The sequence below is a fragment of the Lampris incognitus genome, chromosome 10 (assembly GCF_029633865.1).
Source record: "Lampris incognitus isolate fLamInc1 chromosome 10, fLamInc1.hap2, whole genome shotgun sequence".
Classification (NCBI taxonomy): Eukaryota; Metazoa; Chordata; class Actinopteri; order Lampriformes; family Lampridae; genus Lampris; species Lampris incognitus.
Genome location: NC_079220.1, coordinates 17,069,776 through 17,141,864, shown reverse-complemented (window position 1 = coordinate 17,141,864; position 72,089 = coordinate 17,069,776). Strand labels below are relative to the sequence as shown.

General features: G+C 43.4%; 1 protein-coding gene across 1 annotated transcript; it reads right to left on the bottom strand.

Moving 5' to 3' along the window:
- Positions 1–12,270: 12,270 nt before the first annotated feature.
- zgc:66474 (uncharacterized protein LOC327500 homolog) lies at positions 12,271–41,250 on the bottom strand. Its single transcript, XM_056288354.1, has 3 exons — positions 41,143–41,250; positions 12,790–14,208; positions 12,271–12,669 (listed from the first exon to the last, which is right to left on the bottom strand). Exons 1-3 carry the CDS (start codon positions 41,248–41,250, stop codon positions 12,271–12,273), a joined length of 1,926 nt encoding a protein of 641 aa, XP_056144329.1.
- Positions 41,251–72,089: the final 30,839 nt, after the last annotated feature.

Below are 72,089 nucleotides of genomic sequence, written 5' to 3'. Positions count from 1 at the left end.
CTCTGTGATTATTGAACAGTTATTTAATGTATGTTATTTGAAGGTTTGTTCAATATATGTTATTCAGCAAGTATTGATAATTGACAACATGGTTTTGTTATGGTATGAGCATGAGCTAAGAAAGGGGGATGTAGATCAGAGACTGTAATTGCTGATGTTTATTGAGCCACTGCAGACGCTGTACTGAGGAACACTCAGTTATACAGGTTACTGGGTGAGGGTCCATGAAGCGATAGTGCTGGATGCCAGCTACACGTATGTCGTCTTATTGCATCCTCGTCGTGTTGGTTAATAAACCAGGTTATGAATACTAACCCTGCGTCATTCATGAGAACACGAAACAAAAAAGAAAGAAAAAGAGCCTCCCTCCACTCCGCCCTGGTTGGAGATCTGAGATTAAAGTCAGAATCAATTTTCCATATGTGGCCCTAATCCTCTCTGGTAATTTTGGAATGGCCCAGTGGTTAGCACTGTTGCCTCACAGCTAGCAGGTCCTGGGTTCGAACCCCAGGCCATCCCAGGTCCTTCTGTGTGGCATTTGTATGTTCTCCCCATGTCTGTATGGGTTTCCCCTGGGTGTTCTGGTTTCCTCTCACCATCAAAAAGACATGCGTGTTTGGGTTAATACTCCTGTCTGTGCCCCTGACCAGGGCAATAGGAAAAAGAACCGGAGTTGGTCCCCAAGCGCTGTAGCTGCCCACTGCTCCGACAATACTACTACTACTTTCGGCTGCTCTCGTTAGGGGTCGCCACAGCAGATCATCCATTTCCATTTCTTCCTGTCCTCTGCATCTTCCTTTGTCACACTAGCCACCTGCACTATCCCACTTCTTCTTTGCCAACCTTTTCCTCTGTATACTTTGCTGTACTTCCTCATTCCACCACCAAGACTACTTGTCTTGCTTCCTCTGTCCTGATGACACACCAAGTACCTTCCTAGCTGTCTCCCTCACTATTTCTGCAGTGGCTGCCTAGCCATCCGGCAACTCTTCACTACCACCCAGTGCCTGTCTTAACTGCTCCCTGAACTCCACACAATAGTTTTCCTTCTTCAACCTTCACCATTTGATTCTTGGTTCTGCCTTCACTCTCTTCCTCTTCTTGGTCTCCAAAATCATCCTACAGACCACCATCCGATGCTGCCTAGCTACTTTCCATCCTGTCACCATCTTGCAGTCTCCAACCCCTTTCAGATTGCGCCTTCTACACAAGATACTATAGTCCACCTGTGTGCACTTTCCTCCACTCTTATACGTCACCCTGTGTTCCTCCCTCTTCTTGAAATATGTATTCACCACAGCCATTTCCATTCTTTTCACAAAATCCACCACCATCTGTCTTTCCACATTTCTCTTCTTGACACCATACCTACCCATCACCTCCACATCTCCTCTGTTCCCTTCAGCAACATGCCCATTGAAGTCCACGCCAATCACCACTCTGTCCCCCTCGGGTACACTCTCCACCACTTCATCCAACTCACTCCAGAATTCTTCTTTCTCTTCCATCTCACACCCAACTTGTGGGGCATATGCGCTGATAACCTTAATCAATCCACCTTCGATTTCCAGCTTCATACTCATCACTCTCTCTGACATCCTCTTCACCACCAGTACACTATAGACGTACCCCTCCTTCAGAATTACCCCTACCCCATTTCTCCTGGCCTTATCGGCCATTATCAGCCCTCTTCAAGGAACTACAAGTGGTACATTGTCAACAAGTACATCGTCACCATAACTGACCATATCTCCAAGTGTTCTGAAGCCGCAGCTATCCCGGACAAGAGCCCAAAGTCAGTGGCGGAGTTCCTTTACTCTGTTGTATAACTAGCCCAGAATATACCCGGGGTATAAACCAGGCTAGCCCACTTTAACCCCGGGTCTGAGTGTGGGGGGTATAATTTGGCCTAGGGAGGTACGAAATAGCCTAGCCTAAATAATACCCCGGGGTATAAACTGGACTAGCCCATAATATACCTGGGGTATAAAACAGGCTAGCACACTTTAACCCCGGGTATAGTCTGACCAGGGGGTATATCTTGGGCTGTTACACCGGCACCAAGAATGCACTGGCTTGTGCATCCTCAGTGGCTAGGTTTCACTGCTCCTATACAATAGGATGGGTTAAATTCAGAGAACAAATGTCATTGTAACCTACAATGACAAAATAAAGTGCTTTCTTTCTTCTAGTATGCATCAAATAGTATGCGAAAAATACCAGGATGTTATACCACATGTAGATACATTTTTGAGTATGTTAACACTAGACATTATGCTGGTATGAATATCCCACGATGCATTGCAGTGACCACCGGCTGTGCAATAATCTAATTAAATAAATTACAGCCTTAGACTATAAAAACTAAATTGCTCATGTGTTTGCTGGCACTCAGCTTTTTTGGGGGGGGGGGTCACCCTCACAAATTTTGAAGTTAATCCAGACGCTTGACTTTTTGGACATCTTGCTAAACTAGCCGTAAATGATCCTATGAAGCTGCATTAGGCATAGAAGAGATTAGAGCCGGCATGCTGCGTTCACATGGGCACCGGATGTTGTTACTGTGTTGAGAGTATGACGGTAAAATTAAACGACACCAGCAAATTATGCTGACTAGGGCAGATGTTTTTTTTATTTTTTTATATCTACACAAACTAAAACACAATGTTAATTTTGTGGTTGTGTGTGTGTGAGTATTATGGACTATAATTATATAAAACAAACACAAAATAATTTTGTACAATATAATTTATTTTTCTCTGCAAACAATACAACATAGTAATCCATCGTCCCGTACATATTTTTGCCGTGGTGCCGGCTCCATCGCGCAGTCTGTTGTCTTTCACGTGCCATTTAGTCTCCTGTTAAAAAAAAAATACCGTCGATTACCATGGAAACGATTAGCCCTAGCTAGTTTGTGCCTGTGTATGCGCGTAAGATATCCGGCCCAGAGCACATACATCCTCAAGCATGAATAAAACCACACAGCGTACTAATTCACCTATAATCTGTTATGTCTGCACACATCGACAGTGCTGCATTTGATTTGGCGCTGTTCTATTGTGCTGGGATCGATTGGTGATGCCTGCAGGCTCTGGGTCGTTTGATCGGGTCTGCCTGTGACGCTGTCAGTCAAAATAGACAATGCAACGCAGGGGTCGTGTCGAGCGGCAGCGCTGTGTCCTGACGTGATTTCTAAACACAATATAAACCGCACCGCTTCATTGAGGGTAATCTGGTGTTAAATAACTATCGCTGATATAGGGGCCAGTACAGCTGATGACTGCAGATGGCGATGAGACAACCGGGACGATTGCCAGCATCTAGTCTGTTCCACACTGATCCAACTTCTCTCAATAAGGAAAAACTTGCTCCGCCTGGGTGTTCTCACCACCAAAGACTGTCTAACTGCTTAGGCATGCAGAGAAACCCAAGTGCACCTCTACTAAAGCCAGTGACCTTTACCATTCCTTTTAACATTTCTTTTCGTTCTTTTTCACTTCAATATTATTCATCTGAAAAAGACAGAATGTCATCGACCCCTTCCCCAGATCGGATTAGTTGATTAAATGTAACTTTGATTATGCCTTTGAGGATAGTGTATATACTTCACAGAGGCATAGGATTCAGATGTGGTAAGAAAAGAGACTAATTGGGGATACGGTGTCGACTGAAAGATTGTCACTCTAGCCTAGAATACTCTTAACACATATAAAGATAATGAGGAGTAATGAATTTATACTTTGCTCATTTTCTAGATGGTTGTTTTGCTGCTGTGTACATGTTTTAGGTCCTTTTTCTAAGTGACAAAAGAGCTCATTTCCTACAGCTCAAGCCCATCTCGCCCAGTATAAATATCAGACTTATCAACATCTAATGAAAGAGAAGATGTGTATTGCAAAACACGACCTGTCTTGGCTTTGCCCTGGAGCTTTGTTTTTGTCATCTAAATGGCATAAGGACATTATTTATTTATTTATTTATTTAAGATAATCCGACAAAGGATCTAAGTAAGGTCGATATCTCACAGTCAAATTTCAACCAATTTTACTGGTAGTCCATGTTGTTGAAGTCCCCGAGTCTGCATTTGGTTCTGGAGTTTGCATTTTGAAGGTCTCGGTCTCGTCTCGGACTTCACATCATAATGACTCAGTCTCGGAGAGTCCAAACACGTAATAATTTTCTAAAATGGGCCGAGTGTACTTTTTTTGTTATCTAATATCAAACCTCCCTTGAGGAGATTAATAAAGTACAATCTAATCTAATCTATCTATCTATCTATCTATCTATCTATCTATCTATCTATCTATCTATCTATCTATCTATCTATCTATCTATCTATCTATCTATCTATCTATCTATCTATCTATCAATTATTATTATCAATAATAACAATCACAATAATTTATGTCTCAGAAACATTGGAAGATTGGAATCTGAAACATTCCTTCCTTGGTGGAGGAAAAAAAAGCCAAAATAAAAATCACAATGTGGTGAAATTGTGACATTCTTACCCCGTGGCGTCATCTATTGACACCGCTGACAAGCGTGGATATGTTGACGTAGAGGGCACCCTTCAGCCTCTATTCAGGTGTTCCACAGACTACACTGTCAAACATCCGCCCTGATTTCTGAATATTCATTACATGCCGGTTAGGTAGTGGATAAGGTTAGGAATAATTTGTATTCTTTCCCGTTTATTACAAAGCATGTTTAAACTTTTTATTATGTCTTTTCAACTTGTGATCATTTAATCAGCTTCTTTTTTATGTAAATCACATTGAGCTCCATTTACAATGTTACAGTTTCATTTAGCAGGCTCTTTTATCCAAAGGGAGTTCATACAACACAAGCAAGGATCTAGTCAGGAGGCAACAACGCAAGTAAGTGCGCAAAAACTAGGTGTCAACAGGCAGTGCGCAATGCATAAGGTGCATTGAAGCGGGTTTTTTTTTAAAAATGAATACCATCAGGTGTGAATGTGTTCGAGGACGAGCTGTGTCTTTAGCTTCTTAAAGGTGGAGAGGGACTCAGTCAGCGGATAGAATGGAGTTTGGTAACATGGGGAACTTCAGAAGAGAAGAGTCTGGCTAGTGACTCAGGGCCCCGTTGTGGCGGAAGTGCCAGGCGCCTTTCATTAGCAGAGTGAAGTGAGCGGGACTGAGTGTAGACCTGGATGAGGGAGTTCAGGTAGGCAGGAGCCACTTTAGTTGCTGTTTTGTAAGCGAGCATTAAGGTTTTGAATTTGATGAAAGATGGGGAGGTTCACGTTTGCGGCGGCCTCACCCAGTACCGTCCACAAACAGAAAAATAACGGCTCTTAAATGCTTCCTCAAAAGGCTCTATGGTTCTACAAAGAACCATCACCAAACTCTTTATTTGGGGGATGGTTCTTCACATACTTTATGTGGTTATTTGAAGTACTAGAGGTTCTTCATTTCTACTGAAATTATTTGGTGGCAGGTAATAGCAGGAAATTAGGGCTGCAACTACATTTTTTATCCCCATATTTTCTTTTAATCTACAGACTATTTTCTAAATTAATCTATTTAATTGGCTGGTCTACAAAACACAACAAAACAGTGAAAATGCCCATCACAGTTTCCAAGATACCAAATTCACATGTTGGGTATGATTGGGGATCCCTAGTACGCGAACACAATACCCCTGACCTTTTGGGGCCCCTCGTGGTCCGGGCACCGGGGCACTCGCCCGGCATGCCCGGTCCGTAATCCAGCCTTGGCTGCAAGGAGTTGAAAATATAATGCACGCACAAGAGTAAAAGAAAACGTAAAAAACATGTCATGACAGATTCAGATTTTATGTGAACGTGCGTAGCGTAGTTTAAAAACAATGTTATGATCATTTAGGCGTCTTTTTATTCAAGATTTAAATATTTAACCCAACATCCAATCCGCCATTTAGTCCTAGATCAGTTGTAAAAATACTACTTTACGGTTTTCCAAGAACTACTTTAATATATCAAACCTCATGACTGAGGTGGGCGGAACATCAACACATTGAAGACTAAACCTGCGCACCGCCCGTGCGGTCCTCCTACAGACATCAAAGCGAGCACACCTCGACGTCAACACTCTCTCTCGGCCGGCGACAGCGAGCCGCTGTCTTCACAGCTTGGGGAGAGGCATTGTTTTCTCCTGCCCCTGAAGCTTGGGAATTACCATTTTGGTTCCTGGGCAGGAAGGCGAGGTAAGCATTTTCCCTGTACTGTTAGTTAAGTTGCTGAAAATGTGCTTGTTTTGGCAATGTTAATGAAATAAGGTGTGTACTTAGCTTACGACGGCTGAGCTAACTGGCGTTATTGCTAGCATCGAAGACAAGACACGGCCGTCTAATTGATAATATCTCTTATGTGTGTTTGTAGAGTCAACGGTACGTTATCTAGTAATTTGCCATCTGGTTTCTCGAAGTTCAGTAACTTAGCCAAGTCACAGTAGGCTGAATTGGCTAGCTAACGCTAGCACCGCATACGTAAGCGCCAAAACATCTCGCTTTAGTCATAGGCTAACTCAGCGGTCGGGAACCTATGGCTCGCGAGCCATATATGGCTCTTCCGGTGACGGCATATGGCTCCCAGACAATTTTGAGTTGAAATTTAAAAAAAAAAAATCAGTTTGGAACTGATTTTAAAATACTTGTGATATTTCTTAATAATACTGTGTCATTTTAAAGTAAACAGAAATTAGTTTTGAAGATAAATTTCACGGGTCACGGGTCACCCGTGGGTCGGGTCGGGAACCAATGGCTCGCGAGCATGTCCGGGTCATTGTAAAGGTGAAGAAATCAATTTTTATCAGATAGCCAACTAGTTTATCCGCTTCAACCCTTGTAACGGAAAAGATGGCGAAAAGAAAAAAAGACGATGGTTACCGTGCATTCCAGGCTGCGTGCACAGAGGAATTTGCATTTGTGGAGAGAGCAGGATCTGCGGTATGTCTAATATGCAATGATAAAATTGCATCGATGAAACGGTCAAATATAAAGCGGCACTTCGATACGCACCATGCTTCATTTGCATGGAAATCTCCAGCGGGGGGCAGCAGGGAAAGGGCATGCGAGGAGCTACAGCGGAGAGTGCAGATGAGTCAGCAGCAACTACGTGTGTGGACCAAGCAAGGTGACGGGAATTCCGCTAGCTTTGCGGGGGCTTTGGCAATAGTAAGGAATGGAAAGTCATTCACAGATGGCGAGTATGCCAACACATTCATGCTTGATGTGGCCAATGAACTGTTTGATGACTTCCCAAATAAAGACAAGATAATCAAACGAATAAAAGACATGCCCCTGTCAGCAAGAACTGTGCACGATCGTAGCATCATGATGGCAAATCAAGTCGAGGAAACACAAATTAAGGACATAAACGCCGGGACATACTTTTCTCTCGCGTTAGATGAGTCAACAGACGTTAGCCATCTATCTCAGTGCAGTATCATTGCCAGGTATGCTGCAGGTGACACACTGCGTGAGGAAAGCTTGGCTGTTTTGCCAATGAAAGGGACAACAAGAGGAGAGGATTTATTCACGTCTTTCATGGAGTTTGCTAAAGAAAAAAAAACTACCGATGGATAAACTTATTTCTGTCTGTACTGATGGTGCACCCTGTATGTTGGGGAAGAACAAAGGATTTGTAGCGCTTCTCCGTGAACATGAAAAGAGAGCCATCCTAAGTTTTCATTGCATCCTGCACCAGGAGGCGCTTTGCACTCAGACGTGTGGCCAGGAGCTTGGTGAGGTGATGTCGCTGGTCATTCGAGTGGTCAACTTTATTGTTGCCCGAGCTTTAAATGATCGCCAGTTTAAAGCTCTGTTAGAAGAAGTTGGGAATCATTATCCCGGTCTGCTTTTACACAGCAACGTGCGTCAGTTGTCAAGGGGGAAGGTGCTCAGCCGTTTTGCAGCTTGCCTGAGTGAAATCCGGACTTTTCTTGAAATGAAAGGCGTCAAGCATCCTGAGCTAGACAACACTGACTGGCTCCTGCAGTTTCACTGTCTCGTGGACATAACTGGCCATCTGAACCAGCTCAATGTGAAAATTCAAGGTATTGGAAATACAAGCTCATCCCTTCAACAAGCAGTGTTTGCATTTGAAAGCAAGCTGGAAGTCTTTCTCAGGGACATTGAAACAGGTCGTCTTCTGCACTTTGAAAGACTGCAACAATTTAGAGATGCATGCTTAGCAAGTGACTCCACTCAACATCTAGATCTCCAGCAGCTAGCTGGCTTTACGTCCAATCTCCTGCAGTCATTCAAAGCACGTTTTGGAGAATTTCGTGCGCGCACTGGTCTTTTCAAGTTCATCACTCATCCACATGAGTGTGCAGTGGACAAAATCGACCTGACATGCATCCCCGGGGTCTCTATCGGAGACTTTGAGCTGGAAGTTGCTGACCTGAAGGCATCAGACATGTGGATGAGTAAGTTCAAGTCACTTAATGGAGAGTTGGAAAGTCTTGCGCGACAGCGAGCAGAGCTGGCGAGGGAACACAAGTGGACAGAAATTAAAAATCTTCAACTTGAAGACCAGCTGATTCTTAAAACTTGGAACGAGCTTCCTGTGACATACCACACAATGCAGCGTGTGAGTATTGCCGCATTGACCATGTTTGGCTCTACATATGCATGTGAGCAGTCATTCCCGCATATGAGGAACATTAAGACCAACCTACGCTCACGTTTAACTGATGAAAGCCTCAATGCCTGCATGAAGCTCAACCTCACCACGTATGAACCAGACTATAAGGCCATCAGCAAAACCATGCAGCACCAGAAGTCGCATTAAAAGTGAGACATATTTAATGTATTATACGTTAAAAATACTATATGGCTCTCAATGAAATATATTTAGAAATATTTGGCTTTTATGGCTCTCCCAGTCAAAAAGGTTCCTGACCCCTGGGCTAACTACTGCAAAGGGGCTACTACTACTACTACTATTACTACTACTACTTTCGGTTGCTCTCGTTAGGGGTCGCCACAGCGGATCATCCGTTTCCATTTCTTCCTGTCTTCTGCGTCTTCCTCTGTCACACCAGCCACCTGCATGTCTTCCCTCACCACATCCATAAACCTCCTCTTTGGCCTTCCTCTTCTCCTCTTCCCTGGCAGCTCCATATTCAGCATCCTTCTCCCAATATACTCAGCATCTCTCCTCCACACATGTCCAAGCCATCTCAATCTTGCCTCTCTTGCTTTGTCTCCAAACCGTCCAACCTGAGCGGTCCCTCTAATATAATCGTTCCTAATCCTGTCCTTCTTCGTTACTCCCAGTGAAAATCTTAGCATCTTCAACTCTGCCACCTCCAGCTCCGCCTCCTGTCTTTTCGTCAGTGCCACTGTCTCCAAACCATATAACATAGCCGGTCTCACAACCATCTTGTAAACTTTCCCTTTAACTCTTGCTGATACCCTTCTGTCGCAAATCACTCCTGACACACTTCTCCACCCACTCCAACCTGCCTGCACTCTCTTTTTCACCTCTCTACTGCACTCCCCGTTACTTTGGACAGTTGACCCCAAGTATTTAAACTCAAATGCCTTTGTCACCTCCACTCCTTGCATCCTGACCATTCCACTGTCCTCTCTCTCATTCACGCATAGGTATTCCGTCTTGCTCCTACTGACTTTCATTCCTCTTCTCTCCAGTGCATATCTCCACCTCTCCAGGCTCTCCTCAACCTGCACCCTACTCTTGCTACAGATCACAATGCCTAGCTACTTTCCATCCTGTCACCATCTTGCAGTCTCCAACCCCTTTCAGATTGCGCCTTCTACACAAGATACTATAGTCCACCTGTGTGCACTTTCCTCCACTCTTATACGTCACCCTGTGTTCCTCCCTCTTCTTGAAATATGTATTCACCACAGCCATTTCCATTCTTTTCACAAAATCCACCACCATCTGTCTTCCCACATTTCTCTTCTTGACACCATACCTACCCATCACCTCCACATCTCCTCTGTTCCCTTCAGCAACATGCCCATTGAAGTCCACGCCAATCACCACTCTGTCCCCCTCGGGTACACTCTCCACCATGTCGTCCAACTCACTCCAGAATTCTTCTTTTTCATCCATCTCACACCCAACTTGCGGGGCATATGCGCTGATAACATTCATTCAACTACTGCAAAGGGACTAACATTAACTATACCGACTGTTGATAACGTTACTTAAGGTTACTGTTAACGTTCACGTTAAGTGTGCGTCTTGTAAAATGTGTTTTACTGTTTTAACGATGCGAATCAAACACTATGCCTAATTTACATTTGCCATTATCAACCAGTTTGACGAGTTATATTTTGATATTGTAACGTGCACGATAAGTAGACACGATGAGTAGCCCGGTTTCAAGAATTGGCGCCGGAAGACCCCCCCCCCCCCAAAAAAAAGAATCAAAATAAATTAAATTCCACAGCCTTGCCATAAATCCAGCCTTTATAAGGCCTTAAATATTTGAGTGTCGGATAGTTAAGACTGTCAAGAGAGGTGTGACTTCAACCCATTTGAGATTTTTCAATCTGTAGTTGCTGACATACTGAAATGGACTGCATTATGTTTAAAGGTGTGTCCAGCCTTTCTTAACTTTGTTTACTGAATTGGACACATTTCTAATCATTTAGGTAATTTGTTCTTTGCAGGTCAGATGGTGAATGCAGCCGTACTCCTACCATCTCTTTTTAAAGAGAATACCTTTCATCTCTTTGTGATCAATATGGTTAGTTGTTGAAATGTATGGTGTTTTGAGGGGGGCTGTCTTCAATAAAGCTGCAATAATTGGTCAATCAACCAAAAGTTCATTGAAACATATTTAGATCAATTAATCATGTCATTTTCCAATTTAAAAAATAAATAAATAAATTACAACTTCTCTAATCGTGGAATTGCCTTGTTTTTGCTTGTTTTACATGATCCTAAACTTAATATTTTAGCATCACCTTGAGCTTAAAATCATGACATAGTACATTTTTCTTTTTTTTAATCTTTATTAGACCAAATTATTAATCAATCAATTGAGAAAATAATTGGCTGATTAAATTGTTAATTATAGCCATAGTCTTCCTCTGGAGAATCTTGAAGTATTTAACTGCTGCAAAGATGGTCATTTAATAAAACTGTGCTGTCCATGCAGTAGAAAGATGCAAATATTTTTGAAATTGGTGCCTACATGACAAGAGAAAACAGAAAACGGGCTGTGGTATTTCCTTTTGCTCAAAAGTTAGAAAACCTAAAACAACCAGAATGCACTGCAATGCACTGGACTAATGGATGTAAAAGTTGCATCATCTGGCAGACTTTTCCCCAAATGAACGGGGGGCTCTTGGTACAGGCAACATGTTCATTGTTCATTTGCATATACTACCCACACTTTAATGATACAAATATTGTTGAAAATCGACAAAGCTTCCTTTTAAGGAATGAAAGATACTTTGAAAGTAATTTGTAAACATCTCAATCTTGTAGAGTACGGCTGTAAGCCTTGAATGTGTTGTTTCAGGATCCATTGAGCCCAACACCCACAATCATCCTGACCAGCCGTGACGGAAAGCCACTGAGTGACTGCACCTCGGTGAATGTCCAAATGGATTGGCAGAAAATGATAATGGACAATGGAGAGGTGGACGCTTCCTTGGCTGTGAGTCCAGTATTGGTTATTTAGCAGATTTACAATGTTGTAGAGATAGACCGATATGGTTTTTTCAGGGCCGATACCGATTATTAGTAGTCAAGGAGGCCGATAACCGATATTTGGAGCCGATATTAATTTGCGGTAAAAGGGAAAATATTGGCGTCAAAATTTTGAATAATACAAACTCCAACACTTCACTTCGTTTAAATGCCTTTAAGCATATGTTTATTAAACAGCTTTTCAGATTTGCAACATGTTAAAGGTTTTTTTTAAATTTTGGACAATAGACATCTTTGTTTTAAAATTCTAACAAAAAGTGCAGGGAGCTCCGAGGCTCAGCAGCATGTCTTATAAAGTTAAATGAAAACTTAAACAAATAAATAGCTCCCTAAAGTTGTCTACAGTAAATAAAGTTGTCCAAAATTTCAATATAACTGAAATATTAATCTTTCACTTATCTTTGTTTTAATTTCAAACAAAAACAAAAAGTGCAGGGAGTTCCCAGGGTCAGCAGAATCTCTTATAAAGTTAACTGAAAATTTAAATAGATAGTTCCCTGAAGTTTTATAAAGTAAATAAAACAGATTTAAATAAAATTTGCACAGAAATGTGAGTCTAAAATCAATTAGTAGTCCCAACTGAGCAGCACCAGATTGTGGTGCAAAAAGCAGAGTTGTTCAGCATGCTCTCCAGTGAGACGGCTTCTCTTGCTCTCATAAATTGCAGAGACTTCACTGAAGACGCGCTCACTTGGGACTGATGAGGGTGGTGCACAAAGAAACTTTCTTGCTTGTTTCGCAAGTAGCTTGAAGCGCCCATCATTCTGTCTCCACCACTGGAGTGGGTCCCCTTTACGCCTGTCGATCACTGGCTCCTTGAGGTACAAATGTAGCTCATCCTCAACGCAGCTACTGGCCAGCAGGTCACCAGTGCGATGTGCCAGCAGAGAACTGAACATCTCATCAACACGGCTGCGGAAGGATGTGTGTTCTCTCCGTTGCCTTTTGTGGGTGTTTCCGTCATTCTCGTGTGTCCCATATGCAGCTGCCTGCTCCTCCATACTGGCTCCTTCTGTGGCAGCCTGCTCCTCCATATTGGCTCCTTCTGTGGCAGCATGCTCCTCTCGAGTGGTCTGTTGTGTGGCAGCGTCCTCTTCCTCTTTCAACCATCCTTTGGCCTTGCTCAATGTCGTGGCAGAGGAGAATGCATGATGACTCTTATAACAAGGATCTAAGAGACAGGCCAGCACCACAGTTTTTGTGTCTTCTACTTTTGAGAAACGCTTGTCGAGGCTCTCCCTCATGGCTTGCCTGAGCGTTCTGATGCCTTTTGTGGAGGGCCCCTCATCATCTTGAAGAAGCATCTTCAGCACAGTCAGGCATGGAATGATGCAGGATGCTGATGAGTTGCTGTGGCTCACCTGAAGTGTCACTTCCTCTATTGGGAGAAGAGTTTCAATTAAATTGGACACAAGGTCCCACTGGTGAGCATTAGGACCTGCAAATCCTCCATGTTCACCACAGTAGATGGTAAGCGCACGCTTTTGCTCCAGCATTCTTTGCAGCATGTGGAGCGTTGAGTTCCACCTCGTTGGAACAGCCTGGATTATGTTGTGCTCTGGCAGGCCAAGTTCCCTCTGAATGACTCGCAAACGCTGTTTGGCCAGAATGGAGTGGTGGAAATGTGTGGCACACTTCTTAAGCATTGCAATGACATCTGTGACGGCTCTTTCACTTGCCAGACCGTCATTCACCACAAGTTGCAAGGTGTGCGCCGTGCAGCTGAGGTCTGGGAGTTCAGCTAGACTCATTCCCTTCACAATATTGGCTCTGCCATCTCGAAGCACTAGTGCTACACGGTCTTTGCTTATCTTCCAGTCCTCAAGCATATTGAGGAATGTCTCTTTCAGGTATTCCCCAGTGTGGGACCCATGCATCGCTCTTGTATTTAAGATGACCTGCTTTCTTGTCCATTCAGCGTCGTTGAAATGGCATGTCAGGCTCATGAGAGACTCTGTCACACCAGACCAGCAGTCTGTGTTGAAGGAGAGAAAGTAGCCAGCATTCTCTGGTTGAATCAGGGCTTTGAGCTTGTCCACAATCTTGTGGTGAACTTCTTGCAGCTTCTCAGTTCGGTAATACTTGTCACTTTTCAGTGCATATCGTGGCTCTGCTGCAGCCATGAGGCGCTTAAAGCCAACATCAGACACCACCGAGAATGGTTGGTTGTCAGTGACTATCATCACTAGGACTAGTTTGTCCATTAGTTTCGACCTGTCATCTGAGTTTGTCCACTTTCTTTGTTTCTGAAACATGTCCTCTATTGTTGGCTGAGATGAAATTGCCTCATCCTGATGAGATTCAGATTCCCGTTTCTTCTGTGCTGTTTCATACAACTCAGGGTGATGAATCCTAAGATGGGAGCACAAGTTTGAAGTATTTTTGTTTTTCCCAGTTGTTGCTCCCATGCTGACACCTTCATTGCATGTATTACATACTGCCTTCCCTGGTGTTGGTTGAGTGTAATACTTCCATACTGCACTTTTAAACTGAAGTCTATCCGTCTGCAATAAGGGTTTGAAAAAAAGAGAGAGTTAAAAGTGGGGCCACATGCTGACATATGCTCAACTCATCATGCTTCATTTATTACAGCATTTGGGAAGCCTGTAGTTGATTTTATTATGTAAATGTTACATTTTAACAACATGTGATAGCAGGGACCCTGTCATTCAAAACTAGGCTGCTACATTAATAATGATTAATGTAACTATATCTGAAAAAATAGTACAATAGCAGTAGGAGAGACTATTCATCCCTGAACACCATGCAGTTCATGTAGGCTTTATGATGCAGTTACATTTTGTCTTAAGTCTTAAACAGCAATATCCTGCTCCTCTCTACAAGAAACTATCAAAGACAGCTTTGGGACACACTTAATCTAACAACATGTCATTTTCTGCTGCTTGGGATCTCTCAATCAACACAGAAAAAGGTCAAGTAGAATAACTTGGTAGTTAAACAGCCATTATTGCCTTACAGTTTTCTCTCAGATAGATGGTGCTTTGCTTACTTTTATCACTATTTCCCTATCAATATTATCAGCAACTTTGTTTCAAGTGATTAAACCGTTAAAAACTCTAAATAGCCTACAGCATCTTCACTTTAATAATCAGTTTATCATAGGAACAGACAGCTGCCGCTAACGTATTTGGCCTCACAGTAACGTTAGTAGTAGTGAATTGTAGAGTTTCTCATGTGGCTTCCACACAAACACACTATTCTCTACCATAACAGACATTCTCCCCATTCATAGTATTCCATGACGTCACTCAAAACGAACCGCGGCCAGTATAACAGCACGACATCGAGTGTGATATTACTTTTATACAGTATTCTACAAGCGCCATTTATTAGTTAATAGTAATAAGCGACAACAGAAAATGATTAGCTAGTTTATTTAATCATTTATTTGACTCCGCCAGCACAAATACTGCTGCATAGCACTAATTTTGCACTGTTGGTGCATTTCTAACGTTAGCTTTTGAACGCTGGTATCTTCTTGCTGTTTCTGTCCCTGTTGGTTAGCTAGCTGGCTGGTTAACGTTAGCGCTAATGCTCCAGCTAGCATTCGCTAATTTACGTTAGCAGAGAGCGATCGTTATCTTAAATGCATTTGCTATGGCAGTGGCTGTATGTTTACTAGCAGAGTGGCCAGTGTGCTCATTTAAGATAACGTAAGGATATCTCTCTGCTAACGAAAATTAGCGAATGCTAGTTGCAGCATTGGCGCTAAAGTTAACCAGCCAGCTAGCTAACTAGCCGGCTTATGGCTTGTTACACTGCTATACTAACGTGACAATAACGTTAACGTTAGTTGTCAACACTGGCATTAATCCATTTGATCTGGCTAGATTATAACCTCAATGAAGGTGCTCAGAACACACTCTGCTGCTTTGTGAAGGCGGGACATTTTTCCGGTTTATTCTGGCTAGCCTCCTGGCTTGGAGAAGGAGAAAGCGGACTGGTGGGCTAACGTTACGCTAAAAGCTAATCAGCCTTCACCTCAACGTGCTTCCCTGCAATAAAACTGGACTGAATTGAGTTCATTAGGTTTTTACTCTCTCTCTCACTCACACACAGACTTCTACTATCACGGACTATTTCCATATCGATATTATCAGCAACCTTGTTTCAAGTGATTAACAGGCACGTCTGGAGGGACTGCGAGCGAGCAGAGCTGCCGCTTATGTTTATATAACGTTAATGGGCTCACAGTAATGTTACTAGTAGTTGTGAGTTGTAGAGGACTGGGATGTTTATTACAATTTCGGGAGAGTCTGCTGCCTTAACTTACCTTCGAAACATACACTCACCGGCCACTTTATTAGGCACACCTGTCCAACTGCTCGTTAATGCAAATTTCTAATCAGCCAATCACATGGCAGCAACTCAATGCATTTAGGCATGTAGACATGGTCAAGACGATCTGCTGCAGTTCAAACCGAGCATCAGAATGGGGAAGAAAGGTGATTTAAGTGACTTTGAACGTGGCATGGTTGTTGGTGCCAGACGGGCTGGTCTGAGTATTTCAGAAACTGCTGATCTACTGGGATTTTCACGCACAACCATCTCTAGGGTTTACAGAGAATGGTCCGAAAAAGAGAAAATACCCAGTGAGCGGCAGTTCTGTGGGCGAAAATGCCTTGTTGATGGCCAGAGGTCAGAGGAGAATGGCCAGACTGGTTCGAGCTGATGGAAAGGCAACAGTAACTCAAATAACCACTCATTACAACCGAGGTATGCAGAAGAGCATCTCTGAATGCACAACACGTCGAACCTTGAGGCAGGTGGGCTACAGCAGCAGAAGACCACACTGGGTGCCACTCCTGTCAGCTAAGAACAGGAAACTGAGGCTACAATTCGCACAGGCTCACCAAAATTGGACAATAGAAGATTGGAAAAACGTTGCCTGGTCTGATGAGTCTCGATTTCTGTTGCGACATTCAGATGGTAGGGTCAGAATTTGGTGTCAACAACATGAAAGCATGGATCCATCCTGCCTTGTATCAACGGTTCAGGCTGGTGGTGGTGGTGTAATGGTGTGTGGGATATTTCCTTGGCACACTTTGGGCCCCTTAGTACCAATTGAGCCTGAGTATTGTTGCTGACCATGTCCATCCCTTTATGACCACAGTGTTCCCATCTTCTGATGGCTACTTCCAGCAGGATAACGCGCCATGTCATAAAGCTCGAATCATCTCAGACTGGTTTCTTGAACATAACAATGAGTTCACTGTACTCAAATGGCCTCCACAGTCACCAGATCTCAATCCAATAGAGCACCTTTGGGATGTGGTGGACCGGGAGATTCGCATCATGGATGTGCAGCCGACAAATCTGCAGCAACTGCGTGATGCTATCATGTCAATATGGACCCAACTCTCTGAGGAATGTTTCCAGTACCCTGTTGAATCTATGCCACGAAGGATTAAGGCAGTTCTGAAGGCAAAAGGGGGTCCAACCTGGTACTAGCAAGGTGTACCTAATAAAGTGGCCAGTGAGTGTATTTCTGCTCTCCGAGTCTGGACCTTCTCCAGATTCGACAAAAATTTTTCTCCTCTCCCCCGTGTGTGAGCACTGTGCATACACAGCTATCACTGCTGATTGGCTGTTACCCGTGCCATGGCTCTGCATGTAACCAATCAGATAGTGCTGTGGGTGGGACAATGCTGGAGAGACAGAGTAGTGACAGCAGACAGAGAGGCGCGCCTGCATCAGAGCCAAAATAACCCCGTTTTAAATTGATCTCTTATCGGCCGTTGGATTTAAAAAAAAGGCCGATGCCAATATGCGTCAAAATGCCAAATATCGACGCCGATAATCGGCCCGTTCGATAATCGGTCTATCCCTACAATGTTGCCTACCCAAGTCAGCTGAAGAAAACATTCTTGTTTTTGGAGGCATTTATCTTGAAGCTTGGGACTCCAACTACCAGAATACCAATAGCTGTGAAGAGGGTGGCAAATGCACTTCATGTCCCTTACTATGTTACTTCAAATGGAGTTAGGGGTTTGTATTGCCTGAAAGATACAGGTCCAGCACTTTCAGGTCCTGCATCATTTTTCTTTTGGACATATCAAAATGTATTTACATGTTACATTTTTGTCCCTTTTCTTTATGGTTTGTTCTTTTAAGATTAAAGGTTTGCATGTATGAATTTGCCCCTGTGATGGCCTGGTGGACAGGCTCCAGCATCCCCGTGACCCTGAGAGCAGGATAAGCGGTTTGGATAATGGATGGATAGATGGATATATGAATTTGTATGCACTTGTTTGGGTATCTACAAGTCTTAAAAAGCAATGAATTAATTTTCTTCCAAATGGCTTTAGAGGTTATTAAAAATAGTATGTTCTTGCCTGCTGTAGACATTAATGTTAGTTATAGGTTTTTGTGTCCAGTTGCAGAGACGTTATTATTGACTAAAGAGTAAAACTGCCGGAGGGATTATGTTTTTGGGTTGTACGTCAGTCCGTCCCATTCTTGTGAACGCGATATCTCTGAAGCGCCTTGAGGAAATTTCTTCAAATTTGGCATAAACATCTACTTGGACTCGAGGATGAACCAATTAGATTTCGAAGGTCAAAAGTTTAGGTCACTGTGATCTAACCTCCGTCTCATTCTTGTGAACACAGTATCTCAGGAACGCCTTGAGAGAATTTCTTCAATTTTGGCACAGACATCCACTTGGACTCAAAGATAAACTGATTAGATTTTGGAAGTCAAAGGTCAAGGTCACTGTGACCTCACAAAACATGCTTTTGTTCATACAGTGCTGGTTGAAATTATTGGCATCCCTGAATTTTTAGTACAGAATTTGGAATATCTTCAGAAATAAATGCAAATTAACCAATTTCGTATAATCAAAACATTTTAAATAAATGTCCATTAATATTCAGTTGCAGAACCTTTGGCAGCAATAAACCTTTCTTGTAGCCATCTAGAAGCTTCTTGCACCTGTCTGCTGGTAGTTTCTGTCACTCCTCCACTGCTATGCATTCAAGCTCTTCTAAGTTTGCAATTTCAGCTCTCTCCAAAGGTTTTCAGTGGGTTTTAGGTTAGAACTCATAGCTGGCCAGTTTAAAACAGTCCATCTTTTTCTTTTCAACCATTCTTCTGTACTGCTGGATGTGTACTTAGGGTCGTTGTCCTGCTGAAAGACCCAAGACCTTTGCCTCAAACCTAGTTTTCTGACAATGGTTAACACATTTCATTCTGAAATGCCTTGGTAATCTTCTGATTTCATCATTCCTTTGATACATTCAGTGCCTCCTGTACCAGAGGCAGAAAAGCAGCCCCACAGCATGATATAACCCCCATGTTTTACTGTAGGTAGGGTGTTCTTTTCCTTATGGGCTTCATTCTGTCACCTATTAACAAACTGATGTTCTGCATTCCCAAAGAGTTCTGCTTTAGTTTCATCTGTCCATAGAACATTATCCCAGAAAGACTGTGGCTTGTGAAAGTTTTTTCAAACATTAGTCTTGCCTTTTTGTGCCTTTCTTTCAATAGTGGTGTCCTCCTTGGCCTTCACCCATGGAGCCCTATTTGGTTTAGTGTGCGGCATATGGAACGGGCTAAAACGACTCCAGATTGGTCCAGGTCAGCCTGAAGCTCTTAGATATCTTGTGTGGTGTTCCTCCCCCCCCACAGTCGGCATCAATCTTTGCAGACTTCTCTCATGGAGTTTCCTCTTGGCGCCACGTCCTGCAAGTATGTTAACAGTTTTATGAATGTGAAAGTTCTTGATAACATTACAAAATTTTGAAACAGACATTTCAAGATCTTTGGTGATTGCCTAGTAACCTTTGGAAAAGTTATGTTGTTTGATAATATCATTTCTGATGCTCTCAGACAGCTCTCTCGTCCTCACTATTGTGAAAAAGAAACTGGAAACAATCAGCCCCTTTTTATGCTGTAAAACCATCATTCATTAGTTAATTCAGGTGCTTGAGGAACTAATTAACATTCACCAAAAGGGTGCCAATAATTGTGCCTGGGGTACGTTTTGTGTTTGTATTATTTAAAGATTATGCAAGTTTTGTTTTTTAAAGTTTTTTTTTCCAGAACCTTGGACATTTATTTAAAATATTTTGATAATACAAAATTCTAAATTCTGATATTCTAAATTCTGTACTTAAAATTCAGGGGTTCCAATAATTTCAACTAGCACTGTAGTTCAAGAATTCATACACTAATTGTGACAGTTTCAGACAAATGTCTAATAGGGTGAAATGATTCCTTCAAAGTCTTCACTACTTATATTATATGATGCTGGACAGACATGGACATAAACTGCAACTTGACTGGTTCACAGAGGCATACAACCGCGTGGGGTAAATCTAGTTTAGCATTTATATCAACCACTGTCACTGTACTGTTCTCCCTCAATGTCCTCCCAATGAGCCTATACTGAGTTCAACAGGCAGCTAAACTCTTATCCGCATCAAACTTCCAAGGAACAGACAGGTGTGTATTTGGCAGGTTTAATAACGAAAAAGTGTGAAACTGTAAAAACAGACATGCACGTCATCAGTCACAGGTACGATATACAGATAAGTATAACATATTTACCGACTATTCCATTCCAGGTAAGTATAAAAGGTAAGTAAATTAACATACGTTTTCCTTTACAGGGCACTTCAAGTAAGTATTTAGATAGGATTTACGTATAAACATTACTTACAGTGCATCCGGAAAGTATTCACACCTCTTCACTTTCCCCACATTTTGTTATGTTACAGCCTTATTCCAAAATGCATTAAATTCCTTTTTTTCCTTTTTTTTCTGTATTCTATATATGGGATGTGCACTCTTCCTCTATACCTTGCCTTTGTACTCTTACGCTGCTGTGCATTTCCCCTCGGGGATTAATTAAGTGTACTGTAATCCAATCCTTTCCAATCCAAAGAAACCCAATCCAATAAATTACAATACATTTTTGACAGATCTCTATGTTCATGCACAGCACCACGATCTTATGGTATGTCATTCTATTTTGCATTGCAAGTCTTCTGTGTCCAGGATGGACTAATCCTTCTTCACTGCATATTTTTGCAGTGACATGTATGGTCCGCCATCTTTTGCAAGCCCTTCAGCATCTTCCTGTACTAAATGTGAGGTCTTGTGGTCCCTGTGTGACATGTGCCACTACTTATCTACATCACCATCAGCTGTCAAAACGTCTCTGCACCAGATGAAAATCCTGCTCATGCATCTGACTCGGCAAATGAAGATGTTCTTATTCTGAATCCTGATTTTGCAATGGCATTTTCCAAGTCCGTTTTTTCAGCATTCGATCCCTGAAAATGATGGTAACAGTTCTCTTGGGAAAATGTAAAACAGATTTATGGTTCATGAAGTGATGGCTTATTTGAAGCGGCATTACAGTAATCTGGTAGTTGTTATGTTTCAGCCTATTTAAAAAGCTTAGGGATACTGTTGTGGTAATACTCTACCAGACTACTCATTTGTCTAAACGCAGCGGATTCAGAGACAAAGTTTTTCACAGTACTATCACACTTTATTAATGCTTACAAGGTTCGCAAACATCAAGTATATTTACCAAAGTGCACCCCTTCCCTTTAGAGCCCCCCCCCACACACACACCTCTATATAGTAAGTAGGTGTGCTCCCCATGAGCACACCTTCTTACTATAAAGCTGTTTGCATTTGGCAGTTCTGCAGTATGAATCAAATCAATCAATCAAATCAAATAGGTGGACAGTAAAAATAGAAGTCGTAATCTTCAGTACAAAGTCTTCATTACAAGTCTTAATTACAAAGAACAGTTAAATTCACCTGGTTGTCATCATAAATTGGCTCTATGTCCCATTGCTTTATATGTGGTGCCAGCCAGGAGAAAACAAATAAAATGCAGGCACCTTTTTTTCTGCCTGGGTCCCCGCTTCTCGTTGCCAGTCTTTTTCGGAGGCGAATGCACTTGTCCCTCAAGTTCTTCCACCTCTTTCTACATTCCGCGACATCCAAAGCGATGTTCGTAGAAATATATTTCCAGGAGTTTGCTGCCATCTGGCAGTCTTTGTAATGTTGTGAAGACAAGTCATGCAAATGTAGATATTTGCGAATTTCCTCAGTTAATCTCTCCTCCATTTAGGCCATGGTTCACTCAACTGTTTGATGAAGAAGGAGCAGATGAAGAAGAAGAAACAGTCAGAAATGCATAGGAGGAAATGTGATGTGACTCATCGGATCAATCACAGTTTTTGTGGTCTATGTCGCCATGACATGTAGTTATATTTCTGAGGAGGTGCTCGTCAGGCTATGGTGTACCCTACAGTGTAGAGTACACGTAGCAGCGTGCCCTACACGTACCTCAGGGCATAGATTCTATGCAGTAGGTTACGTGTTACCTTTTTCTCTCCAGTTGCACCTGGCCAATTACCCCACCCTCCCGAGCCATCCTGGTCGCTGCTGCTCCACCCATTCTGCCAAGCCGGGGAGGGCTGCAGACTACCACATGCTTCCTCTAATACATGTGGAGTTGTCAGCCGATTCTTTTCACCTGACAGTGAGGAGTTTCGCCTGGGGGACGTAGTGCGTGGGGGGATCACGTTATTCCCCCCAGTTCCCCATCCCCCCTAAACAGGCACCCCGACCGACCAGAGGAGGCGCTAGTGCAGTGACTAGGACACATGCCCACATCCGGCTTCTCATCCGCAGACACGGCCAATTGTGTCTGTAGAGACACCCGAACCAAGCTGGAGGTAATGTGGGGCATCGAACTGGCAATCCCCGTGTTGGTAGGCAATGGAATACACCGCTACACTACCTGGACGCCCCCCTCATGGCAATATTTACTGCTGTTGGAGTGATTAGGAGCACCTGTTATGGTCTCGACCACCATAGTTTTGGCCAATGCTGTCTCCGCTGGACCTTAACCAAATTCCAGTCGCCTGGTTGCAGATCGTGGAGCTGTCCCTCCTGGGGTTTTAGGAGTGCTGCTGCTACCTGTGAGTGAAGCTCAGCACTTTGTTTAATTGTACAAAGGATGTAATCATGGTGTCATCCAAGAGATCGGCATTCGGGACCTTCCTTTCGGGTGGGTGTATGTATGCCTGTTGTCATGGGTCTCCCTGTGAGGCTCCCATGCGACGATAACCCAGATATTAGTCTTACCCTGGCTCTTGGCCATTAACACTAATGGCAACGCCTTCGCCCATGACAACCCTGTCCTCTGTACAACATTTCAACATGTCTTTTTGGATGCTCAATAATCCAGGTAAGGAAATCACAGAAAGTTCATATAGACACAATGTTTGTTGAAAGAAACGTTTTATCACTCATCTAAGTGACTTCTTCAGTCTCAACTGACTGCAGGTATCCCCACTCTTGTAAACAGCACAGTTGCATAACGACCGAAACCCATGATTGGTTTCATATGCAAATTACCATAAGTCATGGTAATTGACCATAAGTCATGTACTCGTAGTGCCCCCCCCCCCCCCCCGTTCAGGGATGGTCGTTCCCTCTTCACATAGATCACCTCACCGTCCCCCCTTCAAACCAGCGTGTAGCAATTTGCCATAAAACCGATCATTAGTCCAGTCGATATGCAGCTGTGCTATTTAAAAGGGCAGGGATAACGGCAGTCAGTTGAAACTGAAGAAGTCACTTAGATTAGTGGTGAAACGTTTCTCCCAATAAATGTTGTGTCCAGAGGAAGTGATTCAACTTTCTGTGATTTCCTTACCTGGATTATTGAGCATTTATAAAGACATTTTGGCTCATTTCAGCAAGGATTGCCTTAAACTTGTACGTGAGTACAAGTGAATGGCATATAAAATGGCAGATTACAGAAACCCCTTGAGATTCAGCCTCCGGTGTAGACAGAGCAGGATTACACATAAGAGCCTGCAAATGCATTCTTCGGTCAAGGGCCACCGAGCTATCGAGATCCTCCAGAAGGCACAAAGCCTGCTGTTAAACGAATGGGTGAGACAAACTAATTTTACCATCAATGCTTTGAAAGCCAAGGTGAAAGACATCATTATGGAGTGGGATGAAACAATGGTCTCTTATGATCAGAGAAGCACATAACTGTTGCGCAGGTATGCATGTGTGGTCAAAATAAGTGCTGCGCAGCAGATAATATGAAAAGAGGCGCTTTTGCGTACCAATATTTTTCGGACACAGTTACTGAAACAACAGGTTTTCTCCATATATCACCGGTAAGAAAGTCATTATGACAAATGTGTCAATTTTAATAATCAGTTGTTAATCGTGCAACTTTCAGCCTTTGTTCTTGATTAAATGGAGGCGGTTTGTTCCAAGTTAGCAAGGTTAACTGTTAAACCGTGAGCTCCAGCAAATAGTTAGCTTACGTTACAACTAGCTTAATGTTCCTTTTTTTTTTCTTCTGGTTTTAGGATTTTTGTCCATTCATCAAAATATCCAAGAAGCAAGCTACATTAAGTAACTACTTTCTTTGGTGTTGCACCACCTTCAAAGAAATGCGAGGCTGAGCCTTTACATAAAAAACCTGTATTCGTGGAAAAGGGAGCGTGCCTATTATATATTCCCACAGCCCTATGTTCCCACATTTCTAAGATTTTTTTCAAAATTAGGCCCTATGTTCCCACAGCCCTATGTTCCCACATTTCTAAGATTTTTTAAAAAAAAAATAAGGCCCTACGTTCCCACATTTCTACCCCTGGTAGTTGAGGGTTCGCCACTCAATCCCGTGGCTGGCGATTTGAATGAGAGAGCTAGCGTCCAAACTCTCTCGAGCTCAACACCGCTACTCCAACATGGGGTTGCTGTGGAGTGACGAACCCTCATACTGAAATTAAACTCACCTCCATGAGTTAGTGCAATTTAGACACAGCGCACATTTAACTTTCTATAATTCTTTAATGAGCAGTACACATTCAAACAATCTAAATAAGTAAAAAGTTTCACTGTTTATGCAGTTCACTTAAAACTGGAAAGGCCTCAAGTACTTTTCAACCTTTTATGTGCCAGGAACAGGCAATCTGTAAGTGCTGTGACTGCTGTCCTTTGAAGACTGAACAATAATAATAAGCAAAAAATATTGCAAATAAAAAAAAATGCTGCAGTATTTATGCAGTTCTCTCAAAACTGGAAAGGGCTCTAGTGCTTTTCAACCTTTTATGTGCCAGGAACAGGTAATCTGCAAGTGATGTCCTTTGAAGACTATCTCAAGAACAAAAAAATATAAATCTCAATTTACTATAAGGAGCCTCACTTTAGCAAAGGACATGTCAAAATGATGCCAGGGAACAGCACATGTCCACAAGCCAGGGAAACTCTAAACTGCTTCCACAACACAGTGGCTGACAGCGCTCCAGTAGGACTCAATATTTCGATTACCATCATTATACTGTCCCTTCAGTCGGACCAGTGACTGGATCTTAGTGACCGACTAAGATCCTCCACTTGCGTCGCCGTCATGGGGGTGCATTGCCTCTCTCTGCCAGCATGATGCTTTCTTCAGTCAGTGCCTGGCGGTCTTTCAGGTGACTGATGAATAGCCACAGAGAGGGATGGCGCACTTATACTGTATCATTCATTGTCCAGTGGTAAGCTAGAATTAAACAATTATAGAAAGACCAAACATTAAAATGACTTGTACACAGACATTTTGCAACAGCACACATTCAACATGGTCATTTTGCAATTACTCACATTCGACATGGTTGTTCGTTCTTTGGTCCATGTCCCTCTCGAAGACATTCCACATAACTGATGGAAAGGTGGATCCAGGGCGGATGTTTGTGTTCCTCATGTAAGTGATGAACTCTTTCATTGCAGCGCAGTGTCTCACTAGACGTCTACAGCGCCTGCTATTGATAAGTGTGTTCAAGTTCATCTGAACCAGAGCAAGTGGTAGGTAACCCAGTGCTATGAGTTTGCGGATGACCCGAGCAAGGGTGCGGTTTTGGTGGTAGGGAACAGCCAATCCGAGCTCTTGGATCTTCCTCCACGTGGATTGGTTGAAATGAAAATAACAACCTCCAACCGTGGCTTGAGGGAACTCTGTTTCCAGTGTTGTCTTCAGGGCATTTACTTGAGCCACATCTTGTCGGAATTGAGCTCTGCTGACCATGGCTTCATCCTGGGGGTGGGTATGGTCCTCCTCATGGAACCCAATCACTCTGATAACTGGATCGTCATCCTCTTCATTCAGCAGGTTTGTGTACACCTTTGCTCTGCAGTTCTGGCGCCAGCAATGCCAATTAATCTTTTCGCCTCTTGTTTCATGTCGGTGGAAACGGAAGTTCTGAGCAACTAAAACTTTTCCTCCACGGTTTCCAGGGATCAAGCTTCCATGAAAAACAGCAATTTGAGCAAACACTGTGGACCAGGGGGTCGGTCCTGTCCGCTATAGCTCTTCACCAAATATTGTGGAAAAAATTACTCATTCATTTACTATAAAGTGCTTCCAAAAAATCTTGTGGGAGGATAGGGCTTAAATTGAAGGGAAATGTAGGAACACAAGACCTAATTTTGAAAATGTCCTAGAAATGTGGGAACATAGGGTTTCATTTTGAGAAAAGTCTTAGAAATAAGAAAAATCTTAGAAATGTGGGAACATAGGGCTGTGGGAACATAGGGCCTAATTTTCAAAATTATCAGTGAAAAAAAAATTCTTAGAAATGTGGGAACATAGTGCTGTGGGACCATTGGGCTGTGGGAACATAGGGCTGACCCTGTGGAAAGGTGGCTGCAGGAATTAGCCTGGCTCTAAACTGATGACGACCGCACAGAGATGTGGTGCAAAATATGCCATGAAAATCCCAATCTCACGGATAAAAGCAGCGCCTTTTATATAAGGACAAAAAAAAATCCAGTCATCCAGCTTTTGAAAAGCATGAGAAGAGTAAAGAGCACATGAACAAGTGCAAACTATTGATAACAGGTGCAGCCAGGGTCAGAGATCCACTCGCCCTCTTGACACGTGGCAGGACAAACTGAATGAAGAACAGCGTCAAGCACTGTGTAATATTTTTCTGTTGGCCTTTCACAAAGCGAAACATGCATGCCTGATGCGTTCATATGAGGAGGATATTGCGCTTTTGAAGAGGCTTGGAGTTAATGTCGGGAGTGCATATCATTCACGAGGAAGGGGGACCCGCATCATGCAGAACATCGCACAGACAATCGGCTTAGAATCGAGTGAAAAATTGAAGGCAGCTGAATTTTGGGGCGTGCTCTTTGATGGATCAGAAGACAACACTAGTGGAGCAGGACATTGTGTACATTGTGTCTGTGTCTCGCTACGGAGAGTTTACCTTTTCATTGGATTAATTAATTAGGATGTGAACTGAGCAGCACAGGACATAGTGAATGGACTGGAGCAGCTCTTCCATACTTGTGGTTTAGGAGATCAGTAGAAAACATTTGAAACATGCCCATGTTTCAAATGTTCACGAGCAAACTTCAGTCTGGCTTTGATGTGCCGCTGTGTGAGCAATGGAGTTTTTCTTGGACAATGACCTCGAAGCCCACCACGATGAAGAGCCCTCACAACAGTCTTCCTTGAAACATTAAGTCCAGAAGAGGCCAGTTCAGCAACAGTCATCTTGGCAGAGATCTTGGGATTGTTGTTGACATATCTGACTATTTTCCTCTCCAAAGTTTTTGAAATCTTGCACTTTAGACCATGTCCAGGTTTGTTTCTAACAGAATTTGTCTCCTTGTGCTTTGCAATGATGCAACATACAGCTGTTCTAGACACTGTGAAACGCTTGGAAATGGCAGTATAGCCTTCCCCCTTAAGATGAACATCCGCTATCTTCTTTCTGAGTTCCAGACTGATTTCTTTACTTTTTGGCATGGTGAAATTACTTCTTAACAAGAATTTAAGAGTAGTTCCTCTCGATTAATCAAGTGTTCAGGTGCCACTAGCCCTGTTCATTGGAGTCGCTTAAGTAAAGTTCAATGCTGATTGATTGCTCAGGTGTGGTTTGAAAGCTGATTGATTGCTCAGGTGTGTTTTGAAAGCAAAAAATGACATGAGGGTCTAATAATTTTGACCACCGCAATTTTCACTATAGTTGGTATAAAGTAAACCTGAAGATTTATTTTGCATTGTGAAATGTACCAAATAGGGTCCTTAACATTGCTGAATGTTTTACTATGTAAAGTTTTATGAATGATGCAAACACTGGGCAGAATTTTAGGGAAATGTTCCATAGTTCCTTGGGGGCTAATAATTTTGACCTTAACTGTATGTGACAATTTTGCATAATAACAGACTATGTATGTGGTAGGCACTGTCTCCTATCTGGGGCCTGCCAAATGTTATTTACTTATGTACAACCTGCCGCTTTCCATGCGGCTTTTTCCTGCGGTGAGGTGGTGGTATATGAGAGAATCAAATCTTCGTTACTGGCAATCGGTATTGTTAACATTTTGGTAAATTGATGAACCTCTGATGACATTGCTACTGCTTTTGCTGCCGGTTCAGCTCTTGCATTGCTTAAAGAAACAAAATTTTTATGGTTACTATGGGTATCCCATTACATACTGCAAGCTGTCTGGGTAGGAGAGCAGCTTGTAAAAGATTTTTGATTAGATCAGCATCTGAGATTGCCTTTCCTTTGGATGTTAGAAAACCTGTCATTCCCCATTGCTTCCCAAAGTCAAGCACCAACCCAAACGCATATGTGCTGTCTGTATACACAACCACTGTTTGATCTTTTGCCAATTCACATGCGCGTATTAAAGAAAAAAGCTCTTGTGCCTGTGCTGACAATTGTGATCTCAGGCTATTCAGTCATGTGGTCATGTATTATGGCATAGCCAAGCTCTGCCTCTCCTATTTGAGCATTTTCCTGGCTGAGCCATCAACATAATACATTTTACTTTATTTGTGGGTGCCTTTCAGAGCACTCAAGGACACCTTACAGAACACAGTAAAAACACAAAACAAAAACAAAACAAAACAAGCAGCACTGTGTCAAACAGCGTAAAATCAAAACAAAGCAGGGTAGACAATAAAAAGTTAATACATCAGATAAGTATAAAACCATCATCTGCACAAAACTCAATGAAGCATGGATCAGACTGAATACGCCAGTTTGAAAAGGTACATTTTGAGATGTGATTTGAAGGTTGAAAGAGAGTCAATGTTGCAAATTTCTTGTGGGAGAGAGTTCCATAGGTGGGGGGCAGAACGACTGAAGGCTCTAGTCCCCATGGTAGGCAAGCGGGCCAATGGTGTAGTGCGTTGGAGAGCAGAAGAGGATCTGAGAGTGCGGGAGGGCATGTGGCTATGAAGGAGTTCAGAAAGATATGAAGGAGCTAAGTTATTAAGGGCCTTAAAGGTGAGGAGCAGAATGTTGAAGTCAATACGGTATTTAACAGGGAGTCAATGGAGTTGCTGAAGAACAGGAGTGATGTGATCTATGGAAAGAGTTCTGGTAATGATACGGGCAGCTGAATTCTGGACCAATTGAAGCTTATGAAGACACTTGAGGGGAAGACCAAAGAAGATAGAATTACAGTAGTCAATACGGGATGTAACCAGGGTGTGAGTGAGTATGGCTGTGCTTTTACGTGTAAGTGACGGGCGAAGACGGTTAATATTGTGTAGGTGCAAGTATGCAGTCCGAGTAACATTGTTGATGTGGGCTTCAAAAGATAATGTGTTGTCCAGGATAACACCCAGACTCTTAGCCTGAGGTGATGGGGGAACTATAGAGTTGTCAACAGTAAGAGAAAAACTATCAGTTTTGGCCAAAGTAGATTTAGTGCCAACTAAGAGGACCTCAGTTTTATCACTATTAAGTTTGGTGAAGTGATATGAAAACCACGATTTAATTTCTAGTAAGCAGTCAGAAAGGGAAGTGGGCGGAAGAGTGGAGGTAGGTTTGGTGGATAGATAAAGCTTGGTGTTATCTGCGTAGCAGTGAAATTCAATGCCAAATTTCCTGAAAATGTGGCGAAGAGGTAGTAGGTAAATAATAACTAGGAGGAGTCCCAATACAGAGCCCTGGGAAACACCGGTAGTAACAGGAAAGGACAGATCTCAAATTTTTAAGTTGGATCAACTGAGTGCGGCCACAGAGATATGATCTAAATCACTCAAAGGGGGTGCCAGTTATTCCAGTGGAAGCTAATCTTTCTAGGAGGATGTTGTGTGAGATGGTATCAAAGGCTGCGCTCAGATCAAGGAGGACAAGTATGGTTAAGAGCCCAGAGTCAGCTACCATCAAAATATCATTAGTGATTTTCACCAATACTTTCTCCGTACTGTGCATGGAGCGAAAACCAGACTGGAATTGTTCAAACAGATTGTTGTTAGTATACCAGATCTGGGTTTTCAAATGCTACTTCACTGAGATCTGCGTGTGGTTGGCAGGCTGCTGCCACCACAGTGACACAATCATGTAGCTGTCCATCCTCTGGAGTTAGAAGGCAAGTCACTGGATTCAGCACTGTGCATCTCTTGATAGTTATATTAGGAGGTGTGAGCAAGTTGTTATTGTACCTTAGCCAGTATGATGTAGACACATGGGTGGTCTTTTGTTCTAAAAGGAGAGCTGCCACAGTGTGTGGCACAAGGAGGGTGAGTGGCTGGTAACCCACAATGTCAACCCACGTGATGCTACACCTGTCTCCTCTGCTGCTGCTACAGCATGTAGACAAAGTGGTTGGCTTTATAACATCACACCTATCTTCACTGAGAAACAAGCCACCAGCCTCCACTTCCCTTCATGCTCCTGTAGTAACACTGAAGTCATGTAGCCCTGTTTTTCATCCACAATCTGTGAATGATCTGGTCATGTCTGGTATACCTAACGTTGGTGCAATAGTCAGCCGTTGTTTTAATTTGATGAAGGATTTTTCAGCCTCTGGTGTCCAATTAACCTCATCCTGTGGTTTCAAATTATGGCCATGTGTGATATTCAGAAATGGTCCCTCACAGTAGCCATCTATTGTCTGCAATGGCCAGTCATGCCTAAGAATGACATTATTTGTCTTACCTTTGGATTTTGAAATATCCAATGTCGCTTTCACGCAATTTATGCTCAGGTGCTTACCATCCTGGGATATTACATGACCCAAGAATGGCATCTGTCTGCACAAACTGTAATTTGGATAGGCTTGCCATGTGGCCTCGTTCTGTGAGGAATTTCAGCAGTGCCGCTGTGTCCTTTTTGCTTGCATTCTCAACAAATCCTCAGATCATCTACATACTGAATTGATTTACCTCATTCAGGCAAAAATAGCTGTTCTAAGTTTTCCTGCAATGCTACTGAGTACACTGCTGGTGAGTCAACAAACCCCTGACTTATTCTTGTGAACGTGTAAGAGTTCCCTTGAAATGGAAATGCAAACCAGAACTGAGAGTCTGGGTGTACCATTACAATTAAAAACGCATTAGCAAGATCAACCACAGAGAAGTGAGGACTGGTGGGTGGTATCTGAGTCAAAAAAAATGTGTGGGTTTTGTATATTTGGAGCCCTGGTGTGTACTGTGGCATTAACTGCTTGCAGGGCCTGCACAAGACGCCACCATGTGGATTGTCCCGCTGGACTGATTTTCTTTACAGGAAATGTTGGGGTGTGCACTGGAACCTAACAATTGAGGATACACAAGCCAGTGCATTATTAGTGCCAGTCCAAAGCCCGGATAAATGGGGAAGGTTGCATCAGGAAGGGAATCCGGCATTAGACCCTTGCCAAATCAAATATCCACCCATCCATCCATTATCCAAACCGCTTATCCTACTTAAGGTCACGGGACTCTGGAGTGTATCCCAGCAGTCATTGGGCGGTAGGCAGGGAAACGCCCTGGACAGGCTGCCAGTCCATCACAGGGCCGACACATTCACACCTAGGGACAATTTAGTATGGCCAATGCACCTGACCTAGATGTCTTTGGACTGTGGGAGGAAACTGAAGCACCTGGAGGAAACCCACGCAGACACAAGGAGAACAAGCAAACTCAATACAGAGGACGACCTGGGATGACTGCCAAGGTTGGACAACTCCGGGGTTTGAACCCAGGACCTTATTGCTGTAAGGCAACCACGCTAACCACTGTGCCACAATGCATCCCCAAATCAAATATGCGGATCATAAATCACATTTCCATACTGCATCGGTCGACGCCTGGGTTACCAATGACCGCCACTGGTACTGTTGGCCAGCAGGGTGCCGGTGGAAACGGTGGAAACGGTGGCAAAGGGAGAGAGAGCTGGCAGATATGATGGAGAGAAGGAAGGTAGGTATATTGTGTGTGCAAGAGTCCAGGTGGAAGGGGAGTAAGGCCAGGAGCATCAAAGGTGGGTTCAAACTCTTCTGCCATGGTGTGGATGGGAGTAGAAAGGGGATAGGGGTAATTCTGAAGGAAGAGTATGCCAAGAGTGTCAGACAGGGTGATGATTATGAAGCTAGAAATCAAGGGGGGGGGTGAATGTTATCAGCGCATATGCCCGCAAATTGGGTGTGAGATGTAAGAGAAAGAAGAATTCTGGAGTGAGTTGGATGAAGTGGTGGAGTGCACCCAAAGAGGAGATAGTGGTACTTGGAATAGACTTCAATGGGCGTGTTGGTGAAGGGAGCGGAGGTGATGGGCAGGTATGGTGTCAAGGAGAGGAATGTGGAAGGACAGATGTTGGTGGATTTTGCGAAAAGGATGGACTTGGCTTTGGTGAATACACATTTCAAGAAGAGGGAGGAACATGGTGATGTACAAGAGTGGAGGAAAGTGCACACAGGTGGACTATATCTTATGTAGGAGGCACAATCTGAAAGGGATTGGAGACTGAGAGGTTGTGATGGGAGACTGTAGATAGGCAGCATTGAATGTTGGTCTGCAAGATGACTTTGGAGACCAAGAAGAGGAAGAGAGTGAAGGCAGAGCCAAGAAACAAATGGTGAAGGTTGAAGAAGGAAGACTGTTGTGTGGAGTTCAGGGAGCAGTTAAGACAGGCAATGGTGTGGTAGTAAAGAATTGCCAGATGGCTAGGCAGCCACTGCAGAAATAGTGAGGGAGACAGCTAGGAAGGTACTTGGTGTGTCATCTGGACAGAGGAAGGAAGACAATGAGACTTGGTGGTGGAATGAGGAATTACAGTAAAGTATAGAGAGAAAGAGGTTGGCATAGAAGAACTGGGATAGTCAGAGAGAGGATGAAAGTAGACACGAGTACAAGGAGACGCGGCATGAAGTGAACAGAGAGGTGGCGAAGGCAAAGGAAAAGGCGTATGGTGACTTGGATGAGAGGTTATATGCTGAGGAAGGATAAAAGGACTTGTACTGATGGGCTAGACATTCCCATAGAGGGAGGACACCATTCCGCTGTCCTCCCTTTCATTCACGAATACCTATGCGTGAATGAGAGGGAGGACAGCGGAATGGTGAGGATGCAAGGAGTAGAGGTGACGAAGGCATATCAGTTTAAATACTTGGGGTCAACTGTCCAAAGTAACGGGGAGTGCAGAAGAGAGGTGAAGAAGAGAGTGCAGGCAGGGTGGAGTGGGTGGAGAAGAGTGTCAGGAGTGATTCACGACAGAAGGGTACCAGCAAAAGTTAAAGAGGATGTTTACAAGATGGTTGTGAGACCAGCTGTTATATGGTTTGGAGACAGTGACACTGACAAAAAGACAGGAGGCAGAGCTGGAGGTGGCAGAGTTGAAGTTGCTAAGATTTTCACTGGGAGTGACGAAGAAGGACAGCATTAGGAACAATTATATTAGAGGAATCACTCAAGTTGGACAGTTTGAAGACAAAGCAAGAGAGGCAAGATTGAGATGGCTTGGACATGTGTGGAGGAGAGATGTTGGGTATATTGGGAGAAGGATGGTGAATATGGAGCTGTCAGAGAAGAGGAAAAGAGGAAGGCCAAAGAGGAGGTTTATGGATGTGGTGAGGGAAGACATGCAGGTGGCTGGTGTGACAGAGGAAGATGCAGAAGACAGGAAGAAATGGAAATGGATGATCTGCTGTGGCGACCCCTAACGGGAGCAGCCGAAAGTAGTAGTAGTAGTACTGATGGGCTAGACAGAGGGACTGAGCAGGGAAAGATGTGCAGCAGGTTAGGGTAATAATGGGTAGACATGGAAATGTGCTGATAAGCAAGGAGAGTGTGTTGAGAAGGTGGAAGGGCTACTTTGAGGGTCTAATGAATAAAGAGAGAGAGAGAAGGTTGGATGATGTTGGGATAGTGAATCAGGAAGTGCGGTGGATTAGCAAGGAGGAATGAGGGCAGCTATGAAGAGGATGAAGAGGGGAAAGGCGGTTGTTCGAGGTAACATACCTGTCACCTGGAACATGGAGGTGTTTAGGAGAGATGGTAGTGGAGTTTTTAACAGTATTGTTTAACAATATTGGAAAGTGGGAGGATGTGTGAGGAGTGGAGGAGAAGCATACTGTTACGGATTTTCAAGAATAAGGGTGATGTGCAGATCTGTAGCAACTACAGAGGTATAAAGTTGATCTAGGAAAGAGCAATAGAAGCTAGGTTAAGAGGAGAGGTGATGATTAGCAAGCAGCATTTTGGTTTTATGTCATGAACGAGCACTACAGATGTGATGTTTGCTTTGAGAATGTTGATGGAGAAATACAGAGAAGGTCAGAAGGCATTACATTGTGTCTTTTTTGATTTAGAGAAAGCATATGACAAGGTGCCGAGAGTGGAGGTGTGGTATTTTATGAGGAAGTCGAGAGTGGCAGAGCAGTATGTAGGAGTGATGCAGGATATGTATGAGGACAGTGTGACGGTGGTGAGTTGTGCAGTTGGAATAAAAGATGGTTTCAAGTTGGAGCTGGGATTACATCAAGGATCAGCTCTGAGCCCTTTCTTGTTTGCAGTGGTGATGGACAGGTTGATGGATGAAATCAGGCAGGCGTCTCTGTGGAGTATGATGTTCGCGGATGACATTGTGATCTGTAGCGAGAGTAGGGTGCAGGTTGAGGAGAGCCTGGAGAGTTGGAGGTATCCACTGGAGAGAAGAGGAATGAAAGTCAGTAGGAGCAAGACAGAATACATACGCGTGGATGAGAGGGAGGACAACGGAATGGTGAGGATGCAAGGAGTAGCGGTGATGAAGGCCTATGAGTTTAACAAAGTAACGGGGAGTGTGGAAGAGAGGTGAAGAAGAGAGTGCAGGCAGGGTGTAGTGGGTGGAGAAGAGTGTCAGGAGTGATTTACGACAGAAGGGTACCAGCAAGAGTTAAAGGGAAGGTTTACAAGATGGTAGTGAGACCAGCTATGCTGTATGGTTTGGAGACAGTGGCACTGACAAACAGACAGGAGGTGTAGCTGGAGGTGGCAGAGTTGAAGATGTTAAGATTGTTATTGGGACTAACGAAGAAGGACAGGATTAGGAACGAGTATATTAGAGGGACAGCTTAGTTTGGAGACAAAGCAAGAGAGGCAAGATTGAGATGGTTTGGACATGTGTGGAGAAGAGATGCTGGGTATATTGGGAGAAGGATGGTGAATATGGAGCTGCCAGGGAAGAGGAAAAAGAAGGCCAAAGAGGAGGTTTATGGATGTGGTGAAGGAGGACATGCAGGTGGCTGGTGTGACAGAGGAAGATGCAGAAGACAGGAAGAGATGGAAATGGATGATCTGCTGTGGTGACCCCTAATGGGAGCAGTTGAAAGTTGTAGTAGTAGTAGTAGTAGTAGTTAAGTGTAGTAGATGCGGGGCATTGTCAGAAATGATAATTGCTTTAAAGTCACAATGCTTTACATGCGGCAGAAGTTTTTGGTCGATAAGATGATTGTCCTTCCTCTGGGTCCTCAGGTGGATGTTCTTTTTCCCCACAAATGGTGACTGCCATGGGGTTGCCTACACTTTCATGGTGGGCAAATACATCAGCTCTTCCTCCACTTCTACTACTTTCCAATCTGTAATACTTTTGCACATTCTCACCCATGGGCTAATATCTTTCCATTTGTCCTTTTTGCGCTTTGCCAATGATATGTGGAGTTCTGAGCTGTAAACACGGAAGTACCTGGCAGTAACCTCGGATGATAGACATAAAGCCAATGCGTACCTTTCTTTGTCACAATATATCACATTACTCGTCAGCATGTCACTTTCCTGTGCTCTCTTGAACCACATTCCCTCTAACTCTTCATCTGCCTCTGATGCCACATGCACTGTACAATATAGATCTACTGGTGACATGAATGAGCCTGCTGATGGCACTAGCTGTTGAGCTTCCTTCACTAATTCCCTGAAGATTGAGTGGGGACTATGCAATGATAAATCCAATTTATATATGTACAGTGGTGGGCCTGTTGCTAATTTGACCATTTGCATCGCTTTGGGGTTTTCGTGTTCTATATCAACCCCTTTATCAGAATAAGTTAGCGTCAATCCCAGTGCACACATCAGATCCCTCCCAAGTAGATTTACCGGACACAGTCTGATAGTATGATAGAGTGCTTGAATTTCCAAATCGTAACATTACGCTATGCGGGGTGGTAAATCTTTCTTTAGTCATCCTTCCCCCTGTCAACTCGGGTGATGTATCTGCCATTCATTTCTACTGGCTCAGTCAATTCTTCCTTTCTCAGCACTGAAAGTGTTGCACTTGAATCTACCAGGAAAGAGACACATTTTCCCTTGGGAGTTGCTCAATTACAGGTGCATCTCAAAAACTTAGAATATTGTGGAAAAGTTCATTATTTTCCATAATTTGATTAAAAAAGTGGAACTTTCATATATTCTAGATTCATTACACATAAAGTGAAATATGTCAAGCCTTTTTTGTTTTAAGCTTGATGATTACAGCTTACAGCTCATGAAAATCAAAAATCCGGTATCTCAAAATATTAGAATATTACATGAGACCAATAAAAAAAAAAGGATTTATAATACAGAAATGTCGACCTTCTGAAAAGAAGGTTAATTTATGCACTCAATACTTGGTCGGGGCTCCTTTTGCACGAATTACTGCATCAATGTGGCGTGGCATGGAGGCAGTCAGCCTGTGGCACTGCTGAGGTGGTATGGAAGCCCAGGTTGCTTTGATAGCGGCCTTCAGCTCGTCTGCTTTGTTGGGTCTGGTGTCTCTCATCTTCCTCTTGATAATACCCCATAGATTCGCTATGGGGTTCAGGTCAGGTGAGTTGGCAGGCCAATCAAGCACAGTAATACCATGGTAATTAAACCAGTTACAAGTAGTTTTGGCACTCTGGGCAGGTGCCAAGTCCTGCTGGAAAATGAAATCAGCATCTGCATAAAGCTTGTCAGCAGACGGAAGCATGAAGTGCTCTAAAATCTCCTGGTAGATGGCTGTGTTAACTCTGGGCTTGATAAAACACAGTGGACTGACACCAGCAGATGACATGGCACCCCAAATCATCACTGACTGTGGAAACTTCACATTGGACTTCAAGCAGCTTGGATTCTGTGCCCCTCCACTCTTCCTCCAGACTCTGGGACCTTGATTTCCAAATGAAATGCAACAATTACTTTCATCTGAATAGAGGACTTTGGACCACTGACCAATGGTATAGTTCTTTTTCTCCTTAGCCCTGGTAAGACGCTTCTGACGTTGTCTCTGGTTCAGGTGTGGCTTGACACTAGGAATGCGACACTTGTAGCCCAGCTCCTGGGCATATCTTTGCATAGTTGCTCTTGATGCTCTGACTCCAGCCTCAGTCCACTCCTTGTGAAGCTCCCCCAAGTTCTTGAATCAGCCTTGCTTGACAACCCTCTCAAGGCTGCGGTCATCCCTGTTGCTTATGCACCTTTTCCTACCACACTTTTCCCTTCCAGTCAACTTTCCATGGATATGCTTTGATACAGTACTCTGCGAACAGCCAGCCCTTTCAGCAATGACCTTCTGTGGCTAATGGGGTATTGTCAAGAGGAAGATGAGAGACACCAGACCCAACAATGCAGACGAGCTGAAGGCCGCTATCAAAGCAACCTGGGCTTCCATAACATCTCAGCAGTGCCACAGGTTGTTTGTCTCCATGCCACGCCGCATTGATGCAGTAGTTCATGCAAAAGGAGCCCCAACCAAGTATTGGGTGCATAAATGAACATACTTTTCAGAAGGTCGACATTTCTGTATTATAAATCTTTTTTGATTGCTCTTATGTAATATTCTAAACTGGATTTTTGATTTTCATGGGCTGTAAGCTGTAATCATCAAGATTAAAGCAAAAAAGGCTTGACATATTTCACTTCATGTGTAATGAATCTAGAATATATGAAAGTTTCACTTTTTGAAGTAAATTACAGAAAATAATGAACTTTTCCACAATATTCTATTTGGTACGTGATTGACTATCATGTGTGTGTGTTTGTGTGTTCACCAGAACGTCTGTTGCCATCCGCCTCCACCGCCCATTATGCCTCATCCCCCACCTAGTGATGATTCTCTGCTGCACTTGGTGGGCCACCTCTGCCACTTCCTTCTCACCTGGCCCCTCTGGAGTTGGGTGCTCCCTGCTGGGGCTGCTGACAACCTCTGTTCCAATGGTCTGTTGTCCCGCAGTTCTAGCAGCCCTCAGTCACTTCTATGCTGACACTACCGCTTGTCATTTGCTTTCTGCACCTGGCTCTTCCTCGGCTATGCCCTTAGCCAGTGCCTTGAGCCTGAGATGCTTGAAGCTAGGCCATCTGAAATTTGACCGCTAATATTTCTTGTTTGTCTGTTCTTTTCAGTGTAGGCAGTTGCCACCTTTTCTGCATGAATGGCATAATCTCATCAGGTCCAGCTTGCCGGTTTCCCAGCCAACACAATGTCTCTTGAAATAGCGAGTGATATCTTATCGGAAACTGTCAAGTACACACATCTTCAGCTATCGTTCACAGTTTGAATCATCATTAGGATTTTGTGGCCTCGTCATAATGCTGGTTCCACCGAACACCTTTTCTAGGAGTACAACTGTCTCTCCTTGTTGTTGTTTACAGCTTCGTACCACATCCCATCTCATGGTTGGGTTGAACTGGTCTCGCAGTCTGGTCAACGAGCCCTCTGCTATGGGACTAAAGCCTGTTGGTTACTGGTGTCCTGCCCAGTTGTATCTTGTTGGGGCCAGTTTCCTTGCACCTGTCCTCACTTCAGCTGGAGTTGGAATTGCAGCAGCCTTCTCAATACTGGTAATATTGGTCTATTATTTCTCTTAGTGCCCTCACATGTTAGTCTTCTCCTGCCGTATTGATGTCTGGCAGGTCTTCTGCGACTTGCTGAATTTCTGTCAGTGCCATGGCCTATAGTCCCACATCAGCGTATTGGCTGCATTTTTCCCTGGTACTGGGTTTGGGACTTAAATCACAGGAAGCTGGATGCACATTGTGCCATCTTCATCCTTCAGGGCCTTGTCTTTATCAATGGACGGCAGTATTTGTCCTGGTGTTTGAGGCACTGACATTGCTGCTGCAGCTACTGCTGCTGTCTCTGCCACCACATCTGCCTTTAGGGCAGGGCGGCTGCTGATGCTGTGGGTGCTGCCTGTTGCTGTTTGTGGCGAGCTCTTCCTCTGGTGTGTGCTGACACAGGGCTGTCTTCCCATTCTGGTTGATAGTTAGTCATCACCTCATCATCATCTTCCTCCTTGCCTGGTTGTAGTCACGTCAGGTCAGGGTACAGTGCATCTGATTGGCCAGGTTGCAGCACTGGGTAGGGTGATGGGTCTGGGTAGACCTGCCCTTGTCCAAACACCAGGCGAAGGCGTCTTCTTTACCTGGTGTTTGCAGCTGGCAGGTGTGGAGTGGTTTATGGTGGCGAATGCATCAGGACCATTTCCTCTTGGTGACACTTAGGCATTTGTTTAGTACCCCCCCTTCTGCTCCATCTCCTTTTTGACTTTCCTGTTTTTTTCCTTCCTTCTCGCTTTTCTGTCTGTTCTTTCCCCACGTAAAAGCTGGCCCAACTTACTTCTTCTCTACCTTTCCTTTCTTTCTTTTTAATTCTCTTTGTCTCGTTATCAATATTCTTTTAGCTTATTTCTTAATTGTTCCAGCTGTCTTATGCTAAAAGAGACACTATTTGGGAACCCTATTTTTTTCCCAGAGTCTCAGCTGCATACACCCCTCTGGACCACACTTCTCACATATTTTTGCTTGCCCTGATAGTCAGTCCTCTCTTCTTCTCCTTCAATGATTTGCTGTGGTATTTACTAATTTCTTTGTCTCTCTCTCTCTCTTTTTAATCATTCCCTTATGCTAAATTTTTATTCTTATAGTCCGTTGGCTTTATGCAGACACAATATTGCCCTAACCATATAATAAACCCCCTTTTTCTTATGGTCTGCAATTTTTTTTATTGCAGACACAATGTTGTCCCTAATCACCTACCCAATTTGTCTCAAGCTCATTCCGAATCATCATATGATGATAGAAAATGCAGCAAATATGATCATTAGCAGTAGGAGGGATACCATGGCATTTTCCCTTATCTTGCTTCAAAACTCCTTGTTTTTCTCATGTAATTCACTCATAACCTAACTTGTTCTCACTCAACACTCTACTTTTATATTTATATGGTCTGACCCTTTAAACTCTTGATCAGACACAATAGGCTTAACTATATGGCATCTCGTTGCACTCAGAACATCGCAGGATTACTAAATTCAACATGGATAAGTATATATGAGGTCTTTCTTAACAATGCAGGAGAACTAACAGTTTTATCATTTTATCCTAGAATTATTTGTTAGTGAGCCATCATCCCAAAAGTGCTTACTCTTCAGCTATTTCTAGTGAGCTTTAATACTGTGTCCTCCGTTCAAATGGGAGCCCCATATCACTGGCTCTGTCCTATGTGCTCTCCAGTGGCCTCTTCTCATCCCAGGAGTCAATTACGATCTTCCTGCTAGGGAGGCAAAGATTTTGGGTCTTAAGTGATGGTTGTTCCCTTCACCAGCTGCGTGTAGATTCAACCTGTGGGATTTGAAGAGTCCAAATCAGTGAATTAGGAATCCCACGTGAGCCCCCAAATTGCTGTGGTAATACCATACCAGACTACTCATTTGTCTAAACAGAGAGGATTCAGAGACAAAGTTCTTTGCAGTACTATCCAGGGTTCGTACGGGTGCTTGAAATCCTTGAAAATGCTTGAATTTTAATGTTGTGTTTTTAAGGTTTGAAAAATGCTTGAATATTGGGTCTAGTGCTTGTTAATGCTTGAAATTGTAATCATATATATTTCACAACAAATAGAAATCTCACTCAATAGACCGCTTATTAAAGAGAGAGAAATAAAATAGTCAGGAGAGGAGAGGACGCTGGCGCGTTTGGCTGCCGCTTCTCCCTCCGAAAGTTTTAAGTTTTAAGTTTTGCTTTCCTTGCTGCTACTTTTGCTACTTCTTTTTGGCAAATCTACTACTTTTCACTCTGCCCTTTCAATTGGCTGACTAAAACGGACTACGGATAACCAACCAATGTGGATCTCAAACAAACCTCCACGGCAGTGCTAGGCTACTGCTTTAGGACACCTCTCAGTGTTCTAAGCGTTAGCTTGGACACTTACCGGTGTTGACGGTCTTCTTCCACTGCTACGCTGAAAGGTAGCCCCCGGGCAGGACTCCACCTGTCCCGGCGCGGTTTTACCCTCGCTGGCTGGGACCGCTGCTTTCATTTTGAGCCAACCTAACTCCCATGTGACGGACGTCTTACACCTCCGCTCAGCTCAAAGGTACTCCCCGGGCAGGCTTTCACCTGTCTCGGTGCGGTTAGCACTCGCTGGCTGGGACCGCTGCCTTCTACCTGAGCCAGCTAGCCCCCTTCAGCTCCCAACCTGATGGGCCCAGGTGGGCTAGTCTCTCCATCTGCCTCGCTGTGGTTGATCCTGTTCCACCTTCTATCCCTTCGTCTGTCACAGCCATCATTCACCTCCAACGCTCTCCTTCTCAGCCTCGGTCATGGCGCTACGCTACACATCCATGCAACTCCTCCGGCTAAACCACCAAACTCCTACTTCCACGGAACTCATCCCCTCAATAAAAATTCTCATTCTCAACAAATTTATCACTGATAACAAACTGGACCTACTCTCTCTCACTGAAACCTGGCAAAAATCCCTGGACTATCTGCTTAACCAAACCGCTGTTATCTGTCCTGTACGCGTGTTTACTTATCTCTGTTTGTATGCTCCTATGTAAAGCGTCTTTTGAGTATTAAGAAAAGCGCTATACAAATTTGATTTATTATTATTATTATTAGTCAAATTAAAAAATGTTAACCGCTCTCTCTGGTGGGCTTCGCATGAGCCTTTGCGTGTGTGACATGCTGGTCTGTTGTCATGTGTGATGTCGCCCCCAAGCAGACAGAGCGTCGGACCAACATGCCAGGAGGATGTCATTTTAATGAATGGTGCCTGGAAAACATAAAATATAAAACATGGCTCAAACATGGAGCAAACCGACATGTGGCATACTGCAAAGTATGCAGAAAAGAGATTCATCTTTTCGCAATGGGAGAATCTGCACTCTCCAGTCACATGAAAGGTAAGTCACACAGGTGTACTAGCTACCACGTTAGCCCTACATGTTAATTATAATTTATTTATGCTAACCACTAGCTACATGCTAGGCGTACGTGATGTAGAAGCACTGTGCTATATAGGATGTGTAAGTGGTAGGATTATTCTGACCAGCCGCACCGCTCTCACCCGCGGGGTGTTTGTATCTCGGGACCGATCACCGTGATTGGTCGGGGCGGGGGTCTTGACTAGAAACACCGTGTCGTGTCGAAGCTGGCTGCTGCTGGATACGCGGGAGACCGTAGCTGCACGACACGGTGTTTCTCGTCGAGACCCCCTGGAGATCAGTCATCAGACGGCCGAGGTAGACGGGGTGTATTGGCTGTCGGTTATTCAGCCGGGGGAGGCTGAATCTTTTACTGTATGTCCTATTACTGTGTATGTAGGCTATGTATGTATTGCGTTTGTGTGTATATGTGCACACACATACACACACACTATATTTTAAGCATCTTACTGATACTTCAGAGTAAGTTTAAAAAAAAAAATGTCCCCTTATTTTTGGTGGTAGGAAAAAAGCATCAAGATCTGCTGAGAGCATTTCAAAACCCAGGTCCTACAGTGGGGGATTTTTTCCAGCTGACAAGCCACGCATCAAACACAGCTACATCCACACCAGCAACCAGGAGTATGGAGAGTGCAGTGGAAGCAGCCAGTGGAGTAACAGCTCCCCGTCTACCAGCTTCTGGGTCTTCTAATCCACATCAAACAACCAGCAAGACCCCAAGCAACTTAACTTCATATGTTAGCTCTAATCCAACACTGAAAGCAGAAATATGTTGGGCAATAAAAGTTGTAACCAGTCACTATTCCTACAAGTCATGTGAGAACGAAGGAGACACTTTCTGAACCATGTTCCCTGACAATGATATTGCAAAGCAGTTTTCTTGTGGAGAGAGCAAAGTGGCATACCTTGCCACATTTGGGATTGCTCCTCATTTTTCTTCCTTAATGAAGAACATAGCGAAGAAAGAGTCTGGATATGTACTTCTGTTTGATGAAAGTCTAAATCAGGAAATGAAGTGCCAGATTGACATGCATGTGAGATTCTGGAACAATAACCAAGTACATTCAAGGTACCTGACATCATTTTTCTTGGGTCATCACGCTGCAGAGCAAATTCATGAGAAGATTGAAAAGGTGTGTTCAGATATAGGCTTCCAGAACCTGATTCAGTTGTCGATGGACGGCCCAAATGTGAATTGGAAGGTCTTCTCTCTGGCCCAGCAGAACATTGAAAAGCAAACTGGGAGGAAAATGCTAAATGTTGGAAGTTGTGGTTTGCACACACTACACAATGCCTTTAGAGCAGGCTGTGCATCCACAGACTGGGACCTAGGAGATGCTCTGTCCAGCCGTAAATGGCTATTTAAGGATGTCCCCGCTCATAGGGAGGAGTAGTGCTCTTCAGATTTTGCCCTCTCTGAAAACATACATCAGTGCTGCCAAATCAAAAAAGGTTACAGAACCGTGCACAAAGTCTTTCAAGAAAGCTGAGATAATTGTGCACGACGACCTCTTCCCAGCAAAACTCAACTTCTTTCTAATGGTTGCCAGGGAAATCACACCATTTTTAAAGCTATACCAAACTGACAAACCCATGCTGCCATTTATGTGCAATGATCTCACAACTATGCTGAAAAGTCTAATGGAGAAGTTTGTCAAGTCGAGTGTGATGAAGAATGCAACTAACCCTGTAAAGCTTCTCAAAGTGGACCATGAGGACACAGATAACCACATGGATGTGACCAAACTGAAAGTAGGATTTGCTACAGAGCGAGCCTTGGAGGAACATGTGAAGAACTCTGGAGCGGAGAGGCTCAGGTTTGAGTTCAGGCAGAGCTGCAAGCTTTTTTTGATGAAGATGTTGTCTAAGCTTTTTGAAAAGGCACCAGTTAAATATCCTCTGGTGAGGAGCCTGTCTTTTCTGGATCCAAGGGGGCTCCTCAACAACAAAGAGTTGAGTGTCCAAAAACTCACCACTACTCTCCGACTTCTTGTGGAAACTGGCCGCATTGAGGAAAAGTGCTGTGATGATGTGCTCAGGGAGTTTGGCCACTTTTTTGACCACAACCTGATGTCAACCTAAGATTACTTTAGAAAGTTCAGTCCACAGAGTGATAGGTTGGATGAATTTTACCATGAACTTTTATCCAACAAAGCAGAGTTTCGCCATCTATGGGAGGCAGTAAGACTTGCCCTACTCCTCTCGCATGGTCAAGCTTCTGTTGAGAGGGTTTTTTTCCATTAACAAGGAGATGATGGTGGAGAACCTCAAAGAACATTCACTGATTGCTCAGCGGATCATCCATGACCATGTGCGCTTTGTTGGGGGGGCTGCAAAACATAGGGTACACAAAGGAATTGCTCCTTTCTGCATCTGCTGCCCGGCAAAAATACTACATGTACCTAGATGATGAAAGACGTCAAAAGCAAGATCAACAGAAACAACAGAAGAGAAAAGCATTAATGGATGAGATAACAGAGATGAAGGTGAAAAAGAAGAGGATGGAAGAGGATGTGAAAGTCCTGGTGAAATCTGCTGATAGCAATGCAGAAAAAGCTGAATCAGAGGGCAAACTACCTCATTTCAAAGTCAAACAGACTCAGAAGAGCAGCAAAAGAAAAAGAGAAAAATCTTGAGGCTTTTGAGAAAACATTGGCAGAGAAGATGAAGGAACTGAATGACACTCTTTAAATGGTCCTTAACCATTTGGCCGCCGCCTTACCTTGAAGGATTTTGTGTCGGAGCTGTTTTTTTTCTCAACAGAAAGGGCCACTAACTTAAGCTGATTTGTTTTTTTGATTGGTTTTTTGATTTGTTTTGATTTGCACAACATGCTCCTGAGTTAATGTGTTCTGCAACAGTGTGGTTAATAAAAAAGAGAAAATGCCATTTTGAGGTTACATGAATTTGTCTCACATTATGCAATTTACAACTGCTTACGGTACTGGAAAAGCTTGAAAACTGACCTTGAAAGTCCTTGAAAAGTACTTGAATTTGACCATGAAAAAGGTGTACGAACCCTGACTATCACACTTTATTAACGCTTGCAAACATTGCACACATTACCAAAGTGCCCCTGCCCCGAGAGGCCCCTCCTTTATAGTAAGCAGGTGTGCTCCCTATGAGGGGTGACTATAGGGCAGTTGTTCATTCTTCTCTCTATCTCATGTTTTTCAGCTCACATCCCACCAAGGCCACTTCACCAATTACTTTGTGCAAACCTGCATACAAACTTGCTACATTCAGGGCAAAGGCAAAACTACCATCTGCTTATGTGAAAGGGGAACAACCATCCCTGAGCCGAGGGTGGGGGGGGGCTAAAAGTACATCTGCTGCCATCTTACAATGCTGTGATTGCAACTATTCCCCAATCCTCATTGAATCATACACATGGCCATGGCCATTGTAACTCTAGTTAGTGGTCAAAGCAATTTGCATATGAAACCGATTGCTGTATTCCGTCATGCAATTGTGCTGTTTACAAGGGTGGGGATTCTTGCAGTCAGTTTAGACCAACAGAGTCACTTAGATCTGATAGATAAAACGTTTCCAGATGAGTGGGTTCAACTTTCTTGGATACATTTGCTTATCAACTAACAGTCAACAATACGCCTATTAGTTCACTTGGGGTGGTACGGTGGCCCAGTGGTTCACACTGTTGCCTCATAGCAAGAAGGTTCTTGGTTCGAACCCCAGGCCATCCCAGGTCCTTTCTGTGTGGAGTTTGCATGTTCTCCCCGTGTCAGCGCGGGTTTCCTCCGGGTGCTCCGGTTTCCTCCCACCATCCAAAAGACATGCATGTTAGGGTTAATACTTCTGCCTGTGCCCCTGACGAAGGCAATGGAAAGAAGAACTGGAGTTGGTTCCTAGGCACTGCACAGCGGCTGCCCACTGCTCCTAGCTACCCAGCTAGGATGGGATAAATGCAGGAGTGAATTTCATTGTATGTATGTATAAATGACAGTGTAAATAAAGTGTTAAATAAAGTATGAATAACAAATAAACTATTTCTATTCTATTCTTGGAGAAGGCATGTTGGCTGTCATGGTATGGGTGGTTAAAGATTAAAAGTAAGCAAACATTATATATTATTAGTTGGCAGACATTTTTCACACACAGGTTGTATAATCATTAAATTGCCTTCACAGCTATATTTTAAAAAAACAAATCTCAAAGTAATTGCAAAACTACACTAGGGTCAGCATTGCAAACAAATATCCTTTCTGATAGTTTCTCTTGCTGCTATATTTAATATTTTGTTCAGCTGTGGAAAGGGTGCAAATGCAGCAACACTGTTGACTCTGATTCATTTGAAATGGACCTCCAGTTGTTAGAGTGGTTGATCATCAATACAAATACAAGTATTGCCATTGTTGTCAGTGGATTCTTCAGAGTTGTAGTTTTAATGATTAAAAAAAAAATTTAGCCTCGGATATCACAGCCAAATCATTATTCACACCACAAAACAACAGTTTATTGCAGCTAATATAATGATTATAATGCCATTTCAATTTTCACCCTGTAGATAAAATTTAGATTTTAGTGTAAAATGTAATGTAGTAAATGAAAACGCAATGTAGTACTGCAACCAGTATTCCAGTGTTAACTGTGGTAATGATGTAATGTTTTAATGTAAGTCTTTTTTTTGTCATTGTTATCATGTAATCAGTTATTTCTAACAAATGGGTGTTTTGGAAAGGATGATGTCGGTGTTGGCTTTGCGTAGATAGACTGTCTAATGGACACTGAAAGGGAGGCTAGCCATCTCATCTGAACTGGTCTCTGTGCGCTACACTGTGCTGTCAACAGATGGGGGACTTGCAGAAATAAGAGCAGGCACTGGTTCCATCTGGGGGTTTACAATGTAGAAAACAACAAAGCAATATATATATATATATATATATATTTTTTTTTATTTATTTATTTTTTTTTTTTTTGATAGGCCTGCAGGGTTTTTCTTTTACGTTGTACTTCAGATGAGAGGGTGAGATGGGGGGAGAGCAATGCGGAGACAGAGAAAGAAGGGGAGAGAAAGAGGAGAGGTGGGGAACAGAAGAAGAAAAGAGCTCTTCAGAAATCCCAGATTCAATTCATTGGCCATGCATGGCTAGATAGGAAAAAAGACACAGGGACATGTGGGGGCGGAAGAGAGAGAGAGAGAGAGAGAGAGAGAGAGAGAGAGAGAGAGAGAGAGAGAGAAGGAGGAGAAAGTGGGAGAGATTTTTAACAAGGGTTTCCTTCACCCCAGGGACACCTATCTGTCTGCTCCTCTAACCAACAGACAGAGTAGGATGAGGTTTGGGATGGCAGGGTGGAGGTGGGGGATGGCAGGGTGAGGAGTCAGGGGAGTGGGAGGGGGAAGATGGTTGGAAGGGAGGAAGACAGAAGGGATGGAGAGAGGAAAAGGGGAGGGAGGCCAACAGCAGATCATCTACACCCTTCCTGTAGGGAGGAAAAGAGGAAAACTGCTGTTTGCTCAGTTAGCTGCGTGTGTGTGTGTGTACGTGTGTGTGTGTGTGTGTGTGTGTGTGTGTGTGTGTGTGTGTGTGTGTGTGTGTGTTGAATGGCTTAGTATGCATGTATGCTAAGTGTGGCAAGCACATGCATGTGCACTCATTCAAGTGTGTGCCAGTCGGTACATACGTGTGTGTGTGTGTGTGTGTGTGTGTGTGTGTGTGTGTGTGTGTGTGTGTGTGTGTGTGTGTGTGTGTGTGTGTGTGTGTGTGTGTGTGTGTGTGTGTGTGTGCGTGCGTGCGCGCGCGCGCGCGCGCGCGTGCATGCTCATGGACGTGTTTACATGTGACTGGTTAGTATGTTTAGAATGGATCTTGTTTGTGGCTGTGGAAGAGTGGATGTTGAGAGTGCGTGTGTGTGTGTGTGTTCATGGACGTTTTTACACGTGACTGGTTAGTATGTTTCCAATGGATCTTGTGTGTGGTTGTGGAAGTGGATGTTGAATGTGTGTGTGTGTGTGTGCGTGTGTGTGTGTTGTATAACACATGTATCATTAGCCACAAATTATACAGAGTGAGAGAAAGACAGATGCTCGTGTTGGCACAATTTATTTTTTCCGTCTTTCTCCCCCAGTCCTGCAATCTCCAACCCCTGGAAAGAAAGGGAGAAACGGAGAGAGAAAATGGGGAGAGATGGGTCATAAAGAGAGAGGAAAATAGTGTGTGTGAGAGTTAATCTAATACATGTAGCATGATTAAAGCCAAAAACTCATTGCTGTTGACACGTCGGATTAATGCCGTGCGCACAAAAAGGATATTGCACAGAGAAGAGTTAAACTGCAAAGATAGAGGTGTATTAAAAAAGAGTGACAGAGAGAGAGAGGGGGGGTTCTATATGTTATAGATTTGTACTTTAACCACCTACACCCTGTCAGCGGTATACAGTGGGGGTCTCTGCCTTTACCCCACCCACCCCATCCCTCCTCAGCCCCTGGGGGGCAAGATAATATTCTACGCTTGGTCCCTCCCCCCTCTCCTCCCCTTTTTTCCTGTCTTTCTCTCACCACTATATGTAACACCGCCAGTGATGGTATAGATTGTTTGATGTAGGCTGAAATACTCATTTTATTCCCTCTCCCTCTCTTGTTCTCCCTCTCTCTCTCTCTCTCTCTCTCTCTCTCTCTCTCTCTCTCTCTCTCTCTCTCTCTCTCTCTCTCTCTCTCTCTCTCTCTCTCTCTCTCTCTCTCTCTCTCTCTCTCACCCTCCCGTAACCAAACTCGCACCACCACTGTACTGCGCACTGCCTCTCTCACCACCTGTTAGCGCGGACCCCCATGCATTGAGATCCGATTGTCTGTGAAGGAATCCTCTTCACTCAACGCAATCAAAGGTAGGAAAGATAACACATGGAGCTCATGGGATCGTTCAGTTGCAATATCTGCATGACTGCATTTTCATTAAGGCATCTTCCTTTATGTCTACTCTCTCTCTCTCTCTCTCTCTCTCTCTCTCTCTGTTTATTCATCCATCTGTGTCTCCATCTCTCTCGCTCTTTCCCCCCCCCCTCTTAATTGGGGGTGTGACACAGGTGTGCATCATATTGTTAACCCCCACGGCTCTCTCAGTTCTGCTGCCAGCTCACTTTGTGTGCACACTGAGTTAATCTGCATCCTGTATAGTTAGTTCATTGCTGAGAGCTCTCTTGGCTACTTACACACCCAGTTCAACTTTAATTCATTAACTTCCATTTTCATCCAGAGATGGCATTGACGACTTAGCAGCAGTCAAGTCCTATTTGATAAAAGGAAAACACATCGGAGGGATGACTCCACTCCCTCTTTCCCTTCACTGCCCACTAAGACTATCTTACCCCTTCTCTCTCTCTCTCTCTCTCTCTCTCTCTCTCTCTCTCTCTCTCTCTCTCTCTCTCTCTCTCTCTCTCTCTCTCTCTCTCTCTCTCGCTCGCTCGTCCGCTTGCGCTCGGCTTGAATTTCAACCTTAACTGTGAATTGACGGCTTTACATTACTTCAGAACCATCATCCTGAGCCAGGAATGTGTTTTGTCCATCTTTCTTGGGAGTCACCTGTAGCTCATATGCAAGCACTGCTAAACTTTAGTTGTGATTCAACAATGATGGCTTGTCATTTTAATTTCAACTCACAGACATTCATTTTCATCAACAACTGACATTTATGAATTTGAAAGAGTCAAGTCCAGTTTGAAAAACTATATATATAAAAAAAGAATTGAAGGAATGACAACGCTGCTGTCTCTCTCTGCTTGAATTTAAACTTTGGTTGTGATTTAAGGTGTATTATTGCTCATACAGTGATCCAAAACCATCCATCGCCTGGTAATTTCCATAAACATATTTTTCCTATCTTTTTTGGGATTCACCTGTAGCACACTTGCGTGCACCAACATATATTATGCCAAATCTGCTAGTCACCTGAACTTTGGCTGTGGTGTAGCATTGACCGCTGGTCTGATCTGTAAACATGTGAACTTCATTGAGTTGACTATTTGTTTCGGAGGGGTGAGGGTGAGTGGATAAAACCCAGCAAGACAGTTTCTGTCTGTGCGGCGCTGTCAGCCGTCAGGCAGCATGTAGACTGACAGTATCACGCAAGGTAAATGGACTCACCAATCAGCTTTTCAATGGGCCACAGGAGGCTTCGCCTTCTGGTTTGTCTGTCTGCACGCTCCCAGACACGTATGAACACAGGCGCATAGACAACACGGGGGTGGGGGTGACAGAACGAGACAAAGTGTGTAAGTAAAAGAGAGACAGGAGAGCCAAGGAGTCAACGAAGCAAAGGAGGCACACGAAACGACGAGATAACATAAATTCAGTGATGGAACGAGTGAAAGAGACAGCGTGTTACAAAGAGTAGGAGGGAGGGAGAGAGAGAGAGAGAGAGAGAGAGAGTGGATGCCACCTAAGAAAGTAACCATATGAAGAATATGGCGCATGAGTGACTGGCAGTTGAGATAGGTACATGAAGAAGTGGCTGATACACTAGAGAGAGAGAGAGAGAGAGAGAGAGAGAGAGAGAGAGAGAGAGAGAGAGAGAGAGAGAGAGAGAGAGAGAGAGAGAAAATTAAGTGTACCCTCATCATCATATCAGTCTTCAGCTTAACTCCCCAGCACTGAGGATCCTGCCAGTAATCCTGCTTTGACTGGATATCAGTCTCTGGTCCCTGTGGCTTTCACTTTCATGTGTGAGAATGTTTCCAGTGATAAACATTCATTCCCATTAAACTAAATAGCGCTAAATCAGCGCTAATAACCTTCGGTTGAACCACGTTGTTTTGAAAAACACCCCCAGGAGATATAGTGTGCCTTAATTGATGGCTTGAAAGGATGGAGTGTTTTGAGTTTGCTGAATGTGATTTGCAATCAAAATATTTTCATCTTGAATAAGTTTGTTTAGTGTGTGTGTGTGTGTGTGTGTGTGTGAGTGATAGAGAGAGAGGGAGAAAGAATACAGAGTTCACTCCAGCAACTTGTTAACAAATTGTTAGAGAAGCTATTAAGGGAGCTGTGAATGATGTCATGCCTGCCAGGCACAGCAGTTTCTATTGCTCAGCGGTTTCACCTAATCTCACCAGAACACTGATTTCGGAGCCCATCACTGATTATTCAAAGTATTTACAACCTTAAAAGCCGATGCCACGGTTATTCCCAGTCCGCATGTGTAGTGACGAGCCACTTCTGACAGTCTGACCAATCTGTCACCAATCGAGCTGTCTGCCACTTGTTTGAAGTACACACACATCCTTCCTGTTCAGAGCCAAATGCTAAAGTTATTCCTGCTGTAGTTACTATACTATGGGTGAATTGGAGACGGATTACATCATTGGCCAACTGTTTTTCTCACTGTTTTCCCGGGTAGTTTGGGTGACTCCCGTGTATTCATTTCCCACTTAAATTCTTGTAGGCTATGTATGTATGTAATACGTAGAAGTACCTGAGTCTGAGATTGGTAATTCTTACATGCATGTATTTCTGGGTTGTGAGAGTATGCTGGTGTGCCTTGACTGCCGCTTCTCCTCTCAAAATGTTAAATTATATTTACTGGTTGGTATCGCTCAATTTTATTTTAAGATTGTAGGCATTTATTTTTTTATTATTTTATTTTCCCCTTCTACTGCTTGCTGAGTGCTGAGGATTGTTTTAAGACCTGTTTTTCTGTGGACTCTACTAATTCATTCATAGCGAGGTTGAGAACCATGTTGACTTTACCATTTTTCTTGACTTGTTTCGATTCTCCCCTCAAGTTCCTTTTTGGATTCCAGCCTCTGATTTACCAAACTAACTACCTGCATATCGTCACCATGCCTTCTTACCTGGACTGATCTCTGTTTTACCAGGATTTTGCTGTCTTGTATGGTATTGTATGAGGAAGCCGGGAGTTGCAGAGAAGTGTGTAGGAGTGGTGCAGGATATGTATGAGGGAAGTGTGACAATGGTGAGGTGTGCAGTTGGAATGACAGATGGGTTCAAGGTGGGGGTGGAATTACATCAAGGATCAGCTCTGAGCTCTTTCTTGTTTGCAATGGTGATAGACAGGTTAACGGACGAAATCAGGCAGGAGTCTCTATGGACTATGATGTTTGCGGAGGACATTTTGACCTGTAGCAAGAGTAGGGTGCAGGTTGAGGAGAGCCTGGAGAGGTGGAGGTATGAACTGGAGAGAAGAGGAATGAAAGTCAGTAGGAGCAAGATGGAATACCTATGCATGAATGAGAGGCAGGACAGTGGAATGGTGAGGATGTAAGGAGTAGAGGTGATGAAGGCGTATGAGTTTAAATACTTGAGGTCAACTGTTCAAAGTAACGGAGTGCAGAAGAGAGGTGAAGAAGAGAGTGCAGGCAGGGTGGAGTGGGTGGAGAAGAGTGTCCGGAGTGATTTGTGACAGAAGGTTACCAGAAAGAGTTAAAGGGAAGGTTGTGAGACCAGCTATATTACATGGTTTGGAGACAGTGGCACTGACCAAAAGACAGGAGGTGGAGCTGGAGGTGGCAGAGTTGAAGATGCTAAGATTTTCATTGAGAGTGATGAAGGACAGGATTAGAAACAATTATATTAGAGGGACAGCTCAAGTTGGACGGGTTGGAGACAAAGCAAGAGAGGCAAGGTTGAGATGGCTTGGACATGTGTGGAGGAGAGATGCTGGGTATATTGGGAGAAGGATGCTAAATATGGAGCTGCCAGGGAAGAGGAAAAGTGAAAGGCCAAAGAAGAGGTTTATGGATGTGGTGACGAAGGACTTGCAGGTGGCTGGTGTGACAGAGGAAGATGCAGTGGACAGGAAGAAATGGAAATGGATAATCCGCTGTGGTGACCCCTAACAGGAGCAGCCGAAAGTAGTAGTAGTAGTAGTAGTAGTAGTAGTTGTAGTAGTTGCTGTCTTGTATGGATTTGGATTTTGCTCTGTTCCCGGACCATTCACCAGGCTCTCTCTCAGGATTCCAACATGATTCAGATAAAGTATTCCCCTGCCAAACTGCATGGCGTTCAGTTTTAATGACGGAAACCTCCATCGCCCTACGGGACCATCGCGACCTGGGAATGGTGCATCCGGCTGCCTACTGCCATAGGGGCTGGTGCAGAAAATACATATTCAGCAAGCCAATTAACTGCAACATTCACTCATTCTGGACGACGGCTCATCTCCCAAACAAATACAGCAATGATGGCCCTGGTATTAATATCAACTCCTTCAAAACTGTGGATAAAGTGCCAAGTTTTCCACCCCTCTGCCCCCTCATCAACTACATTTAAAGACTCTACCTCATTTGCTCTGCTCAACACTTGGTCTCTCAATAAAAAAAAAAGAAAGAAAAAAATCCCTTCTGGGGGTATCCAGGTGGCGTAGCAGTCTATTCTGTTGCCTACCAACGCTGGCATCGCCAGTTCAAATCCCTGTGTTACCTCCGGCTTGGTCAGGTGTCCCTACAAACACAATTGGCTCTGTTTGCGGGTGGGAAGCCGGATGTGGGTGTGTGTCCTGGTCGCTGCACTAGCGCCTCCTCTGTTCAGTCTGGGCACCTGTTCAAGGGGGAGGGGGGAACTGGGGCGAATAGCGTAATCCTCCCATGCGCTACGTCCCCCTACCAAAACTCCTCACTGTCAGGTTAAAAGAAGCGGCTGGTGACTCCACATGTATCAGAGGAGGCATGTTGTAGTCTGCAACCCTCTCCAGATTGGCAGAGGGGGTGGAGCAACGACCAGATGGCTCGGTAGAGTGGCATAATTGGCCAGATACAATTTGGGAGAAAAAAGGGGAAAAAACACTCCTGATATAAGATGCTATGCCTTCAGCTCAGGGTGTGACTAGCACTGCTCTCTCAACCCACCTGCCAAACTGCCATTTCCCCACTTTCTCCCATTGATGCAGCCCACATTGAAGAGTTGATCACCAGATCTAAAGCCACCACCTGCTCACTGGATCCACTGCCATCTTCCTTGGTCAAGGCTTGTCTACCTTCACTGTGCCCTCTTATGGTGAGCATTGTGAACTCCTTTCTGCTGGCTGGTGCTGTTCCCCCCTCTCTTAAACTGGCTGCAGTCACTCCAACCCCCATGAAGCAAGGACTGGACCCAGATAATCTAGACAACTATAGGCCCATTTCCAACCTCCTGTTTCTTGCTAAAATTCGGGAGCAGGCTGTTTCTACCCAATTACAGTGTCACATGACTAACAATGACCTGTACGAACCTTTCCAATCAGGTTTTCAGGCCAAGCATAGCATAGAGGAGGCCAAAGCCATTAACGACCTTCTCATTGCCACTGATTCCCGCCATCTTAACATCTTCATCCTCCTGGACCTCCCTTGTAGATGCAACAGGGTTATCAAATGAGTCTCATAAATTTATTAATGAATAATATTTGTCATCCAGTATTTATAATTGAACCATTCAAATTGATGGAATAGCTAATGTTGCACCAATTGAAATACTTTACTTGGCAGAGGATGGTTCCAGTAAATACCTGGATGGCATGGTGGCCCAGTGGATAGCACTGTCGCCTCACAGCAAGAAGGTCCTGAGTTCAAAGCGAGGCTGTCTGTCCCAGGTCTTTTCTATGTAGAGTTTGCATGTTCTCCCAGTGTCTGCATGGGTGTGCTGCGGTTTCCTCCCACCATCAAAAAGACATGCATGTTAGGGTTAATACTCGTGTCTGTGCCCCTGACCAAGGCAATGGAAAGAACTGGAGGTGGTCCCTGGGTGCTGCAGTTGCACCTGCTCCTATACAATAGGATGGGTTAAATGCAGAGAACAAATTCGTTGTAAGAATGCAATGACAAAATAAAGTGACTTTCTTTCTTTCTTCTTACTGTCACAAAACAGGCAGGACAACTTCTTACTTCAGTGGAAACAATTTATTAGAACAATCAATCAAAAAGGGAAATCGACTAATGCTAATCAGCAATAATTATAAATGCATACTAATTAGGTACATTAAATAACAAGCAGCAATGTAATGATCGACGCAAAAAGGTGATATGAGGTAGTGAGGGCTATGTGAATAGCATGTGTTTGCGCGTGCGCGCGCATCTGTGGTGAAAGAAAGGGTGCACGTGGGAGCATGTGTGTGCGCGTGTGCATGCGGTGAGGAAATAGCGCTAAAAGAACATAGGGAGGTCAGAGAGAGGAGAGAGAGAGAGAGAGACAGAAACGGGGGAGGGGGGACAGCAGCCCATCCGCAATCTACCTGAAAGTAATTTTGCAAAGAAACAAAACTCAAAGTGACAAATGAACAAAAGAAAGGTCAATTGTTTGTCTAGCAAACTGTTTGGTTCAGTGTGCGCAACTGAATAGCAAAATTAATTTAAACAATGGTACTTTTCTCAAGTAACCCGGGAAGACTCAAACAAAATAAAAGTTAAAAGAAAAATTAAAAACTAACAATCGGGCTATGTAACACTACGTGAATCACAGTATGTATCTAGATCACGGATGATTTCCACTAACAAGGCTTTTCTCATGTGAGATAATTAAACCAACTATTAAACTAACTCTGAAACCACACTGTAAGACTAACTATGCCCAGATACCAGCCTTATTTGCGATTGCCTGTCCACGGTGATCAGCGGCTTATCCTGTTGTCTGACAAACAGCGTCGGGGACAGGTTCGGGAAAAGTCTCTTTTTTCCTGACAGCTCATCAGCTGAAAATCCTCAGTGCTTCGTCCGTCGTCTGAGAATTTTGAAGGAGTCTTAGTTGTGATTGCGTCAATGTATAAGAAATGAAAAGGGATCCGGTCGCCTTCTCTTTCTGTAAAATTAACTGCGTCTTGCAGGAAAACTAAGTTATAACAACTGCTTAGCGAATGAACAAGACCACGTTAACCTCCAATAAAACTGTGGCCAGCAGTAATGTGAAGACACATGGTCCTTTATTCTTCTGCAGAAAGGGTATCTGAGTGCTGTGCGTGCACAATCCACAGTGAGGGAGGACGAATTTCAAGTCTCCCGCAATTTTAAGGACGAAATTCCATCTCTGGATTATAACCAATGTCATTGCAGTATGAAGCCGGGTGAATTACACACGGGACATTCAAATATAATTTTAGGGTCTTTATTCCGATAGAAAAAATATGTCTAGATAAAAGGTAAGGGGTTCACAACATCCCACTTTAGCTCTGTGGGTGTGAGAAGGTTTTTTTTGGAGGGAACAATCACTTTAATTAAATGCAGCTCGAGATATATATACAGTGCATCCGGAAAGTATTCACACCCCTTCACTTTCCCCACATTTTGTTATGTTACAGCCTTATTCCAAAATGGATTAAATTCCTTTTTTTTCTCATCAATCTACACACAATACCCCATAATGACAAAATGAAAAAGGTTTTGTAGAAATTTTTGCAAATTTATTAAAAATAAAAAAATGGAATATTGCATGTACATAAGTATTCACATCCTTTGCTATGACACTCAAAATTGAGCTCAGGTTCATCCTGTTTCCACTGATCATCCTTGAGCTGTTTCTACATCTTGATTGGAGTCCACCTGTAGTAACTTCAATTGATTGGACATGATTTGGAAAGGCACACACCTGTCTATATAAGGTCCCGCTGTTGACAGTGCATGTCAGAGCAGAAACCAAGCCATGAAGTCAAAGGAATTGTCTGTGGACCTCCGAGACAGGATTGTATCGAGGCACAGATCTGCGGAAGGGTACAAAAAAATTTCTACAGCTTTGAAGGTCCCAAAGAGCACAGTGGTCTCCATCATTCGTAAATGGAAGAAGTTTTGATCCACCAGGACTCTTCCTAGAGCTGGCCGCCCAGCCAAACTGAGCAATCGGGGGAGAAGGGCCTTGGTCAGGGAGGTGACCAAGAACCCGATGGTCACTCTTACAGAGCTCCAGCATTCCTCTGTGGAGATGGGAGAACCTTCCAGAAGGACAACCATCTCTGCAGCACTCCACCAATCAGGCCTTTATGGTAGAGTGGCCAGACGGAAGCCTCTGCTCAGTAAAATGCACATGATAGCTCGCTTGGAGTTTGCCAGAAAGCACCTAAAGGACTCTTGGACCATGAGAAACAAGATTCTCTGGTCTGATGAAACCAAGATTGAACTCTTTGGCCTGAATACCAAACGTCACGTCTGGAGGAAACCAGCCACCTCTCATCACCTTGCTAATTTGATCCCTACAGTGAAGCATGGTGGTGGCAGCATCATGCTGTGGGGATGTTTTTCAGCGACAGGAACTGGGAGACTAGTCAGGATCGAGGGAAAGATGAATGGAGCAAAGTACAGAGAGATCCTTGATGAAAACCTGCTCCAGAGCACTCAGGACCTCAGACTGGGGCGAAGGTTTACCTTTCAACACGACAACGACCCTAAGCACACAGCCAAGACAACGAAGGAGTGGCTTCGGGACAAGTCTGTGAATGTCCTTGAGTGGCCCAGCCAGAGCCCAGACTTGAACCCCATTGAACATCTCTGGAAAGACCTGAAAATAGCTGTGCAGCGACGCTCCCCATCTAACCTTACAGAGCTTGAGAGGATCTGCAGAGAAGAATGGGAGAAATACCCCAAATATAGGTTTGCCAAGCTTGTAGCTTCATACCCAAGAAGACTTGAGGCTGTAATCGCTGCCAAGGGTGCCTCAACCAAGTACTGAGTAAAGGGTGTGAATACATATGTACATGCAATATTTCACTTTTTTATTTCTAATAAATTTGCAAAAATTTCTTCAAAACCTTTTTCGCTTTGTCATTATGGGGCATTGAGAAAAAAAAGGAATTTAATCCATTTTGGAATAAGGCTGTAACATAACAAAATGTGGGGAACATGAAGGGGTGTGAATACTTTCCGGGTGCACTGTATATAAAAAAAATACTTGTATAAATCCAAATACAATAAATACGGCAGTGGCAGCTTCTATGGATGAATATAAACAGTATTATACACCACTCTTCATAGTCACAAATGAAAATACAATGAGAAAATATAAAATAAAACCATCTCTATTACACTGTTGTATTAGCATTAGCTTATTGTTGTAATAGCATTAGCCTATTTTCTTGAAGTCTACAACAATGAAATCAATTAGCTAACTCTTGTTCTTATGCACAAACATACATATGCAACTCAAAGTTATACAAATAAAACTCATTGTTTGATTCACATTTGTAGACGGTTTTAACAAACCTCAAAGGTTGAAAGATCTTATGGCGGACACAAAACCCTCGCCATCCTCTGGTCTGCAATTGTTCACCTTCTCTCACATTGTGCCTTATTTGCTCTGCATAGTTAAAAAAAACATGGCCACAACGAACATTGTTCACTTCCTGACAGCTAGATACTGTCAACGATACACGTCCCATTCTTGAAGCGACAGTAACATAAATGTCAATATAACAGAAATAGGGACATACACCATGGTTTCCGAGTTTATAAGGATTTAAATTAGTTTCTTTACATTCTACACTTATACTCCTTTACCACCGGGTTACAAGTATAAGGTAAGAAAGTGGGTGGAGATCACTTTTGAGGTTTATCAGGGAGTTGTGCGTATTGTAGTTCATGGGCAGAGCCGCTCCCTACACCCTGCTGTCTTTAACACTGTCTCACACCATTCTCATTGACCACATGGAAACAGTTCTGGGCATCACTGAAACAACACTGGATTGGTTCAGATCCTACCTGACTGACCGACATTAGTATGTGTCACTTGAACACTCACAACCCCCCCGGCCCCTGTCAACCAAAGTGTCCTTCAAGGTTCTGTGCTTGGTCCCTTGCTGTTCATCATATACATGCTACCCCTGGGACAGATCATCCAAAACCACAGTCTTTCATTGCCATGCTGATGACACACAGGTTTACATCCACTCCAAACCCACCTCAAAATTTCCTCCCCTGTCTTTGATCTGTTGTCTTAAGGACATCAAAAACTGGATGACTTCAAACTAACTCAAGCTCAACAGCAATAAAACTTAGGTTATGTTGGTCGCTTCGAAAGCTCTGGTGAGTAAAGTAGGTGACCTTGTCCTGTCCATTGATGGCTGCTCTATTTGCCCATCCTCTGAGGTCAGAAACGTAAGTGTCATCTTAGACCCCACTCTATCCTTTGAGCCCCACATCAAATCTGTCACCAAATCTGACTTCTTCCACCTCCATAACATTTCCCGACTCCACCCATCCCTTACAGACCCTGCAGTGGAGACCCTCACACATGCTTTTGTTTCATCGCGCCTGGACTACTTCAATGGTGTCCTATTTTGGGTGTCAGGCAAAGCCCTGGTTAGGCTCCAGTATGTCCAGAACCCTGTGGCCAGGGTCCTCACATGCACCAAACCCTGGAAACACATCACTTCTACACTGTATCACCTTCCCTGGCTCCCTGTTAAATTCCGCATTGACTATAAGATCCTGCTCCTCACCTACAAGGCCCTTCATGGCCTTGCCCCCTCATATTTCTCCAACCTCCTCCGCATACATGCCCCTTCCCGTAGTCTCCGTTCCATTGACTCTGGACTCCTCACCATTCCAAAAACTAGACTTTGTCCAATGGTGGAGTGGACTTTCAATGTCACTGCCCTCCAGCTCTGGAACTCTCTGCCCCTGGCAACCCGTAACTTGGACTCCATCACCACCTTCAAAAACAGACTCAAAACTGACATGTTCAGGCTTGCTTTCCCCTCTGTGTGTCCTTTACATATATATTTTGTTACTATTCCTACATATTCAGAACTAATTCTTTTAACATTTCTATTACAGTTTATTTAATTTTTATTTATTTTCATCCCTGTTTCTTGTAGTTCTACAATACTGTTCAGTTCCCTTGGGTTTCCTGAGAGGCACTTTGAATCCAATGTATAATTGTTATTATTATTATCATTTATTATAATTATTATTATTTGTAGGGACCAGCGCTGTCCGTTGACTACAACACTCATAACTACCTGCTCGACCTCACAGGCGATCTCCATCCACCACCCACCATCTCCCCTCACACTGTAGTATTATTGATTACAGTAATATTGTATCTAGTGATGCAATTTTGCCCATTAAACCTTGGCAAGTTTGAAATTAACTCTCTCGTGTGGACCCATGCGCACCACCCATTCACGGATACCCTCTTCTATAGAATACAACGACAAACAATGGACCACGTGTCTTCACATTACCTTTGGCCACCGTTTAATTGAAGGAAAACCTAGTCTTGTTTATCCACTGTTCAGCTGTTATAACTGGTTAGGTTTCCCTGCAAGACACGCAGTTTCCACAGAAAGAGAAGAAACCGGATCCCTTTTTATTTGTTAAATGTCAACGCAATCGCAACTCCTCCAGGATCATCAAACGACGGATGGCGCGTTGAGGATTTTCAACTGATGAGCTGCCAGAAAGAGACTTTTTCTTTTTTTTTTTTAGTATTTTTATTAGAAAATATGGCAAATGAGAACACGAGAAGACAACACAATGTCAGTTTAATGATGAAAGTCACAGTTAAAACTTAGCTACATAATAACGGTAATATAATCAAAGTACTGTGCATCTCAGTGTATAAAAAAACAAGCCATATTTTCTGCCTTTTTAAAGGTGTTTGCATATTATACAGAACAAAGTAAAACAAAACAGCAAAGTGAACTATCAATAATTAATAAATTAATTAATTGGTTGATTTAAACAGAAATTAAAGGGGGGGAGAAAGGAGGTGGGGGTCTGTCAATCAGAGGACAGAGATTGAAGAATTGAAGAACGTCAAAAAAGATTGCCACTTATTATAGAACATATCAGAATTAGCTCTCACAGAATATTTAATCTTCCACAGTTTTAGAAAGGACATGATATCACAGAGCCACTGACTGCTGGAGGGAGCTTTGGTTGGCTTGCAGTGAAGAAGAAGATGGTGTCTTGCCAGTAAGGAAGTGAAAGCTAGAATAGCTAATTGCTTGGAGGTATATTGGTTGTAGTCTTCTGGAAGCCCAAATATGGCAATATAGGGAGAGACATTTATAGTGATGGAAAGTATTTTTGATATAATATCGAATTAGTTCTGCCAGAAACAAAATAATAATTGACAAGAACAGAACATATGGATCAGATTGCAGGATGAAGTGTGACATTTGTCACACTTACTTTCAGTAATATTTGGATAAACTTGTGACAATCTAGTTTTGGAAAAATGAATCCTAAACAATACCTTGAACTGTATGAGTGTGAGACGAGCACAAGTTGAGCTCATGTGAATTTTGTTAAGAGCATCGTCCCACCAGTTGTCCTCCAGCTTCAACCCCGGTTTATGCTCCCAGGCAGCCTTGACTTTGGTAACTAGTGAACTGTCATAGGACAGGAGTTTGTTATAAACCTTTGACATGAGTGACTTTTGAAGGGGGTCGAAACTGAGAAACTCATCCCACAGTTGAGTCGGAGGTCGGGAGGGAAAAGTTGGAAACAAAGATTTAATGCAGGGCCTAATTTGAAAAGATCGAAAGAGTTGAAAATGTGGGAGATGAAATTCGCTTGATATATCTGCAAAGCTATGAAAAATACCGTCCTTATACTGGTCTTTGAAAAATTTCAGACCTTTATCATGCCATACAGAAAAGGTGAGGTCTGTAAACGTGGGTTGAAATAAATGATTCCTCAATAAAGGGAGCTGACGTAGATGCTGAAATAAATTTGAAATGCTTCCTGAATTGGTACCAGATTTTGAGAGTAGATCTTACCACTTGGTTTTTTTGTAGAGCCAGAGGGGTTGGTTGGATTAGAAGATGTAAGTAAAGCTATTAGGGAACATGAAATACAAGACAGTGCCTCTAATTTACACCATGGCAGATCCATTGATTTAAACCAAAATGAACATTTCTGGATGTGTGCCGCCCAATAATACAGTTGGAAATTTGGGAGAGATAATCCACCATTGAATTTGCATCTTTGAAGTACAGATTTACAGATTCTGGGTGCTTTTCCCTGCCACAGAAAGCTAGAAATAGCTTGATCAATTGTTCTAAAAAAGCATTTCGGCATGAATGGGGGGAGACATTAGAACAAAATCAGGAATTTGGGCAAGATGTTAATTTTAACTGTTAATTCTTATATAATAATAATAAAACTATGTAAGGGGCCACAGACATTATAGAACAGCTGGTGCCCCTTTATAAATCTGGTTTGTTCATCTGAAACAATAGTTGGGAGTATATTTTCCAAGCGATGGGCCAGAGCCTCAGCTAGGATCTTAGCATCCATATTTGCTAAGGAGAGAGGTCTGTAAGAGCTGCAGAGATGTGGGTCTTTATCTTTTTCTTAGAAGCGGATTTATGGAGGCTTGTCTTAAAGTAGGAGGGGGAGAGCCTTGTTGCAGTGATTTCTTATATACAGAATGCAAAAGTGGGGCCAGATTAGCCTGTAATCCTTTCAAAATTCAACTGGAAATCCGTCGGGGCCAGGAGCTTTATTGTTTTGCATGCTTTTCATACTGAGGGTGATTTCCTCTATAGTTAATGGTGAGTCGAGTTCTTGAGCAACCTCAGGGTTTATAACAGGGAAACTGAGACTATCTAAGAAAGAATTCATTTTGGTGGTGTCAGATTGAGATTCAGATTTATATAAAGAAGAATAAAATGAGCAAAAGACAAGAGTTGATGGTGGTATGGTCAATATACAATGTGCCTGATGAATCTTATCTGAGCAATCATATGAGAGGCTGCCTGGCGACGAAGTTGGTGAGCCAGGAGCCGGCTTGCCTTATCGCCATACTCGTAATATGTGGAGCATGAACGCAAAGGAAGGCGCTCTGCATCAGTGGTTGTGATGAGATCAAATTCAGTCTGTAAATCAAAATGACATTTGAGTAAACTGGGAGAGGGGCAAGTTGTTGATCCAATTTACTCATGTTAATAGAGAGCTCTTGAAGTTTGGCTTTACGGGTTTTATTCAAATGCACAGAGTAGGAGATAATTTGACCCCATAGATACACTTTCAGTGATTCCCACAGCAGCGTGCAAGAGAAATGTGTTGCATCTCAATCTGATTTATAGCAATAAAATCAGCAGTTGAGGCTGCGATAAATTTATTGAATTTATCGTCTGACAAAAGCAAACTATTGAACTTCCATAATGCTGAGTACTGGGGTTGTGGGGAAAACTGAATATCCGAAGAAAGAGGGGCATGGTCAGCGATAACAATAGATGGTATTTAAAGGTCAACACATTGGAAATTAGTTTGGCATCAATGAAATGATTGATTATAATCAATCCAAGAAAGATGGTGCATGTGTGGAAAAAAAGGAATATTCTTTGATATGAGAGTTATAGAATCTCCAAGGATCAATGCAACCATTCTTAGACATGACATCAGAAACTGATCTTGATATCATTGATGAAGTCAAAGTTCGGGGATTAGAGCGATTTAGATTGGGATCAATTATGCAATTCATGTCCTCTCCGAATATATATATATAATTTTTTTCTTGTTATTTAGCAAAGGGAGACATTCAAATAGCTTATTCATATAAAGTGTGGGTCATCAAAATTGGGGGCATAAATATTAACTAATAAAATGGGAACATGAGACAGTGTACCTGAGACAATTGAATATCTGCCGTTTTTATCAGATATAACTTTGGAAGTTGAAAAGAACTGACTTGCTAGTTAAAATAGCAACACCTCGGGGCGCCCTGGTGGCTCATCTGGTAGAGCGCGTACCACATAAGGCTGAGTCCATACGCAGTGGCCTGGGTTCAAATCCAGTCCAGGCCCTTTGCTGGATGTCGTCCCATCTCTCTCCCCGCCTTTCCTATCGCTCTCTCGACTATTGCTATCAAACAAAGGTGGGAAATGCCAAAAAAAATCTTTAAAATAATAATAACAAAAAAAACATAGCAACCCCTCTGGCTTTAGAGTTGAAATTTGAGTGAAACACTTCAGATACCCGTGGGCATTTTAGTAGTCTGACCTCATCCATGGTACGCATCTGGGTCTCCTGCAGAAACACTAGGTCAGCTTTAAGTCGTATCAATGAGCAAATACCCTGCATCTTTTAATAAGGCTCCCCATACCGTCAGTATTCCAGCTCATAAACCTCACAGGACAGACAATATGTGGGATTCCTGAATTGCTAGAGTTAGTGGTAATTTATAAAATACTTCGAAAGAAAGTGAGCATGAAGCCCACCTCCGTCCCTCAAAAAATGAGAAAAGAACAAAAGGAAAACATGAGGAAAGAAAGAAAAAAAGGGAAGAAGAAAAAATCAAAAAACAACATATACCACTATCAGACAGAACTGCCCAAATACTAGGGCTGAACGATTTGGGAAAATAATGTAATTATGATTTTTTTTTTAGACCAATATTGCGATTGCAATTTAGTATGTGATTTTTTTCAAAGTGCATTATCTTCTGTGTTATCCACTAAACACAGCAATAAATCATTCAATACTATGACCATCACAACAGTCAACATATAAACTGCTCTTTCCTGTAGGCCAGGCCTACGTATTATGATGAAATGAGATGAATTGATGCATTAATTGATATGAATAACATCTTTTTTTAAACTACTGAATTTTAAAAATATAAACCTTTGATCACAGAATATTGACTGATTTAACTTCAAGCCTTGTAAACAGGTAATATAATTATCATGACTTAACTTTTTAATGAAATCTGGAAGAGGAACAACAAAGCACTGCAGAACAACAGGCCTGGTGTGAACATTAATATGATTGAATCTTACTGATCTCCAGTCAGTAACAGTAACAAATCACACAAACTAAAGTGCAGAAACATAAAAAAATAACAAATCCATGACTACCACTCTAAAAATATTTAGATAACTCAAAGTCATTGTAATAAACATGTAATATGTAAACATGTGGATTGCAATTTTTAATAAAATCTAAAAAGAAAATTAAACACTGTGTGAACATTAATATAAATATTAATCTTACTCATCTCCAGTCAGTTACAGTAACAAGCCACACAGACTAAAGTGCACAAGGAGGATGGCTCTGCCAGCCACTATGTCATCCTACTGCATGGTTCTCAGTAACCCACAGGTTTGTTTGCCAAGAAAACCAGCATAACGACTTCTGCTGGTTTTAAAGACAAACAAGTACAAGTTACTATATTCCCTCCAGTGCTAAACAGATGTTCTGAGAGGGGAACTTGTGGCTGGTACATAAAGATACTTGTGGGCCAACTTCTCAGTCATGGAAAGTTGATCTTGTCCAGCTTCCACAAGGCCAGGGGATCTTCTTCTCCATCGATGGCAGGGGTCATCAGGTAACTATTCAACTCAACCTCCACAACATCTTCAGGTTGCATAGGTAAAGCAGGAGATGCCACACTGGTCTTGAAAAAGCTGCCGAGAGACCTCTGCCTTTTCCGCAGAGGGCTTTGCACTTTGAGGCTTCGAAACAGTTTCAGTATGGGACCTCTTCTCCTGCCAGATTAAAAAAAAAAGCCATTATTAGTTTTGCAATGAGGGGGATATACACTCACTGGCCACTTTATTAGGTACACCTTGCTAGTACCAGGTTGGACCCCCTTTTGCCTTCAGAACTGCTTTAATCCTTCGTGGCATAGATTCAACAAGGTACTGGAAACATTCCTCAGAGAGTTGGGTCCATATTGACATGATAGCATCACGCAGTTGCTGCAGATTTGTCGGCTGCACATCCATGATGTGAATCTCCCGGTCCACCACATCCCAAAGGTGCTCTATTGGATTGAGATCTGGTGACTGTGGAGAACATTTGAGTACAGTGAACTCGTTGTCATGTTCAAGAAACCAGTCTGAGATGATTCGAGCTTTATGACATGGTGCGTTATCCTGCTGGACGTAGCCATCAGAAGATGGGAACACTGTGGTCGTAAAGGGATGGACATGGTCAGCAACAATACTCAGGTAGGCTGTGGCGTTGACACGATGCTCAGTTGGTACTAAGGGGCCCAAAGTGTGCCAAGAAAATATCCCCCACACCATTACACCACCACCACCAGCCTGAACCGTTGATACAAGGCAGGATGGATCCATGCTTTCATGTTGTTGATGCCAAATTCTGACCCTACCATCCGAATGTCGCAGCAGAAATCGAGACTCATCAGACCAGGCAACGTTTTTCCAATCTTCTATTGTCCAATTTTGGTGAGCCTGTGCGAATTGTAGCCTCAGTTTCCTGTTCTTAGCTGACAGGAGTGGCACCCGGTGTGGTCCTCTGCTGCTGTAGCCCATCTGCCTCAAGGTTCGACGTGTTGTGCGTTCAGAGATGCTCTTCTGCATACCTTGGTTGTAATGAGTGGTTATTTGAGTTACTGTTGCCTTTCTATCAGCTTGAACCAGTCTGGCCATTCTCCTCTGACCTCTGGCCATCAACAAGGCATTTTCGCCCACAGAACTGCCGCTCACTGGATATTTTCTCTTTTTCGGACCATTCTCTGTAAACCCTAGAGATGGTTGTGCGTGAAAATCCCAGTAGATCAGCAGTTTCTGAAATACTCAGACCAGCCCGTCTGGCACCAACAACCATGCCACGTTCAAAGTCACTTAAATCACCTTTCTTCCCCATTCTGATGCTCGGTTTGAACTGCAGCAGATCGTCTTGACCATGTCTACATGCCTAAATGCATTGAGTTGCTGCCATGTGATTGGCTGATTAGAAATGTGCGTTGACGAGCAGTTGGACAGGTGTGCCTAATAAAGTGGCCGGTGAGTGTATATATACACACACACACATATATATATAGCCAACTTGACAGCTGATGAGTGCGTGACACATGAAACAGGCTTGTACTGCTATGAATTAAAGTTTATATATGTATATATATATTTGTTAAAAGAAACACTCAATGGTAGAGAAAGTTCTCAACAAATAAAGAGCAAAATAATCCAGTGAGCCAAGTAAATTCTTTATGAAAGATTGACAGCTGATGATTGCTTATAGCAGGGGTCAGGAACCTTTTTGACTGGGAGAGCCATAAAAGCCAAATATTTCTAAATGTATTTCATTGAGAGCCATATAGCATTTTTAACGTATAATGAATTAAATATGTCTTACTTTTAATGAGACTTCTGGTGCTGCATGGTTTTGCTGATGGCCTTGTAGTCTGGTTCATACGTGGTGAGGCTGAGCTTCATGCAGGCGTTGAGGCTTCCATCAGTTAAACGTGAGCGTAGGTTGGTCTTAATGTTCCTCATATGCGAGAATGACTGCTCACATGCATATGTAGAGCCAAACATGGTCAATACGGCAATACTCACACGCTGCATTGTGTGGTATGTCACAGGAAGCTCGTTCCAAGTTTTAAGAATCAGCTGGTCTTCAGGTTGAAGATTTTTCATTTCCGTCCACTTGTGTTCCCTCGCCAGCTCTGCTCGCTGTCGCGCAAGACTTTCCAACTCTCCATTAAGTGACTTGAACTTACTCATCCACATGTCTGATGCCTTCAGGTCAGCAACTTCCAGCTCAAAGTCTCCGATAGAGACCCCGGGGATGCATGTCAGGTCGATTTTGTCCACTGCACACTCACGTGGATGAGTGATGAACTTGAAAAGACCAGTGCGCGCACGAAATTCTCCAAAACGTGCTTTGAATGACTGCAGGAGATTGGACGTAAAGCCAGCTAGCTGCTGGAGATCTAGATGTTGAGTGGAGTCACTTGCTAAGCATGCATCTCTAAATTGTTGCAGTCTTTCAAAGTGCAGAAGACGACCTGTTTCAATGTCCCTGAGAAAGACTTCCAGCTTGCTTTCAAATGCAAACACTGCTTGTTGAAGGGATGAGATTGTATTTCCAATACCTTGCATTTTCACATTGAGCTGGTTCAGATGGCCAGTTATGTCCACGAGATAGTGAAACTGCAGGAGCCAGTCAGTGTTGTCTAGCTCAGGATGCCTGACGCCTTTCATTTCAAGAAAAGTCCGGATTTCACTCAGGCAAGCTGCAAAACGGCTGAGCACCTTCCCCCTTGACAACCAACGCACGTTGCGGTGTAAAAGCAGACCGGGATAATGATTCCCAACTTCTTCTAACAGAGCTTTAAACTGGCGATCATTTAAAGCTCGGGCAACAATACAGTTGACCACTCGAATGACCAGCAACATCACCTCACCAAGCTCCTGGCCACACGTCTGAGCGCAAAGCGCCTCCTGGTGCAGGATGCCATGAAAACTTAGGATGGCTCTCTTTTCATGTTCACGGAGAAGCGCTACAAATCCTTTGTTCTTCCCCAACATACAGGGTGCACCATCAGTACAGACAGAAATAAGTTTATCCATCGGTAGTTTTTTTTCTTTAGCAAACTCCATGAAAGACGTGAATAAATCCTCTCCTCTTGTTGTCCCTTTCATTGGCAAAACAGCCAAGCTTTCCTCACGCAGTGTGTCACCTGCAGCATACCTGGCAATGATACTGCACTGAGATAGATGACTAACGTCTGTTGACTCATCTAACGCGAGAGAAAAGTATGTCCCGGCGTTTATGTCCTTAATTTGTGTTTCCTCGACTTGATTTGCCATCATGATGCTACGATCGTGCACAGTTCTTGCTGACAGGGGCATGTCTTTTATTCGTTTGATTATCTTGTCTTTATTTGGGAAGTCATCAAACAGTTCATTGGCCACATCAAGCATGAATGTTTTGGCATACTCGCCATCTGTGAATGACTTTCCATTCCTTACTATTGCCAAAGCCCCCGCAAAGCTAGCGGAATTCCCGTCACCTTGCTTGGGCCACACACGTAGTTGCTGCTGACTCGTCTGCACTCTCCGCTGTAGCTCCTCGCGTGCCCTTTTCCTGCTGTCCCCCGCTGGAGATTTCCGTGCAAATGAAGCATGGTGCGTATCGAAGTGCCGCTTTATATTTGACCGTTTCATCGATGCAATTTTATCATTGCATATTAGACATACCGCAGATCCTGCTCTCTCCACAAATGCAGATTCCTCTGTCCACGCAGCCTGGAGTGCACGGTAACCATCGTCTTTTTTTCTTTTCGCCAGCTTTTCCGTTACAAGGGTTGAAGCGGATAAACTAGTTGGCTATCTGAAAAAAAATGATTTCTTCACCTTTACAATGACCCGGACATGCTCGCGAGCCATTGGTTCCCGACCCGACCCACGGGTGACCCGTGACCCGTGAAATTTATCTTCAAAACTAATTTCTGTTCACTTTAAAATGACACAGTATTATTAAGAAATATCACAAGTATTTTAAAATCAGTTCCAAACTGATTTTTTTTTTTAACTCAAAATTGTCTGGGAGCCATATGCCGTCACCGGAAGAGCCATATATGGCTCGCGAGCCATAGGTTCCCGACCGCTGGCTTATAGCATGAAACAGGCTTGTACTGTCTCATAAAGAATTTACTTTACTCACTGGATTATATATACATATATATAGCGTTTTTTTTCCGAAACCATCAATGGTGTTGTTATAAGTGCTCAACTAATGAGGAGCGGAATATCAACACAGATACAGGGAAAGAAAAGTTTTAATACATTGCAGCACAGGCCTGTTTCATGTGTCGTGCACTTTATCAGCTGATGAGGGCGCGATGCATGAAACAGGCCTGTACTGCAATGTATTAAAACATTTTTTTCCCCTGTATCTGTGTTGATATAATGAGAATAACATTGTCAGTACCGTATTCAAGAACATCTTATCTCATCTCATCTTCAGCCACTTTTCCGGGGTCGGGTCGCGGTGGCAGCAAGCTAAGTAGGGCACTCCAGACGTCCCTCTCCCCAGCAATGCCCTCCAGCTTCTCTTGGGGGATCCCAAGGCATTCCCAGGCCAGTTTGGACATGTAGTTCTTCCAGCAAGTTCTGGGTCTACCCCGGGGTCTCCTCCCAGTTGGCCGTGCCCGGTAAACCTCCAAAGGAAGGCGCCCAGGAGGCATCCTAATCAGATGCCCGAACCATCTCAACTGGCTCCTTTCGATGCGAAGGAGCAGTGGCTGTACTCCAAGCTCCCTCCAGATGTCCGAGCTCCTCACGTTATCTCTAAGGCTGAGCCCCAACACACTACTGAGGAAAGTCATTTCAGCCACTTGTATCCGCGATCTCACCTTTTCGGTCACTACCCAAAGCTCATGACCATAGGTGAGGATTGGAACGAAGATTGACTGGTAAATTGAGAGCTTTGCCTTCTGGCTCAGCTCCCTCTTCACCACAATGGTCCGGTACAACGCCCGCAGTACTGCTGATGCTGCACCAATCCACCTGTCAATCTCCTGCTCCATCCTACCTTCACTCGTGAACAAGACCCCGAGATACTTGAACTCCTTCACTTGAGGCAACAACTCATCCCCAACCTGGAGGGAGCAATCCATCATTTTCCGGTAGAGAACCGTGGCCTCAGACTTGGAGGTGCTGACTCTCATCCCGGCCATTTCACACTCAGCTGCAAACTGCCCTAGTGCGCACCGGAGGTCGCGTTCTGATGAAGCCAACAAAACCACATTATCTGCAAAGAGCAGAGATGCAATTCTGATGTTCCCAAAATGGACACACTCCGCACCTTGGCTGCACCTTGAGATCCTGTCCATGAATATCACAAACAGAATCGGAGACAAGGGACAATCTTGGCAGAGTCCAACACCCACCTTATTCAAGAACATTATTGTTTTTATTACTATTATTATTAGACTTTATCTTAACTTGATTATATATACATGTCTTGCTGACTGTTCCATTTCAGTCTTCAGTCGGGTCTTAATGGCAGGGATGTGGTCTGCGCTGATGTACTGTTTTGAACCTCAGGTCCGGAAATTACATGCCGTCCGAAAGCTCCTGGGTGTCAGGGTTGCTATATTTGTCATTGAGGTTTGCCAGGACCTTGGTTTTAATCGACCTAGCCAAGTAAGTGTCCTCATCATCTTCAGCCAGGACTGATGTGACCAGAAGATGGAGAACTAGCTCGAGGTGGGAGATGCTAACATGCTCCTCTCAAGAAAGAGCATCAGTAAATTCCTGGAGAGGATGTAGCACTTTGTGAATGGACTCTTAACACGTCAATATCCTGCCAGGTTGGGACAAGGGTTGTGCATTTTGATTGCCTGACAATACCTGGGATATGGCCTTGGCCTGTTCCAGCACTGTTGCAATCATCATTTCTTTGGAACCCCATCTTGTTGGGGATTCAGTTATGGGAGTGTGCTCAAGAAGATTGAGCTCCCTCTGTGCCTCAAGTCATTGCTGACTTCTTCTTCCAACTGTGGGAGAAGTACCCCACCAGCTTCTTGCACAGCCCTGTTGATCTTGACATTCTTGTCATCTTTCATTGCATTTTCTGAAATAAATGAAAAAAATTAGTGTTCTTTATACAATTTAAGTTGTGTGTTATCAGGCTTTCACATGCGCGCACACACACACATTAGAAAACAATCTTTCATTCAGCCATTCTGTTCTTAAGCTTTCACGTTCTCATCTTACTCTTGCTCTCATCTCGTGCTCTCTTTCTCTCTTTCTCTCTCTCTCTCTCTCTCTCTCTCTCTCTCTCTCTCTCTCTCTCTCTCTCTCTCTCTCTCTCACACACACACACACAAAATGCTGAAAAAAACTTAGCAATGGAAAGATGTAATCCGTGGGCGGAATACTGGAGCCTGGTCGACTCGTTAAGCTGCTCTGACTTCACCATGTTCAATACATTGTCTGTCGTTAGGCAGACATTTTTTTCTTCATCAAGGTCCCAGCTGGCTGGTCCTTCTCTCAGGCCAGCTGCAATGTTCTCCCCAGTGTGGTCATCTGGGAAGTAAGCAGTCTGAAGACAGCGAGCTTTGAGGTCGAATTCTTCATTGATGAAATGCACAGTCAGACTCTGATAGGTTTCCGCTGTATGGCTTGACCACATGTACGTGGTAGTAGCGAAAAACTCCACTGTTTTTAGCTCCGCTGCAACTCTCTGCCTGCACGTTTTATATTGCTCCAGCATGGCAACCTGGCTAAAATATGTGCGGGATGACATGCTATACAGTTTGTCCAATGTCTTTACTAAAGCCATAAACTCAGCC

Bases quoted from the DNA above. Each gene is read 5' to 3' on its own strand.
- zgc:66474 (XM_056288354.1), bottom strand. From the start codon at position 41,250: ATGAAAGCAGCGGTCCCAGCCAGCGAGGGTAAAACCGCGCCGGGACAG. The intron at 14,209-41,142 runs GTAAGTGTCCAA...CCCTTATTGCAG, and splicing joins GAAGAAGACCGTCAACACCG to ACGGATAGACTTCAGTTTAA. The intron at 12,670-12,789 runs GCCACACAACAG...GGGACACACGAG, and splicing joins TGAAAGAGGAAGAGGACGCT to AATGACGGAAACACCCACAA.